The sequence below is a fragment of the Miscanthus floridulus genome, chromosome 1 (genome assembly GCF_019320115.1).
Source record: "Miscanthus floridulus cultivar M001 chromosome 1, ASM1932011v1, whole genome shotgun sequence".
In the NCBI taxonomy this organism is placed as follows: Eukaryota; Viridiplantae; Streptophyta; class Magnoliopsida; order Poales; family Poaceae; genus Miscanthus; species Miscanthus floridulus.
Window position 1 is genome coordinate 80,316,263 of NC_089580.1, and position 72,089 is coordinate 80,388,351.

At 42.2% G+C, this 72,089-nt stretch overlaps 3 protein-coding genes across 4 annotated transcripts; 1 reads left to right on the forward strand and 2 right to left on the reverse strand.

Moving 5' to 3' along the window:
• Positions 1-9,709: 9,709 nt before the first annotated feature.
• Positions 9,710-12,286, reverse strand: LOC136459363 (probable histidine kinase 2). The gene is made up of 4 exons (XM_066459230.1): positions 11,947-12,286; positions 11,217-11,776; positions 10,012-11,097; positions 9,710-9,934 (listed from the first exon to the last, which is right to left on the reverse strand). The coding sequence occupies exons 1-4, from the start codon at positions 12,284-12,286 to the stop codon at positions 9,710-9,712; spliced, it is 2,211 nt and encodes a 736-aa protein (XP_066315327.1).
• A 1,323-nt stretch (positions 12,287-13,609) lies between these two features.
• Positions 13,610-17,150, forward strand: LOC136488049 (uncharacterized). Its single transcript, XM_066485102.1, has 9 exons — positions 13,610-13,856; positions 14,435-14,483; positions 14,731-14,819; positions 14,928-14,984; positions 15,078-15,140; positions 15,229-15,294; positions 15,845-15,931; positions 16,030-16,123; positions 16,485-17,150. The coding sequence occupies exons 1-9, from the start codon at positions 13,752-13,754 to the stop codon at positions 16,943-16,945; spliced, it is 1,071 nt and encodes a 356-aa protein (XP_066341199.1). The 5' UTR covers positions 13,610-13,751; the 3' UTR covers positions 16,946-17,150.
• A 555-nt stretch (positions 17,151-17,705) lies between these two features.
• Positions 17,706-57,157, reverse strand: LOC136488059 (probable pectate lyase 12). Of its 2 annotated transcripts, XM_066485109.1 has the most exons (5): positions 57,033-57,157; positions 56,026-56,915; positions 54,946-55,151; positions 40,983-41,072; positions 17,706-18,100 (listed from the first exon to the last, which is right to left on the reverse strand). In XM_066485109.1, exons 2-5 carry the CDS (start codon positions 56,884-56,886, stop codon positions 17,956-17,958), a joined length of 1,302 nt encoding a protein of 433 aa, XP_066341206.1. In that variant the 5' UTR covers positions 56,887-56,915; positions 57,033-57,157; the 3' UTR covers positions 17,706-17,955. The 2 variants fall into 2 exon arrangements, with proteins under 2 accessions (XP_066341206.1, XP_066341209.1); XM_066485112.1 differs by lacking the exon at positions 40,983-41,072.
• Between the last annotated feature and the right edge of the window lie 14,932 nt (positions 57,158-72,089).

The following is a 72,089-nucleotide window of genomic DNA, read 5'->3' on the forward strand; positions in this document are numbered from 1 at the left end:
GCTAGGCACTCCTACAGTGTGGCTGAACAGTGTAGGAGTTATGACAAGCTATTCAGAAGTAGTGTCGAGCACTCAAGGTGCTGTGCCAAGCACTCTGGTAGAATAGGGAACTCCATCAACGCTGATCGAGTTCGCCTCACCTCCAAGTGACATCACTGAGTTCGTGAATGCCTTCCACGAAGGTGAGGAGGTGCGGTTCCGTAGGTTGGACGACATCATCGGCGGCATAGGTCCCTTAGGTCTGACGGGTAGGCTACTCAATGATGCAGAGCTGCTACTCGTCAGTATAGAGAAACAACCCATGTTCGCGCTAGCCGAGCGTGATGGAAACTGGCGATGGACGATGCTGGAGGAGATGAAGGCGATCGAGGAAAATGAAACTTGGTAGCTCATCGATCCACCTTTAGGATGTCGTCCGATCAGCCTGAAGTGGGTGTACAAGGTCAAGCGGGACGAGCTCGACGCTATTGTCAAGCACAAGGCACGCCTCATCGCCTGAGGCTTTGTTCAGTGTGAGGGCATAGACTTCGAGGAGGTCTTTGCACCAGTAGCGTGCTTGGAGTCGGTCCGTTTGCTACTAGCCTTGGCAACAGCAAAGGACTGGTGCATCCATCACTTAGACGTTAAATCAGCCTTCCTCAATGGTGAGCTGGCGGAGACGATCTTCGTCAAGCAACCTCTAGGTTTTGCCGTCAAGGGAGAGGAGCACAGGGTGCTCTTACTATGCAAGGCGCTCTACGGGTTGCGGTAGGCCTCACGAGCATGGAACACCAAGCTTGACGCTACGCTGGGTGAGCTTGGGTTTCAATGGTGCACAACCGAGCACATGCTCTACACGCAGTGATGGGGGAAGGAGGAGCTCATTGTCGGCGTGTATGTGGATGACTTGATCGTCACCGGCACGCGCATAGAGGACATCAACAGCTTCAAACATGAGATGGTGGCTCATTTTCAAATGAGCGATCTCGACGCACTCTCCTACTACCTTAGCATCGAGGTGAGACAGGGGAAGGAGGAACTCACACTCGGTCAGAGCGCGTATGCCTCCAAGCTATTGGAGAGGAGCGGCATGGCTGAGTGCAAGCCATGCGTGACTCCAATAGAGGAGCGGTTGAAGCTGATGAAGGTTAGCACCACAGCGAATATGGATGCAATACTCTACCAGAGCATCATCGGTGGTCTATGCTACCTAGTCCACACGAGGCCAGACATTGCATTCGCTGTAGGCTACGTCAGTCGCTTCATGGAGGATCCTACAAAGTATCATTGGGCTATGGTAAAGTAGCTATTGCACTACGTCAAGGGGACAATGGATCATGGGATCATCTTCTCAAAGACCAGTGAGAGTAGGCTACAACTCACTGTGTTCAGCAATGCAGACATGGCAGGAGACATCGATGGACGATGGAGCACCTCTGACGTGCTCATCTTCCTCGAGTCGGCTCCAATTTCATGGCTGTCGCTGAAACAGAAGGTGGTGGCACTATCTACGTGTGAGGCAGAGTACGTAGCTGTGGCCACAGCGGCGTGCCAAGTTGTGTGGCTACACCAACTATTGGGCGAGCTGACCGACATAGAAGCTCACCCACCAGCATTGATGGTGGACAACCAGCCTGCCATCGCCGTCGCGAAGAATTCGGTTCTGCACGACCGGAGTAAACACATCGACGTGAAGTTCCACTTCCTCAGGGACTATGTCGATGGAGGGTAGATCATCATCGAGTTTGTCGAAACTAGTCGGCAACTTGCGGATGTCCTCACCAAGCCGCTCGGACGTCTTCGACTCATGGAGTTGAAGAAAATGATCAGCATGGAGGGGGTACAAGGGTTAGCAGTAGGATTAGGGGAAGATTGTTAGATAATCTAGTGCTACCTTGTGTGAACATAGCAAGGGAAGACGGCACTGAAAGGCCCCCTGCTGTGATACTATATCTGCTGCAGATGCAGGCACCGCACGGCTCACCTGCAGCACTATAGGCACATGCAGTGGCCAGCACAGAGTCAACCCTGTATGTTATCTAGTTATTATTACAACATGTGCGCTGTACTAGGACTAGATAGATAGAGTTGTATAAATATACTACCACAGCAACTCAGTAAAGAGAGTTTAGATTTATCATCTCACACAGGGCTTCGGCCAACGCTGTTGTCTTGTATTGTGTGTGCATGCTCTGTTCTCCCTTCTTCTTCTAGCTCCAGCCATAGTGTGTGGGGACGGACAACGCTCATTCGTGGTTGGCATGGCTAGTGGGTGCTCGGCAATACTAGCGGGTGCTCGGCAAGACTGGTGAGTGGTTCACTCGCCTGAACTGGTGATCCTATGGGCCAGCACATGTGACCAACCTACCCATCACACTAGTCGAGTAACCCAAAAGTTCTGAACTCTCCATTGTTTTTTTAAACGCAATGGCAGGAGCTCTGCCTTTCAATTAAGATAGGGAAAGAAAGTTTATGTACAAGCAAAGGCACTCAAGATTAGGGTTTCAAACCCCCACAATCATGGAAAGGAGGGAAACGCACGGCCCAAAAGGGGGGACAACAGCTAAACATAAGCGATTGCAGTCTTCCTTTGCTCTATGTCTTCCTTTATCCTTACGACGACTTGCGGCACTGTTTCTATCTTGTTGTCGAAAATTCTCCGGTTTCTCTCTTTCTAAATATTCCAAAAGGTGTAGATTACTACCCCGTTAAGCCGCCTACGCTCAGATCTTAGCACTTTCCTTGCCGCCTCTTCCCACCATGACCTGATATGGGTGGGGTCTACCTGGGGTTGCTATTGAAGTTGAGTGAAGTTTTCCCACGAGTGGATTTGATCCCAAGCCACCTTTGCAAAAGGGCAACATAGGCACAGGTGTAGGGCGGTCTCTAAGGGACCGTTGCACAGCACGCATTGTTATTGGTGTGGCCACCCTCTCCTTTGTAGGTTTTGTGCCGTTAGAATTTTATCCTGCACTAAGATCCAGGCGAAGATTTTGTATCTGTTCTCCACTTGCGCTTACCAAATCAAATCCGTACGGAAGGGGATGAGCGAGCCTTTGAACTGAATTCTATAGGCCAAGCGGGTGGAGTAATTCCCATCCTTGCTCCATCACCAGATGATTGTGTCCTGGATGCCCTGCTATAGGTGCACATCCTGTATTCATATCCAAAGGGACACAAACTCCTCTATGTGAACAGCCAAGGTGATTTTCCTTCCTAGCTTGTGCATCCAATTGTTGTTCCGGAGCTCTTGTTGCACCGTTTGGTTTCTCCTTGAAACTAGGCGAAACAAGTTCAGGGCTAGGTACCTAGGAGCTTGTCCATCAAGCCAATTGTGGTGCCAAAACTTAGTCTTTGCACCGTCCCTCAAAGATATAATGATTGGGGAGTTAAAGAGGAGACGATCATCATCAGAACATGGAAGCTCTGAGCCATTCCAAGACTTGGAATTGTCCATCCATTCTTGCCAAAGCCATCGCAACCGGAGGGCTCTCCCAAACCTATCGAGGTCAGGGACGTCTAAACCACCAAGGTCTTTTAGTCTGGTCAATGTTTTCTAGTTAACTAGGTAGTGTCCGCCATTGGCATTCTCCTCCCCCTTCCATAAGAAAGATCTCCTGATTTTGTCGATCTTTTTCTTAGCCCATGCAACCAGAGGGAAGACTATTAGGTGGTAGGTTGGCATGTAGGAGAGGACCGAGGTCACTAGAGTGAGATGTCCCGCTCTGTTTAGCCATCTTCCTTTCCATTTGGGTAACCTTTGCCGAATACAGTCTATGAGAGGTTGCACATGTATCTTTTGCAGTGATCTGATGTGGAGTTGCAGCCCCAAATATTTGCATGGGAAGCCCCCTCTAGTACCGGTGAAAGGTGACAGAACTTGGTCTAGGTCGACGTTTGCACAGCTGATTGGATGCACTGAGCTCTTTTGTAGATTAATATGGAGTCCCGAGAATGTGCCAAAAGCCTGTAGGATGATTTTGATGGCTTCTACATCATCTTTTGTCGGGCTGATGAAAATTGCTGTATTGTCTGCATACATAGAGGTTCTCCATTTTGCCGCCGTGATTGGTAAGGGGGTGAATATCCCATGTTCGATTGCTTTGTCAAGCAAATGTTGGAGCGGGTCCATAGCTATAATGAATAGCATGGGTGAAAGCAGATCCCCCTGCAGGACGCCTCTGGCATGGCTAAAAGTGGCCCCCTGCCGCCCATTAAGCAAGGGTGTCGAGGTGGATGTACGTAGGAGGATAGAGATCCATTCATACCATCGCTGTCCGAAGCCTAGAGCCTGCAGAATCTCAAGCAAGTACCCCCAATGTACCATATCAAAAGCTTTGTGGATGTCTAGTTTCATGAACAAAGCCGATATCTTCTGCTTGTGTAGCCTTTGCACCGTGCCCTAGACGTAAAGAAAATTATCATGGATGCTTCTTTTTTTTATAAATGCGCTTTGGTAGTTAGAGACGAGGGAGTTCAGTCGAGGGGCAAGTCTATTAGCTAACACTTTGGAGAAGATCTTTGCAATGCTATGGACGAGGTTGATGGGTCTAAAATCAGTAACTCTTGCTGCATCCATTTTTTTGGGTAGAAGGATGATGCAAGCCGAGTTTAGCCATTCAAAACCCTAGGCATTCAATGTGAATAGGCTATTCATGGCTGCCATAACATCATCTTTAATGATTTCCCAACAAGCTTTGAAGAAGGCTCCCATGAAGCCATCCGGGCCTGGCGCTTTGTCGGAAGGCATGGAATATATAGTGTTTTTTATCTCTTCCTAGGAGAAAGGCACCTCTAGATCCAAGAGATCATGTTGGTTGTAGCCAAGGGATTGCCAATTGACTGTGGAAGCTCTCAGAACCATGGAGCCAATGTGATTTTTAAAATAATCTCGTATCACCTTTTCTTTATCACGATGAGCCACCACGATCCCCTCATCTATATGTAGACAATGTATGTATTCTTCCTCCAGTGTGCATTGGCTCTACTGTGGAAGAATTTTGTGTTAGAATCTCCACACCGAATGTATGTTAGCCTCGATCTCTGTTTGATTCTTGATTTTTCAATGGCTGCGAGTCCAGTGCTACGGGCTTTGAGACGGCGACATAGGTGAAGCACCATGCCAGTGAGCAACCTATGCTCTTGGGCTGCTTCTAATTGTAACAGTACTTCCTTCACTATGGCAAGTTGCATCCTCGTATCCCCTATCTTGTCTTTCTTCCAAAACTTGATTCCTTTTGCCACACGCGCCATTTTGATATGCAAGCGTTTGATAGGAAGAGCAGAGGTGACCGACCTATTCCAAGTGTTTAGGACAAGCTCTTGAAAGCCTTCCATCTTCGTCCAGTAATTTTCAAAGCGGAAGGACGTGCTATGATGGTGGTCAAGCTCTCCCTAGAGTAGCAGCGAGGTATGGTCCGACATGAGCGATGGAAGGGAGTGTAAGAAACACGCGAGGAAGAATAGCTCCCACTCCGGGTACATAGTAGTCTGTCAATTCTAGTGAGCATCGGGTTGTCCTGTTGATTGCTCCAAGTGAAGCGGCGTCCATTTAGCTTGATTTCTTTGAGCCTCAAATGATCGATCATCGCTCTAAATTCCCCCATGAGACACCGGTTTAGATTGGAGTTGTTCTTGTCTTCTGCCTGATAGATGAGATTGAAATCTCCTAGGATGAGCCATCTATTGTGCTCCGGCGAGGGAATGTTCTTCAATTCTTGGAGGAACTGAAGTTTGGCTGCATCTCCCTGTGGGTCGTATACCACTATTATTTGCCACCCTGTTCCATCCACCCTCATGTTGATCTGTGTGGTTATAGCATTCGAGGTAAGTACAATGTCGGAGAGGTCGAAGAAGTCTTCATTCACTGCAAGGAAGACACCTCCTCGCGTCTGTTCCACCGGGAGCACAATATAGGAGTTTACAAATTCGCTCCGATAGTTTGGCGCACCACATTATGATCCATAACTTGCATCTTTGTTTCTTGTAGGCATACGATGGTGGCACCAGTGGTTCTCACTAACTTGCTCACCGAGTCTTGTCGGGCGCCATCATTCAATTCCCTAACATTCTAGTTAAGCAACTTACAATTCAGCTATGCCATAAGGAAACTAATGGGCCCGTATCTAAGATTAATCTGTGGGGGGAGGCAAGCATGAAGCCATCTAGGGCTGTGGTTGTGGCAATAAGCACAAAGATAAACACACAGAGGCACATGTTCATGAAAGCAGCAAATTGGAGTCGCCGATATATGTGAAAGCCAGGGGCTGTCAGTGCAGTGATACAAAGCATGAGTTTCTTGCTCACAGAGTTTTTGCTATAGCGAACTACCAGCTGAAGGGTCCTTGCAATGTGGTGGGGGGACAACTGTAGGCCTCTGGCTGTCGCCCCACCCAAGCACCATGACTAGATGCTCACAAAAGATGTGGAACTCCTGGAGCTCCTCGAGCGGTGATCAATTACTACCATTAGTACAATGATGTACCCATGTGCATCAGCATCTATCTAGGTGTGCATAGTGGGCAGCGCTGCCACGGCGTCGAGGCCACACAATGCCATCAGAGCCTTCACGGCATCATCGGTGAGTGGTCCCTTGAATAGGCTGAAGTAGCGCAGCAATGCCTCGTCATGGCTGAGTCCTTCCACATTGAGGATGCCAAGCCTTTTCATAAGCACCTGCCTGGCCTTCGCCTAAGTATCCCCCCTTGGCCAGTTCATGGCTGCTATGCGCATGCTCCTGCGTGCCGGGACCAGGGTCCTGTTGCGTCGCTGTGGCGGGCTGGGCTGACGCACTAAAACCTATAGGATGGGTTGAGGCAGAGTTTGTGAGATTCCATCTAGGAATTCTGACACCGGCGGTGCTGTGACGGGCATGCTTTGGCCAGCGTCGTTTACCTCTAGAGTGGCGTAGGTCTGCTCCGGTAGTTGCTACTAGAGGCCATTTGGCATGCGTTGACGGCACGAGCAGCTGGTGGCCGTTTCGCGGGCGCAACGTCTGTAGTAGACGAGGCCAAGGCAGAACCGCGCCACCTGGGCGCTTCCCGCCATTTGTGCCTACTTCCGGTGTGTGGGGGGGAACATGTGGCCGCCTAAAGTAGACTCGTCTTGTGCGGAAGCGATGTTCTACAGCGAGGTGTGAGCACTGCTGTGTCGCGATGTCGTGGTCGCTGACGGGGGGAACCTGCAGTTCATTCAGGTAGGATAGAGATACAGTGGCTGTTAGCGGCTCCGAAGAAGAGTTGCTCGGTGGTGCAGCCATGGTCAGCGCCGCAGCATCAGGTGGGACGTTTGGCTTCCAGGTTGGAGAAGCTAAGAGGGAAGGGATGACAGGCAAATCATCGGATTGACATTGGTTAGCACGCACCTTGGGAGGACTTGGTGATGGGTGATGGTTGTTGCCGTTGCCACCGGTGAAATCAGGCGACTTGCAGCGTAGGCGTGGTGACGGGGACTTTGAGCGCGCCGTTGTGGTCCTCGGTGCCAAGCGCACGTGCCTGTGCGGCCTCCGGTGGGGTGTCCGTTCCCTGCTTTGGCCCCTGGTTCTACGATGGACATCCACTGGGCGGCCGGGGTCAGCGTGCTTAGTGAGCTGGTGCCGAGCCCCCGTGTTTGCCTCTGCATCATTGCATGGGGCAGATAGGCGGGCGCCATGGCCAACGGTGACGTCGTGCAGCGGGCGTCGACGACCTTCGTATTCGGGGCTCCGGTGGCGACGACCACTGTGCCTCGGCTCCGAACGCTCTCGCTCGCGGTCCTTGGGCACCCACGAAAGGCTGCGGGTGAGACGTGAGTACCAGTTGTTGCCCTGGCGTTCACGGCATCCACGACGATCATTGTCATCGTCACGATGGTAGTCGTGGATGTCAGCAGACGGTGGGTTGTGGCGGTCACGCGGCGTCCTTTCTCCATCAACGACCCCGTAGTCCCACGTGTATACATGGGGAGCAGCAACATGTCCGTCTTGGCCCGGTGGGTCTTCCACCAGGTCAAGGTGCACCAGCACCCTGAAGGTGAGTCCCCGACGTCCGTGAGCAGGCTACGAACTGTGGAACTCTGGCTTCCTGCACGACAAGGTCAGCCAGGTTACCTTTGGAATGTCGGATGGGTTGTGCATCCAGGCCTAGAGACAGAGTGCCCTGGTGTCGGCACGGTCTAGCGTAGACTTCTCGACGTAGTCAAGGTCGTAAGCTCTGGCGACTGCCCTCTTGGCGATGCTCTCGTTCTAGGCATGAAGGGGGATGGCCTCCAGGCACAGGCGAATGCGGTACTTGAGGTCGCAGATGTCACCACATGTGACCAGCTGCCACGGCCTTGTGTGGATGTCGAGGTTGCGATAGGGGAAGGTCCCCTGAGCCATAGCCTCGTGGTGGTGGTGCCGGTGCTTGAAGTCGATGAAGAAGTCTTTGGGGGTGTGCCTGACGACGGTGACATCCTCCGGACAAACCGGAAAACTAGTGGCAGATTGCCCTCTTGATGACTTCTGGCTCCACCACCGCCTGGTTCCCCCCTAGCCAGGCCACCATGCCATGCATAGAGAGGCGGTCGAGCTTTTGGTTCATGTTGTCGACAGAGAATGCGACGACACAGGTGTCCAGAGGACGGACAGAGGGGTCCCCGGGCCTGGCCATCTCGCCCGTTCCCAGCGGTGGGAAGTTGGTGTTGTCGAGTGGTGGAGGAGTATTCCTGGGCTAGGGAGCTTGGTGCCTGGAGGATGAATGTCTGCCTTTGCACACGTTGCTTTTATGCCCCCAGCGGCCACAAGAGAAGCAGTGCACCGGGTCCCTGCAGTCCGCCGCAGCATGGCCAGGGGAGAGACAACGGAAGCATTTACCTCTCATGTGCCGCTGCAGTTCATCGCTGTGGTGGTGGCTCGCCGATTTGACCTGGGTGGTTGAGGGAGTTGAATGCGCCGTGCTTTTGAACTCAGGGAGACGCCACTAGCGTCTCGGGCGCACCATTGACCATCCGTCTTCATCTTCTGACGTGAGGCGCGCGCGTGAATGCGCCCCATTGGCTTGCTGCCACGCCCCGATGATAGCCCTGAGCCACCCCCTCGGGAAGGGAAATCCCCTTGGAAGCGGGGCGTTGCAGACCGGAGGGGGGGGGGAGTTGAATGCCCAGCGGATTGAGCGCCATGCCTCACTGCAGCGGATCTGATGCAAGATTTGGTTGGTGTAGCGCCGTTGGAGAAGGAAAATCTCACCGGATGGTTGCAGAGGGGGGAGGCGAACTTGACGCGCTTGCCCGACGTGCTTCCTGTCTTGTCCGACCCGCCGGCAGCAGCAGCGCTAGTAGCAGTGGTGGCGTCGAGGCAGAGCTCCAGCCCCACGACGACCAAGGTGGGGAGTGGGGGCGCGCCGCGCCGAAAACTCGGCCCCACGGCGACCGACCCGGGGTCTAGGCAGCGGGGAGGCGACGCACGGGGGGAGAAGCGGTGGGAGACGGGCTCGATCTGTGGCTGTGGACCACCGCAAGCTATGCGAGTGGGGTGAGGAGGACGACTGCGGGGTGGGGAGCGCGCTGCAGCGCATGGCGACAGGGGGCCGCGGCCGGCGGCGGAGGAGTGTAACGGTTCCATCGAACTCTCCATTGTTTAATTGACTCACTGGCCTAATAATCGCAAAAAGGTCGTAGTACCAGTGCAAAGATTCACACTTGTGGACACTGGGCAGCAGCGATCTGATCCCAATTCCTAGATGCCAAGACACGGACGGCCGGACTGGGTGCGGCGTCAATCCTGACCTACTACGCACACGCGACGGATGGCTTCAGCGATGCTCCTCCGCTCCATGGGCTTGGTCAGGTGAAGGTCCATCCCGGCGGCAATGGTCTTCTGCCGCTGCTCCTCATCCTGCATGGCGTGGGCGGTCAAGGCGATGATCGGAGTGTGAACCCCGTAGCAGCTCTCGGCCTCGCGGATGCGCCTTGTCGCTTCGTAGCCATCCATCACGGGCATCTGGCGCAAAAAAGCAATTTGTGAACTGACAGTACAAGAAATGCAGTGCTAATTGTAGGGTTCTTGTCGAAACTGACCTGGCAATCCATAAGGATAGCATCATAGGGAGTGGACGCTGCTGCACCCGTTCGTGAGCCAGCGACTTGCGCAAGAGCAGCTTCGAACATGCTGACAGCCTTGGCTCCATCCTCTGCTACTTCAACGTCTGCTCCAAGCTGGTACAGTATCTTCTTCCCAATCGTCTGCAGAGTCAAAGTGTCCTCCACTAACAGCACACGCCTTCCGGTCAATGATTTGTCGCCGTCCCGTTTTGGTTCCGAAGACGACCGTGCGAGCGCAACCACGGCTGATTTGCCAGCCCCTGATGACCCTCCCGGCATTCTGGTCTCGGCATTTTCAGGACTAACATGAGATGGGTGATGATGGGCCTGTGCCATTTGGAGGTCCCTCAAGGTGTTCAGGAGAGCATACAACCGAGACCCATGGATTGGTTTTTGCAGGACAAGATCACAGCAAGTGTGGTGCCTCAGCCTCCCCAAATCACCAGAAGAGGTATTCGCGTCGACGAGGCAAACAATCTTGCATGGCATTTGTTTCTTGATCTCAGGGAAGTTCACCTCCGTGCATATGTTTTCCATCTTGCCGTAGTGTGCATCAATGACGACTAGAGCACCAGACCAGTGGACTCCAAAGGTGCCTGATCTTTTGAAGCTACTGCTGCTCTTCAGTGCAACAGGGAGTATTTGGCTAACCGTGTCTCTGGATCTGAAACAGAAGTCTGCGTGGCATTCGAAACTGTCCGCCGATGTCCTTGACACAGATGTACTACTATCATGACAGACATTCTCGAGAGCAGAAGCAAGGGACTCGAGTTGTGGGACTAGCCAAACTTTCATCCCAAGATTCTCCAGCCAAGATTGCAGTACCCTTCGCGTTTCATCGCCATGAACAAGAAGCATGCAATGTCCACCCTCAAAGCTACTATTGGCCTCTCTTAAGGCAGAGGCTCTGATACAGCATTGACTACTTGAACTGCCTTCTTCTATGTCATGTTGTTGTTCATGGATTCCACCCATCTTCATAAACACATTGAACCCAATGCAGGTCCCTGTTTTACCAGGCCCTTTGTCCTTGATGCTAATCTCGCCTCCCATCAAACGGACCTATATTAATTAAACAATACATATATGAAATAAAATTTACTAATTTTTCAAGAGAACTGATATATTTAGATATCTGAAAAATGGAATTTAAACAATGGAAATACATATATAGAACTTACAAATGATTGAACAATTCCAAGCCCCAAGCCAGTTCCTCCTTGCCCTTCTTTAACCTGAACATAGTCCTCAAACACCAACTCTCTCTTTTCCTTTGGGATTCCAATGCCAGTATCATCCACTTCAAAGTACAGCTCAACCGAGTCGGGATCATTCTGGATCGAGCTGAACGAACAACAATCCTTGCGATGTTCTCTTCCCTTGAACAGGCATAAAAAATTGGAACAGCCAAATCTTGAAGGAACACAGACTGAGCTCCTTGCAATAATAGGCCTATTTGCCCAGGCACGGAGAACGACGTGCCCTTGCTGAGTAAACTTCACGGAATTGCCGAGTACGTTGTCAAGAATCTGTTTGAGTCTCCTGAAGTCCCCTACTACGTTCCCACACAGGATAGATAAGTCACAGGGATCCCAGACCACTTCCAGCCCTTTGCTCAGACCTACAATGTTGATCATGTCCATGGACTCCTCCAGAACATTTGCTACGCTGAACTCGGCCTCGTCTAGCTGCATCTTTCCAGATTCAACCTTGCTTGTGTCTAGAATCGAGTTAAGTATCCCTACAGAAAAAAAAGAATCACATTGCATTGCAGTGTAAATAACTGTGGCATTCTATCATACAACTAGAACTATGATGGCTGTAAATAAGTGTGGTATTCTATGATTCTATCCTAGCGCCAAAAAGATTGTGGCTTTCAGAAGTCATTCACTGCAGAATACACCAACTCACCGAGCAATTTGTTTGTGCACACGTCCATCTGCTCGAGGTTATGCATCATCTGCGGGTTCGTCTGGGCCTCCACCCGGGACACGTCTACGAGCCCCGTGATCACCGCCAGAGCCGACCGGATGTCGTGGCTGGCACCGGCGAACGCGTTGGTCTTGTTCAGGCTCTTGCGCTCCGCCTGCCGCAGCGCGTCATTTTGCCTGACGAGGTTTGCCCGCAGGGACGCCTCGCGTGCCATCGACCGCCTCAGCGCCCTCAGCACGACGAAGAACGCAGCCGCAGCTATGGCCACTACTACGCTGCACGCCAGGGCGACGACGGTGATGCCCATGTCTCGGGGCATGGCCGCTGATCTGAGGCTGTCGAAAGACCCAGCTGAAAACCGCGCAGGTGCTCGCCTGTGCCGTGCAGCTACGCGCCGCCCGCCTGTGCCCTGCGCGGTGGTTGAGGGGAAGTGGCGATTGGAATTTTGCAGTTGCAGCGAAAATGAATACGCACTTATTATCTGGTTCAGATGGAAAGATACGGGGAAACGATCGTTACCTGCCATTCTTGAGCGTAATTGTGCAGGCGAATCCAATTAATTAATTAATTAATTAAACCAAATGCGGCAGATTTTACTATGATGACACAGCCCCACCGTTACAGTATCCTTACGGAGCCTGAAGCATCTCCTCCAAATGGAGATCCTGTCCAATTGGCCAGTGGCGAATCAGGAGGATGGACCTGCCTTATATACTGTTATGTTATATACATGCGTAAACTTAAGTCACAACCATGGTCAGAAATTGATCTACTAAATAATATTCTTTTTTTTTACCAGGCCTTGCCTTATATGCATGTATTGCTATGAACACACAAAATTCAAATGAAAAAAAATCAGTTCTTCTTTCAAATAAATATCATGCATAATAAATGAAAAGGTCCATGGCTATGTCTAGGAACCACCGTGCTTGAATTAATCCGTGATTACATGTATATTAACATCTGGCTGGTAAAGCCACATTTTAGTGTAGGTTTAAAATCAAAATTGAGAATCATCGATTCATTAAATATTACAAGCATTCAAGACCACTGTATATATAAGAGCGAGTTAGCCTGCTAGATTTTTTGCAAAACATAGAAAAAGCAGCACACACTAACTATTTATAAGCCGCATATTTTAGCATAAAAAATATAGGATAAAAGGATGGAAATAAGATATCTGGATTGCAATAAAAATCACATTAAAACAAGAGTTAAACGCATAAGAGGTCTCTACAACTGTCAAGAGGTGACACTTAGGTCCATGAACTTTGATTAAACTTGCTAAATGGTGCTCCGAAGATTCGTACTAGCCCCGTTCGTTAAACTAAACAACCTCACCACATGCAACTATTGTAGCCATTATGCAATGAATTGGAGTGCAACTTCTCTTAACTTGTTTTTTTTATATTTCAGCCAAATATTTTAGGTTTTCAATTGAAATATACTATGTAGGTTAGTTGGTGTTTTTTTTTTTTGCTTTATCTTTTTTCAGAGCAGCAAATTTTTTTATCTTCTTCATTTCGGGTCGTCTTTAAACATTTGGAAGGCCCATGGACCATGGTGCTAACAGCCTGGCCCAAAATTACTTACCGCTATCTCCTCACCGACTCGAGCTGGGAACTGGGCCAGTAAGCAAGAGACTCTGGCCCGACCCGAGAGCCTCAACCAAAACCTCACCTCGGCACCGCCGCGTCGCTCCGCGCCCCGGCCACAACTCGCCGCCGCCATCCAGTGACCCCGCCGCGCCTTGCAGCGGCGACGGAGGGGCCAGCCAGGCAGCCATGACGACCCGCATAGCGCCGGGCGTGGGCGCGAACCTACTCGGGCAGCACTCGGCGGAGCGCAACCAGGACGCCACCACCTACGTCGGCAACCTCGACCCTCAGGTTAGGGTTCCCCACAACCTCTCGCTATTGCGACCCTTAGTAGATCCCCGCCCACGATAGAATATCCCTGAAGCACAGAATTACTTGTGTGAACTGGTGATCGGATGAGTAAGTCGCTGCTCCTTAATCGAAGGTACAGTGGCGGTGGCACAACCATATTGCAAGGACAGCGTGAGTGACGGCAAACGCTAGATGTTAACAAGTAATGAGACTGCGATTGAACGGTTGCTGGGAAAATTGTGCGTGTTTCGCTAGGTGGTAATGTTACAATCGTTGTTGTTTAAGTACATTACATATAGACTATGTGTAAAGTGTACTGCTTATTTGTTATAGGTTGGGATGAACATTGCTGTTTAGCCTTTCAGATTCATATCAATTTCTCTGTACGCTCTATACAAATAGAACCATAGATCCGGATTACACATAGGAATTACATTGACAGTTACCTGGTGGAGCACATCTTTGCTCCTTCTCCTGTGTAGGAAACAATGAACATCCTGTAGTATATGTTCATATATTGTTTATTCAGTTTCTGTAAATTCATGAACTGATGCTGATACTTCTTCCATATCTGATAGGTTTCCGAGGAGCTTCTATGGGAATTGTTTGTCCAAGCAGGCCCTGTTGGTAAGTGGACTTCTTTATATATTTTTCTGTAGTGAGATGAGAGTTTTGCTGTATGAAACACTTTTGTCTTGCCCTATAACAGCATTTGTGTGTTTTGTTGCATAGTTGCCTTTCAGCATTTTTTATTCTTTGTTTCTTTTGGTTTTTTATGGTTATTATTATGTAATTGAAGTTTTTTATTTTGGATATGAAACAAATACATTTATTTTTGGTTTTATTAACAGAATTACCATTCTTCCATTTGTAGTTAATGTGTATGTCCCAAAAGACAGAGTTACGAATTTACACCAGGGATATGGATTTGTAGAATTCAGGAGCGAGGAAGATGCAGATTATGTAAGTCTATTATTTTGCGAAGTCATAGTTTACCTTTTATATTTCCTCTAGCAGATCACCACATCCATATTTAGTTACCCTTTTATCTAAATTGTTTGCTTCCCACAGGCCATTAAGATTTTGAACATGATCAAACTATACGGTAAGCCCATAAGAGTAAACAAGGTATTTTCCCTTCATCTTTAGTATTTTATCATTATGGCTTTGAATAAAACAAGTATCATTTGAACATAACATGATTGTGTTTTATTATACCAGGCTTCCCAGGATAAGAAGAGCTTGGACGTTGGAGCAAATCTGTTTATTGGCAATCTTGATCCGGTGAAGGCCTAAATCCTACTTTCTTTATTATCTGCCCTTCAGTTCATCTGAATACTGAGTAATATTTCCATGTTTGCTTTGTTAACAGGATGTTGATGAGAAGCTCCTCTATGATACCTTCAGTGCATTTGGAGTGATTGTAACTAATCCTAAGGTGACACACAGCAACTTTTATCTTCATGAATCATGCAAAGTTATATTGCTTTGTTGTTTTCTGCTAATGATCTAGCTTCTAGCAGCCGACAGGTGAACATAATATCTGATTTACGAGCAGCAGTCTTATATAAATGCCTGAAGTAAATACAAGTGATAGTTTACGCATAGAATAAACTGAATTCACTATACTTACATTTCATAATTCAATTACTTTCAAGGTCTTGTGTCACTGGAACTTGTGTGTAACAGTGTTTAGTCAATTTCAAATTATTAAGCGCTCATCAGTTAATAGCACTGTCTGCTTTCATTTGTCCAAAATAAAGTAATAGCTCTAAAATCATGGTAACGATTATCCCGATTGATATTGCTCATAGATCTTTTTGGGGCATTCTGGGCACAACTCCATGTGTGCATGTTCCTAAGATAAACTCATCTAAAATTAGAGATGGTTTTAGGAGTAATACCTCATCTGTATGCAGCGTCTGTTATTTTCTGAAGCATAGTTGTCACTGCAGTAATTTATTGATCTTCTTTTTCTTTTGTCAAAGATAATGCGAGATCCTGAGACTGGAAATTCTAGAGGCTTTGGCTTTGTGAGCTATGACTCCTTTGAATCATCTGATCAAGCAATAGAGGTAATGTAATCATCACATTGATTTCCTGTATTTCAATTTGCAGTGGTTCTGGCTGTCTGGCATTTGTTTCATGCAGCTTTCTCTGCTGTATTTTTCAGGCCATGAACAACCAACATTTATGCAACCGGCCAATCACTGTCTCTTATGCTTACAAGAAAGACACGAAAGGAGAGCGCCATGGCACACCAGCAGGTAATGTGTTTTGACGATCTAATTGATCCAGTTGATTCCCTGGCCACCAGCACATGGGTTACTCTTCAGTTCACTCAATATTTATATTTCATCCTAACCCAAATGGTCTCCAAGCAAATCGTATTATGTGTATATCCAAGTCAAATTTCCATTCTTGGTCTTGAGCTCTGCTTGGCTCAGCTTTAAAAAAATTGTCCTGAAGCTCTGCCAAACAGGGGGCTATAGTTTGCAAAGAAGTTATTTTAGCTCTTAAAACAGGATAGATATTAAATTCTTCAACTGAATTGTCCTTTTACATTCTAGAGTTCCTTCATGAATATTTTTAGTCACAATGATCTAATATGTTGTTTACCATTGACAGAGCGACTGCTGGCATCAAACAATCCAGGATCTCAGAAGAATAGGCCACACACAATGTTTGCAAGTGGTCCGCCGACCCAAGGTCTTCCAAATGGTGGTCCGCCTGTGCCACGGCCTTATGGCAATGGCACAATTCCGGGACAGATTCAACACATGCGACAACCACCTCCACCACCTGTTGGACAATTCCCCCCTCCAATGCAGATGCACGGGCAACCTGCTTGGGCCGCTCAACAATCTATGGCGCCCCCCATGCCATCGCAACTCCAGTACAGGCTCCCAGTGAGGCCACCACCACCAAATATGATGCCCCCTCCGGTTGGCATGGTAAGGCCGCCACCTCCTCCCACTGGTATGTCAGCACCACCTATGTGGATGCCACCCCCACCCCCGCCACAACAAGGTGGAATGCCTCCGCCTCCCATGTCTATGCCGCCACCACCTCCACCACCATCTGGTTAAACACATGCAAAGGAAAGTACCATCTGGTCAATGTGTAAGCTGTAGCTGTAATCTAAGGATGCTGGTTCCTTTCATATGTCTTCCCTGTAACTTGCCAACACTAGGTGAAGATGAGATTTGGGAGTTTACCTGACAGATACAAACTCAAGATTAACAGTTATTTATGTTGTGTTGAAGATGAATGAATTTTGTGATTGTCTACCTACTTTTTATGTTCTCTGATGCCATGATACGTTTGAATGATCACTAGGCATGTTCTGTTGCCACTGAATTATTGATGGTAGAAATTTCAAACAAAGCTATTTGGGTCATAATTTTAGCCAACTTTTATCTCTTAGATTAGGTCGTGGTTGTGATGCACTTGATGGAAGGGTAGAAAGGTGGTGCCATATGATCGATCAGTATCAACAATGATGCAAGCGGGTACAAAGCGGATTTGTAAGATACGCCATTTAATAAGCACTTAGACGAAATAAATTCTGTGTTTGAATTTATAGTGCTGATCTGATTTAGTTGCTCTGTTGCTATTTTTATATTATTCCATGATTTAATCATGGTGCTACGTGGCTAACCATGATTTAATCATGGTGCTACTTCACTGTCACTTTTATGTTGGTTGAACTTTTCCTTTTCATTTTTGCTCCTCGAATCATAATGTCTTAGAGGGATCACAGAGAGACCAGACATAGTAAAGTTAGAATGAATCGTCCATTTCTCCTTGTAAGAAGTACAGTGACTAGCCTGGCAATATCCTCCCACCCATGTGCAACTTCACACATGGTTTCTGTTGCCTGCCTACCTCCCTACTAGGCTACTACTCCTACCACTCCACAGCTACAAGCTTTCCCTTCTCCCATTTTGCTACTACCTTTCCAATTGAGAATCATAATAATGAAGCGCCCGAAGTTACGATGAAGCGCCTGAAGTTAGGATGAACTATACTCCGTATGTTACAACAAGCGCAAGCATCCGAGCCTGATAACTGAAGAAATCAATGGCAGCGCCAAGTGTTATCTGCATCTCCGATCACCGCCACCGCTGCCGCCGCCGTTGGCGTAGACCATCCCGAGGTAGCCGTAGCCGTTGCCGTTGCCGCCGCCAGTCCCCACGCCGGCGTAGTTGACGCCCCTGTACCCGGTTTCTTCGGCGTCGTTCCTGCCAAAACAGAATGGGCTCCTCACTGCTCGTTACAAAAACAAAACGAGATTGAGAATAGCATCTACTTAGCCCACAGCACACATAAGTGCAAACTGGACGTGAGTTAGACGCTGCGTTTAAGTGCTGGTGAAGCTTAGATCTACCACCGCTGTCACGAGCGCACAAGGAATAGGAATTCGATTCTGAGCAACGTGCTATCTGGGAGGATGATTGGGTGATGGACCGAACGGCTGAAAAAAGCCACAAGCCCCATGGCACTTTCTTTTTCGCTGGACTAGATGTACTACGCGTTGCCATTGGGAGACAGGAGTGAACCATTCGGTCGTTCCGGTTGGACCGTTCCTAGAAGGTCACTTGTACTAGGATAACAATGATACTAGCAGCAAGATTCACTATTTTAGCAAAGGACACTATTGAGATAAAGAACGCTAAAAGTGTATAGCATCCCAATAATTGCTATTCTAGGCCATGTACATGGACTTGTTGCTTGTTCAGATGACAGGTCTGAGTGGTCTGGAGTAAGAATGACTGACTGGATGAATCACGCACATTATTTCACTGATGACCATCGCAGCCCGGATTCATAGCCAATCATACCGCCGAGAGCAGCCTCTCCCCAACCCCAAGTTCACTCACACACACTAAACAGGACAAGGGTGAGTGCACAAGTTGGCAAAAGGGCATTTGTTTATATATGCAAAAGAGCGCAGGATCCGGGCGACAAAACCAAAACCATCGACCGGTGGCGCGCATGTGGAGACGCAGAGGGGACTACGACTGCCTACCGCCGCACCCGCACTCGATGCCCCGTGCATACTACCCGGCGGGGACTATTTCGTCTCGCCTCCCGGCAGCACAGCATAGCATGGCATAGCATAACAGCAGATGCCAGGTGCTGTTGAGCGTGCTGCGTGCGAGCATCTTTTTGTCTACGTTTTCTTTTAGAAGGGGAGGGGCCACAGGTGTGCAGAGAGAAAGGGTCAAAGAAAAGAAACTAGAACAATTGTGAAGGACAGGAGGAGTTGGGAACATCTGGCGTGAGTTCATTGGTTCCATACCAAAGGGGCTCACTCAAATGAGGCCCCGTGTGCCATTACGAAAGATGCTCCATTCCTATATGTCGTTAAAAAATTCACATGGACCCTGGTGCCATGACGCTAAACTTGTTTGTCCTCCCCGTCATTCCGTCCACCTTCTGTTAGATTTCCACCGTTTATTAGCCCTGACATGTGGGCCCGACCAGGGGAAATGTACAAAATGCCCCCCTCCCTCCCAATCCCTCCCACGCACGTCGTGCTCCTGCGGTCCTGCCCCTCCGGCGCTTGCTGCGCTCCTGGTCCAGCAACACACGCTCGCCCGCCCGCCGGTAGCCGCGCGCTCGTTCGCGCCGCCGCCTGCGCCCGCGTGCTCGCTCGCCGGCCACCGCTCGTTCTCGCCTCGCGAGCTCGCCCCACCGGCAGCCATGCGCTCGCCCGCGCCGCCGCTAGTTCGCGCCGCGCGAGCTCGCCCACGCCGGCGGCTTGCTCACAACGAAGGAGAAAGGCATGGAGGAAGGGATAAGGAAGAGAGAGAAAACACCCACATTTATTATATGTAGACACTCGTATAGAGAATGGTATTTTAGACATTTTTTCTGGTCGGGCCCACATGTTAGGGCTAGTAAACGGTGGAAATCTAACAGAAGACGGATGGAATCACGTGGAGGACAAAAAAATTTAGCATCGTAGCACCAGCGTCCATGTAAACTTATTAGTGACATGTAGAAATGAAACATCTTTCGTAATGGCACGTACGGAAAAGCCTCCACCAAAATCGGTACGTATATCCATACCCCAGGCGACCATTCGTGGTGTCCTCATAAAGGTTTTGCGAACTTTGGCTAGCAGGATGTAACGGGCACGAACAGAACTAGCTTATACTCTTGTATGGTAATACTAGTTCGTTGCAGCCTTTTAAAATAGCGGCACAACGCCAATTCGCCAACTCGATCTACTTCTCTAACTACCCTTACTAAACTCTAGCGCACGCACTTACCCCACTTGATTCATGAGACTGTACAAGCTCTGGTAGCACTACTAGTAGCAGACAAAATCACTTTGTCGTTCCGGTGCCCAGTTTAATCCGGTGCTGTTAGAGCACAACTAGTAATGCACCGCCTATATAGATATATATATATATAGATAATACATGTCAGAATTCTTGATTTGATGTTTACAACATCAATTATTCGGACGTAGAGGACCATACCATAGAAGGATAAGACTATGCACGACGGAGGACAGCGCAAAAGGAATATACAGTCACTCTGCTGTAGCCAGGACAATTATAGAAGCACGCAGCTCCGTCTAGCTATCCATGTAACAGTAAGAAGGAATAATTGAAGACTTCGCCTCGAAGGCTCCTTCAGACGATAAGCATGAAGGACACTCCCTTCGCGCTATAAAGCGAGACGCCGGGCGCATTCATGAAGCATCGGACTAAAGACCACCAGCATCAGACACCACACTCTCATCCACTGAAGACTCCACCCCACATCACCACTCCATCTCTCCACTCACACATACACCATAAAGACCACGATCTCATGAATCCTCTGAGCTCGTCCACCTTTAGTACTAATACTCCACTTACCTAGTAGTCACTCTATCGTTGTAAATTAGAGAATAAAAGAAGTCCCCGTGATCTTCCTGTGCTTGTAAGGTAATCCCTAAGGTTTGTGCTAAGTGTTTGGGGTTTCCCGAAAGGGAAAGCCATATGTAAGCTTGCTCTGTGAAAATGAATTAAGCTTTCCTATTTTAATCCCTGCCTTCCTTTAAGCTTGTTCATATGGGGCGATGTCTTTATGTTAGGGACCCTAGAGGAGAAATCTCTGCGTGTATTGTTCTCGTGTTAGCCCTGGTAGCGACGTTTGTAGAGAACCCTGTATGCGCAGAGAAGTGTTCCCTTCGGGTGGAACTGCCTGGGGAGACGATAGAGCCCGAGTCCTGTGTGTTCGTGGCTACACCATGACACACATTTGCCTACACTTATGTGTTGGCAAAAGGCAGGTTTCGACGACATATTATGTGTTGGTAATTGTATATCGTTTTAATGTCTAATCATCTATCGGCAATAAGACTAAGACTACAAATTATATGTCGGCGTTTCTCTGCTGGCAGAAAAAGTGTCGGCAAAAATTAGAAGACTTAGAAAGTGTCGGCGTAGCCTGTACAGGGCAACTGTGCAAGTGTCGGCGAAGGAGTACCCATGTGTGGGCCGCCAGCAACAAAATCATGTGGCCAGGACGCCGAAAACTCTTCCACCCACTCTGTCTCCGCACACCCAAAACTCTTCCCTCCCTACACCCGCCGCCCCTATGACAATGCTCCCAACGTCGCCGCGGCGGCACCCCAATGCCCCCTTGCCAAAGCGCCGCCACACACTGAGAGCCCGTGACGGGCGCCACCATACGGCGGCACCGTTGGGCGCCATAGATGCCCCCGCCCACCGCCGAGCGCCATCGACGAGCGCCGCTGCCGGGCGCCACCGACGCCCCAGCCCACCGCCGACGAGCGAGTGCTGCCGCCACTGCAGTGGATCTCCCATGCGGTGTGCATTCAAGTATGTTACATCCCCCATCTCATCCTCCACATCATTCCCTTCCCCTCATCCCCATTCCCCTTCTTGCTAGGGTTTGGGCGCAGGACCGTCGCCGCCGCTCTACGCCTTCGTCGGGCCCTTCACCAGGCCTTCTTTAGGCCCTTCGCCATCGACGAGCACACACCAAGTATGCCCACCGCTTCTCTTCCCTTTGCTGCTGTGCGAAACCAAGCGCCCAAACCCTAAATCAAGCTATTTATATTTGAATCTGATCTAATTACTGGTCTATACATGTCAGTTTTTTTTGCAAAACCTATGGATCTGTGCGGGTGTATGTGTACACCTATGTCCTTTAGTGTGTCCGCCCTGATTGTGCGCAGATGGATCTGTAATCCTGTTGTGATTGGCATCCTAGGCTGCTATGTGCTGTCATTCTCAGCATTGTTTCTATTATAATTAGTTCCACACACCCTTCATGTTTTAACTTGGATGGTCGTGTTGAAGGTTTTGAGGGTGCCCTTGTGCAATTGTTAGCTGTTCTCCCAAAGTTGTAACTTTGCTGATCATTTTGGGGAAAAAAATTTACCTGTTTTAATGGAAATTCACAGTCATGCCTAGTTTAGTTCTTTCTGGCCGGTGATTTAGTTCTCTACTTGCTTCTTGACGGTGGTACTGTTTCTGGAAACCATTTCCACAGAGTGCGTTATGTGGATATGACGCACGAGTTTGCGTTTGTTGTCCAACAGAAGCCAATTGATTGTTGAGTTTACAAAAGGGTAAGCTACAAGACTACAAGAGCCCTTTGTACTATATAATTTATTCCTTTTCCTGCCTTATGTTTTTCCTTTTCTTGTACCACACTACCGCTACTACAAGCTAAGCAAGGCTATCTTTTCCTTTCCCAGATTCTTGAAACTCCTAAGGAAGAAATGGTTTCCCTAGAAATTTTCGGGTGAGTTTATTGTCCATATGTCGCTATGTTTTTCACAATTAAAGCAATTTTCATCTTAGTTTTCATTTCAAGTGAAATGTCTAAGTACACTAAGAAATTACTCTGAGCTTGAATACTTAAACTCTCTCATGCAGTTTCCATATTATAAAGATATAATTAAATGCACTTGGTGTGGATACAGCAGGGAAAATACCCATCTAAACTATATTGTTGACTGGTCAGGAAGCAATAACATTTGCACTTGACTTTAGGATATAGCAGTGACTCTAGAAACTTACTTCTTTGATTAGAGCTACATTCCTGGAGAAGAAATTTACTTATATGAAGCTGTTATACCAGTGCCATGTAGCATTGTAGCCACTCCTGTACAGCTCTTGTGGAAAGACAAACTTTGACATCTGTGGCATAACTTGCTTGGCATTTTATGATTTCCAACATTGTCCCACTACCATACTTGTTGGTACCTGATTTGAAATGTATGCTGCATGGATGTTTGTGTTTCTCTTTCTACCACATCTTCTATTATTCTACAGAAAATATGCCCTACAAATAGTTTACCACAAAGCATGGGGCATGCATATTGGCTAGTATTTAGTTCTAAATATGAATTATCATTGTTGTAAATCTCTGAAGAGAGTTATCTTCTTTTCTTTGATACTCTCCTATGTCCTGTCAGCTAACTAATAATTTGGTTGCATCCTTCTTCATGCCAACATCTAACACTTCTATAGTTTTGCGGTGTATGTCACCTACTCACCTAGAGCACGGTTAGCAAGCCTTATGATAATGAAAATCTATGTCTTGTACTCTTAAATGCTATGCCTGGATTTCGTGAGTACCTAGACTTTCAGAATGCAAGTTTGGGCCTGCACGTTGCTTGCTTTGTTACCTAGACTTCCAGATGTATTTAGCTTTAAATGACTTGATAGACCTTTGCTTTTATGTTCTCTGGCACTACCAGCGGTTTTGTACTAATTCTCTGCCAACTTGTTTAATAGAACTGACAGTGCTTTCAGCTTTGGATGGTTTTTCCTTTGTTACCTGGTAATTTCTAGATCAAGACATGACTTCCACATTCTTGACATTGAAATGCTATTTATGCTATAAACCTGGTTTAGTTACTTTGTGTATCTTTGGTTGTGCACAGCTCCATATTGCTTTTTGCATATTTGCTGCCATTGCTCCTCCAGTTGTATTCCACAGAAAATCATTAACGTAAGCTTCCTTACAGATTGCATTGCACATTTTTTAGTAAAGAAATTTCATAATCTACCATCCCCTATATATAATCACCACAGTATTTGTGTATGCTCACTCGTACATAATACTCCCTCCGTTCCAAATTATAAGTCACTTTGACTTCTTTGGTTCATCCATTTTGCTATGTATCTAGGCATAATATTATATCTAGATGTATAATAAAATGGATGTATCCAAAAAATCAAAGCGACTTATAATTTAAAACGAAGGGAGTACCAATTAGCAGCACCTAGACAGCTGTGCTATTAAGTTTTGAGCTTCATTTCACTCTACTTTGAGGCCCTATTTGGCACAGCTTGTGATTTTACAAAATTTAGTTTTTTTGGATTTTTTTTTTCAAAAGCAATTTCATCTTATTCAGTTCATTCTTGGTTTTTGTTTATTGGTAAGCTGCTACAAATCCTGCCACTTGGCATAGCTTCTCCTTAGTCTGTGAAAAAGCTGAGGGTCAAACTGTCCCAACTGCCAAACAGGGCGATGTCTATTATCTGCTTAATCTTTATTTACCTTTCTTAATTCTTACTATTTAGATGGATTATCTAAGGTTTTTGGTTTGTCTATCTTGCTCTTAAGAGAAATATACTTTGTTTGTCATCAGGGATATACTGGCTGCAATTGACATCTTTTCTGATCATACAATAGTTGGGGTGAAAACATCTAGAGACGTTTCTTTAATCCTTTTTCACCTCGTAGCTATAAAAACGAGCAACTGTACTTGTTTTCTTCAAGGAGCTTTATGCTCTTAGTCTGTAAAGGATTTTCATTACAATTTTAGATGGTAAAAAGTACAAGAATCTGACATGTAAATCATTCTTCCCCTTTAGATCTTTTACTTTGTCGGATTTGCCTTGTTTTGCTGGAGACACTTGTGAGCATATGGGTTCACTAGGTATGTAGCCTATCCATTGTTCATGTTTGTGATTTTATTATATCCCTTCCCTCCTATGCATTTTCCTTTTATTTCTAAATTTTCATGGTATTAGGAAAATCCTTTATGTTATATCTTGGTACCTGTTGCACATGGGGTACATGGTATATTCACTGGTGACCATTTACAGTGAATCTGGCTTCCTTGTCTTAATAGAATTTCTCCTATTACTATGTCTTTGATAATTTGTCGGGGGTGCATTATGGAGAAAATAAATGATGAGGAGGTTGACTGTTGCCCAGTATGCGACATTGATCTTGGCTGTGATCCTAAAGAGAAACTCAGGTGAATCAGTTATTCTAACTTTTGAGTTTCTTCTATAAAACATAGTTTCTACTTTCTCCTTACCCTGTTCTGGCAATGTCTTCTGCGTTCAATTTTTTGTACAAGTGCAACCATGAAGATGAAGCATTAGTATGATGTGAAGTCCTATACATCATGCTATTGCTAATGAGTAATAAAACCATGTATCTTGAAAACTTCTCTAACAAACTCGGCCAGTAATGGCGCCAAGATCAAGGGATGGTCAAAGTGCAGAGAAAGGATTACAGAGATTATCATAATGGATAAAACCCATATGTAGTGCTATTTGCCTAGGATATCTGCAATTCAGAGTTTTAGACAAACAATCTCTATCATAAATATAGCTTGGGTTTTTAGGTTAAACGCTTAAAGTACTTGGAGTATAAACATTCACTTTCCTTCTACACTGTCGCATATTCGCATATAGCATTTATTGAAGCAGCCTTTAGTAAGTGTCCTATTAATAGTTTGGCTATGACATGATCTATTGTTGACATATCATATCTGATTGAAAATCATTTCTTATGATTATCACTTTAGGGAGGACATAAGCTTGTAATACACCTTTATGGGTCATGTTTTTTTTAATTTGACAAAAGTTGGAGAAACTAGCCTCTCCTATGCTCACTGCCTTCGTTTTGTACTATGGTTCTTTTCTGAATACTTTTTTTGCCTCAAGTACCCAATTTTTTTATTATGTAAACAGAAGTTTGGGCCATAGTGTTGTAGCTTCTTATTTATTTCTAGTGCATCGACTGATCAACTATGAATTGATGCTACCTAACTGTGATTGTTTCCTTGTTTGAAGGCCTGACCACAACCTTGAAGATATCAGGAATAAGGTACTTCCAATTAAAAAGATAAATGTTGATGCTCCAAAGGCTGTAACAACATTGCCAGCAAAGAGAAAACAGAGGTCCCTTTCTTCCTTGGTGGTTGATACTCCAAGCGTAGTAAAGCGGACTGGTTTGACTAGAAAGAGAACCAAAGCTAAAAGGAGGGCAGCAGCTTCTCGTGCAACTTCTCTCGTTAATAATGGAACCATGAAATTACCAACTAAATATGAAAATTGAGATCAAAAGACTGAGAAAAGCTCTGCATCACAATCTACCATTGAAAGATAAAACAACAGCAGAGGATGATTCGTAGGTAGACTAATCTATATCTTGGACCTATATGGCTCTATGTACTATGATCATCACTTGACTTGCTATATATATATCAAGTTGGTGTATGTATGGAAGATCTAATATATTATTTATAGAAAAATCAAGTGAATTTGTTCAATGTGATGCCTTCTATATGAGCAAAAGTGGATTTGTCAAATTATTTTAATTGTAATTATATCTATGCAGTTTTGCCGATAGTTTTTTTTGGCAGGGTATGGTTTGTAAAATACCTTGGAAATGGTTTGGCCAACATACAAACTATCGGGAAAGGTCTTAACTGTCGGCGTAGGTCTTAACTGTCGGCAAAGGTTTCAACTGTCAGCGTAGGTAGACCGTTTGCCTACACATAAAGTGTCGGGGATTCTGTTAACTGTCGGCAAATGTTTCGCTGACGGCTTATAGCGCGACTGTTTCTAAACTGTCGACAAACTTTTTACGGGAGGTTATCTGTCGGCAAAGGTGCCCTTTGCCTACAATAAAAAGTGTCGACAAAAGTATGTTGTGTTATAGTGGCTGGGGATAGCGAGGGAGAAGACCGGGTTAGCCTGGTTCTGAAACGAGCTAGTGATGCATATGGTGAGTACTGAGTAGGACTGTCACAAGCATAGTCGCATGACCGGCTGAACTGTTGGTCTCGCCAGCCTACAAAAGATATTGAGAAATAGTAATCCGCATATTCACTAATCGTACGCATATTCACTAATCACTCACGCATCCTGCATCCATAAAGCGAAATAAGTGCACCAAATAGTTACACCGCATAGTACTTAAATAGTGAATGGGATGAGTGCCTAAGCCACTCTCGGGTGAGTGCTCGTACACTGTTTATATTCCAAATTTGAATAGTAGCCGTGAATTTGAACAGTGAACGCTAAATTTAAATAGTGTTGTAAATAGTAACTCAAAATTTTAAAATTTGAATTTTGAATCCGTTCGAGTTCTCAGTGAATATAGCCCTCGTGTATACAGTGGTATCAGAGCCTGGTTATTAGATTTTGAATTTGAGGGATTTACTTATATTATTAAATTTAAAAAGTTTGTCAATACAACCTTCAGTCAAATACTTTACTTATAATGGAAACTTTAAATAGTCAGATTCAATATTATGAGAAAAAATTAAGTAAGATTCCTGATGAATATAATACGTCTATGTTATGTGAATGGTCTGCTATAAGAGAAAAAGAACTCTACTTTAGACGAGAAATATATAAACTTAATAATATCAAGAAAGATAGAGAACTAAAGAATAAATATTTTAAAACACCTGTCGTGATAAAGAAACGGGAAGAATGAGTTAAAAACTAAAGACAAAGAGACTCATAAAGTTAATGAAGTTATGTAGATAAATAATATTGAATACATTACAAATGAAGAAGAGCAATAGGAGATTAATAATAAGTTTTTATTAGAAAGTTATGAAGAAGAAAAAAATAATGCTCAAAGTTACCATGATTTTATAGACTCTTTAGATGATGAAGAGTTATGCAATCTAGATAATACAATGGTAGGGTTAGATATAATATCTGAAAATATTAATAGTTCAATAGAAACAAAAATAGAATTAATGAATCAAGAAGACTATGGATAAAAGGAAGAGGAGATTATAATATAAAATATGATTTCTGTATATATTATCCTAGTCAGGAAAATAGATCCACATGTAGCATATGTTTAAAGCAAGTATGTTCCTGATGTCTAAGAACCAATAACAAAAAATGGAGACAAGAAGTAGAACTAGAATCAGAAGATAAATTATTAACAAGCAGAGTCAGAAATTTAGAGAATAGAATAAATAGCTTAGAAGCAGAATTAGAAGAGCTAAAAAGTAAAATAGAACTCAACGAAGCTAATAAGATAGAAGATAATCATAGAGGTCTTACAGAGTTAAAGGATCAGGCAATGTTAAATAGAAAAAATGATAAAGCGATACAATTAAAAGAAGTCATAATAAACTTTGGTAGTAAATATATAGTAAGATTACCATTTAAAAAAATTATAGGAATAAAATTACCTATAAAAGTAAAAGTAACGCCTAACATCTCCTATAAAATATTAGCGTTAGTAGACACCGGTTGTATAAAAAATATTACACATGATAAATATTTTCTAAAATATCTAGAAATAGTTCATACAATAGATCAAGATAAAGCAGAAATATCTACTGATATGTCTAGAATAAAAAAATATTTATAATCAACTAACTTATGATGTTGAAGTACAAATAAATAACACAACATGTATAATGGATGAAATTACAATAAGAGATCTATTTATAATACATGATGATATGATATTAGGATTAAGATTTTTACAATTCTCTTTACAAATAACAATCATACATGAGCAAGAAATAACATTTATCCCTTATCAAGACAACATTCTATATATAACAGAAGTACAAAAGACTATAAATTCTAATCTAGGAAAGACCAATTTAGAACTCCAAGGATCTGATGAAAATGTCCCTGATAATCATATAGATGAAGAGCTAGGTGAAAATATAGAAGCATTTTATATAGCAAACTCATGTATAGAATGTATGAGTCTGCAATCATTAGCACCAAATTGGTATAGAGATATAAAATCTAAAAAAATATAGATAAAATTGTAAGAAGATTGAAAGATATTCAGATAATTGGAGAAATATCAATGAAGCATTGTGATAAAAATTAGTATAGTATGTAAGATTAACATAATAAATCCTGACTATATAATCAAGACAAGGCCTATAGAAGCAACACCTAAAGATATAGAAGAATTTAAGATGCATATTGAAGAATTACTAAAATTAGGAGCTATAAGAGAAAGCCGAAGTCCTCATAGACCTAGCTTCATTTATAGTTAGAAATCATGCTGAAATAGCCTAGAGGAAAGTCAAGAATGGTTATTAATTATAAAAGACTAAATGATAATACTATAGATAATGCTTATAATATCCCAAAATAAGTAAGAATGGATAAATAGAATATAAGGAAAGTAAATATTTCTCAAAATTTGATTTAAAAGCTGGAGGTTGGCAAGTAAAATGACAGAAGAATCAATAGAATGGACTGCTTTCACATGTCCTCAAGGTCATTTTGAATGGCTAGTAATGCCCTTATGATTAAAAAATGCCCCTACTTTATTTAAAAAAAATACAAAATATTTTTAATAAAAATCAAGAATTCATATTAGTTTATATTGATGACTTATTAGTTTTCTCAAAATTCTATAAAGAGCATATAGCTCATTTGGAAACTTTTCTTTAGAAAGGTAGAACAACATGGGTTAATATTGTCTAAAAGGAAAATGGAGATATATAAGGAAAAAGATAAAATTTTTAGGTCATCAAATAGGTAGAGGGAAAATTTATTTACAAGATCATATTGCAAAGAAAATATTACAATTTCTAGATGTCATGAATGATAAGAAAACCCTACAACAATTCTTAGAAATAGTAAATTATGCTAGAAATTGTATTGAAAATTTAGCTAAGCTAGCTGGTCCATTGTATGCAAAACTAAGAAAAAATGGACAAAAACATTTTAATTATGAAGATATAAAGTTAGTAAGAACTATTAAAGAAAAGATCAAAGATTTAAAACCCCTATAATTACGTTTAGATGATAATTATTTCATTATAGAGATAGATGCATCTGAGTTAGGATAGGGTGCGATATTAAAGCAAAAACCACACAAGTACTCTCCAAAATTAGAAGAACAAATATGTAGGTATGCTTCAGAAAAATACAAGTAAAAGCAATAAACAATACAAATAGGGAAATTTTACTTGTTATAAATGCAATAAATGCTTTTAGATTATATCTAGAATTTAAAAAGTTCATAGTTAGGACAGACTGTGAAGCTATATGAAGATACTATAATAAAGTCAATAGTAAAAAAGTTCAACTAGACGATGGATTCTATTTAAAGATATTATTACTGAAAATGGTTATAAAGTAATATTTGAGGATATAAAAGGTAAAGATAATACATTGCCTGATATATTTTCACGATCTTCTATTTTTTAGGAATGAAGAAAGGAACAAGCCCTATTGAGCGTGAATGTTTTAGTTTTGGATTTGATAATAAGTTAAAAATTTTCCCACCAAATACTTTTAAATTTAAGCCTCGAGACTATATTATTCTAGATGATATACAAGAATACATTCTAAATAATTTCTGGTTTCAATATAACAATAAAAAAGAAGATAAAGGTTATATGCTAGCAATATTAAATAGTCTAGCTAAATATTTTTATATGATTAATGGAAAAATACAACCAAAAGAAGCATATGGCAATATAAAAAAACCCCATATATGTTATATATAGGGGAAAAACACCAGGAATTTATATATCATTTGAAGAAGTTATAGCTCAGCAGATAGAAAAAGAAAAAGATGGAGGAGTGTCTTGGAAAAAATATTTAGATATTGGTCAAGCTCTTTCATATGCAAGAACTATTCTGGGTGTAAACTATTTCTTAGAACCAGCTGCCAAAGACTATATCCAGAAATATAGGAAGACCAATAAAATAAAACCAATATGGGTAGGGCCAAATAAAAGAGAAGACGGACCGTCCACACCGTATACATATAAAGAAGCGGTAAAAAAAGGACATAGATCCATTGAATGAAGAATATGTTAATACTAAGATGAAGGAAAAATTAGAGTCAATAACTATTCAATGGAAGAAAGGCATAAAGGAAGAAATCTTATAAGAAATAAGAGGTGAAATAGATGAAAATTTTGAAAATATAATGAAAGATTATGAAGAAAATATTAAGAAAGATTATGAGTCAAAAATAAATATACAGATATCTGATGATGAGGAAAATGACGATGAGATGTTGGATATCCGTGGTCATGGCCAACGACCAGAATATTAGATTTTAATATTATAAAAATTAAAATATATATGTTCCATACAAGAAATATATTCCCTATGTTAACAAGGTGTTATCAACAATTTGGCCGAGGAAAGATAATACTACATGTCAGAATCCTTGATTTGATGTTTGCAACATCAATCATTCGGGCGTGGAAGACCATACCACAGAAGGATAAGATTGTGCATGATGAAGGATACCGCAAAAGGAATATACAGTCACTTTACTGTAACCAGGATAATTATTGAAGCACGCAGCTCCATCCAGCTATCCAGGCAACAGTAAGAAAGAATAATTGAAGACTTCACCTCGAAAGCTCCTTTAGACGATAAGCATGTAGGACACTCCCTTCGTGCTAAAAGCGAGACACCGGGCGCATTCATGCAGCATCAGACTCTAGACCACCAGCATCAGACACCGCACTCTCATCCACCATCTCTCCACTCACACATACACCATGAAGACCACAATCTCAGGAGTTCACTGAGCTCGTCCAACTTTAGTACTAACACTCCACTTACTTAGTAATCACTCCATCATTGTAAATTAGAGAATAAAGGAAGTCTCCATGATCTTCCTACGCTTCTAAGGTAATCCCTAAGGTTTGTGCTAAGTGCTTAGGGTTTCCCGAAAGGTAAAGCCATATGTAAGTTTGCTCTGTGAAAATAAATTAAGCTTTCCTATTTTAATCCCTATCTTCCTTTAAGCTCATTCATATGGGACGATGTCTCTATACTAGGGACTCTAGAGGAGAAACTTCTATGTGTGTTGTTCTCGTGTTAGCCCTAGTAGCGACGTTTGTAGAGAATCCTATATGTGCAGATAAGTGTTCCCTTCGGGTGAAACTACCTAAGAAGACAATAGAGCCTGAGTCATATGTGTGTGTGGCTGGGGATAGCGAGGGAGAAGATTGGGTTAGCCTAGTTCTAAAGTGAGCTAGTGATACATACGGTGAGTACCGAGTAGGACTGTCACAAGCATAGTCACATGACCGGCTGAACTGTTGGTCTCGCTAGCCTGCAAAAGATCTTGAGAAATATTAATTCACATATTCACTAATCGCACGCATATTCACTAAGCACTCACGCATCCTGTGTCCATAAAGCGAAACAAGTGCTCCAAATAGTTATGCCGCATAGTGCTTGAATAGTGAAGGGGTTGAGTGCCTGAGCCACTCTCGGGTGAGTGCTCGTGCACTATTCATATTCCGAATTTAAATAGTAAACACTGAATTTAAATAGTGCTATGAATAGTAACTCAAAATTTTAAAATTTGAATTTCGAATTCGTTCGAGTTCTCAGTACACACGAAGGCTATATTCATTGAGAACTCGAACGGATTTGAAATTCAAATTTAAAAATTTTGAGTTACTATTATTAGCACTATTCAAATTTGGCATTCACTATTCGAATTTACGGCTACTATTCAAATTCAGAATATGAACAGTGCACGAGGACTCACCCGAGAGTTGCTTAGGCACTCAACCCCTTCACTATTTAAGCACTATGCGACATAACTATTTGGAGCACTTGTTTTGCTTTATGGATGCAGGATGCGTGAGTGCTTAGTGAATATGCGGATCAGTGAATATGCTGATTAATATTTCTCAGGATCTTTTGCAGGCTAGCAAGACCAATATTTCAGCCGGTCGTGCGACTATGCTTATGACAGTCCTACTCAGTACTCACCGTATGCATCACTAGCTCACTTCAGAAGTAGGCTAACCCAGCCTTCTCCCTCGCTATCCCCAGCCACACACACATAGGACTCAGGCTCTGTCATCTCCCCAGGTAGTTTCATTCGAAGAAAACACTTATCTGCGCGCATAGGGTTCTCTAAAAATATTGCTATTAGGGCTAACACGAGAACAACACACACAAAGATTTCTCCTCTAGGGTCCTTAGCATAGAGACATCGCCCCATATGAACGAGCTTAAAGGAAGGTAGGGATTAAAATATAAAAGCTTAATTTATTTTCACAAAGCAAGCTTACATACGACTTCCTCTTTCGGAAAACCCTAAGCACTTAGCACCAACCTTAGGGATTATCTTACAAGCACAGAAAGATCACAGGGACTTTCTTTATTCTCTAATTTAAAACAGTGGAGTGATTACTAAGCAAGTGGAGTATTAGTACTAAAGGTGAACGAGCTCGGATGACTCCTGAGATCGTGGTCTTCATTAGTGGAGAGATGGTGGAGTGGTGGTGTCTGATGCTGGTGGTCTTTAGTCCGATGCTTTCGTGAATGCACCCAGCGTCTCGCGTTATAGCGCGAAGGAAGTGTCCTTCATGCTTATCGTTTGAAGGAGCCTTCGAGGCGAAGTCTTCAATTATTCCTTCTTACTGTTGCCTGGACAGCTGGATGGAGCTGCGTGCTTCAATAATTATCCTAGCTATAGTAGAGTGACTGTATATTCCTTTTGCGCTGTCCTCCATCACGCACGATTGCCTAGACAGCTAGACGGAGCTGCGTGCTTCAATAATTATCCTAGCTATAGTAGAGTGACTGTATATTACTTTTGCGCTGTCCTCTGTCGTGCACAATCTTATCCTTCTGTGGTATGGTCTTCCACGCCCTAATGATTAATATTGCAAACATCAAATCAAGGATTCTGACATGTAGTATTATCTTCCCCCGACCGAATTTTTGATAATACCTTATCAACATTAGGAATATATTTCTTAGATGGAACATATATATTTTAATTTTTATAATATTAAAATCTAATATTCTGGTCGTTGGCTATGACCACAGATATCTAATATCTCATCATCATTTTTATCATCATCAGATATCTGTATCTTCATTTTTGACTCATAATCTTTCTTAATATTTTCTTCATAATCTTTCATTATATTTTTAAAATTTTCATCTATTTCACCTCTTATTTCTTATAAGATTTATTCCTCTATGTTTTTCTTCTATTGAGTAGTTATTGACTCTAATTTTTTTATCTTAGTATTAACATATTCTTCATTCAATGGATCTATCTTTTTTTACCGCTTCTTTATATGTATGCGGTGTGAACGGTCCGTCTTCTCTTATATTTGGTCCTGCCTATATTGGTTTTATTTTATTGGTCTTCCTATATTTCTAGATATAGTCTTTGACTGCTAGTTCTAAGAAATAGTTTACTCCTAGAATAGTTCTTGCATATGAAAGAGCTTGATCAATATCTAAATATTTTTTCCAAGACACTTCTGCATCTTTTTTTTTCTATCTGCTGAGCTATAACTTCTTCAAATGATATATAAATTTCTGGTGTTTTTCTCCTATATATAACATATATGGGGTTTTTCTCTATATTGCCAGATGATTCTTTTGGTTATATTTTCCTATTAATCATATGAAAATATTCAGCCAGACTATTTAATATTGCTAGCATATAACCTTTATCTTCTCTTTTATTATTATATTGAAACTAGAAATTATCTAGAATGCATTCTTGTATGTCATCTAGAACAATATGGTCTTGAGGCTTGAATTTATAAGTATATGATGGAAAAATTCTTAACTTATTATCAATTCCAAAACTGAAACATTCACCCTCAATAGGGCTTATTTCCTTCTTCATTCCTATAAAATATAAGATCGTAAAAATATATCAGGCAATATATTATCTTTACCTTTTATATGCTCAAATATTACTTTATAACAATTTCTAGTAATAATATCTTCAAATAGAACCCATCGCCTAGTTGAACTTTTCTTACTATTGACTTTATTGTAGTATCTACATATAGTTTCACGGTCTGACCTAACTGTGAACTCTTTAAATCCTAGATATAATCTAAAAGCATTTATTAAATTTATAACCGCTAAAATTTCCCTATCTGTATTGTTTATTGCTTTTAGCTTGTATTTTTCTGAAGCATACCTACATATTTGTTTTTTTAACTTTGGAGAGTACTTGTGTGATTTTTGTTTTAATATCGCACCTCATCCTAACTTGGATGTATCTGTCTCTATAATGAAATAATTATTATCTAAAGATAACTGTAGGGGTTTTAAATCCTTGATATTTTCTTTAATAGTTCTTACTAACTTTATATCTTCAGAATTAAAATGTTTTTGCCTATTTTTTCTTAATTTTGCATACAATGGACCAGCTAGCTTAGCTAAATTTTTAATATAATTTCTAGCATAATTTACTATTCCTAAGAATTACTGTAGTTTTTTTTATTATTCATGACATCTGGAAATTATAAGATTTTCTTTGCAATATGATCTTATAAATAAATTTTCTCTCTCCTATTTCATGACCTAAAAATTTTATCTTCTCCTTACATATCTCCATTTTCTTTTTAGATAATATTAACCCATGTTGTTCTACCTTTCTAAAGAAAGTTTCTAACTGAGCTTTATATTCTTTATAGGATTTTGAGAAAACTAATAAGTCATCAATATAAACTAATATGAATTCTTGATTTTTATTAAAAATATTTTGCATTTTTCTTTGAAATAAAGCAGGGGTATTTTTTTTAATCCTAAGGACATTACTAGCCATTCAAAATGACCTTGAGGACATATGAAAGCAGTCCATTCTATTAATTCTTCTATCATTTTTACTTGCCAAAACCCAGGTTTTAAATCAAATTTTGAGAAATATTTACTTCATTATATTCTATTTATCCATTCTTGTTTATTTTGGATATTATAAGCATCATATATAGTATTATCATTTAGTCTTTTATAATTAATAACCATTCTTGATTTTCCTCTAGCTATTTTAGCATGATTTCTAACTATAAATGAAGCTGATCTATGATGACTTCGACTTTCTCTTATAGCTCCTAATTTTAGTAATTCTTCAATATGCATCTTAAATTCTTCTATATCTTTAGGTGTTGCGTCTATAGGGCTTGTCTTGATTATATAGTCAGGATTTATTATGTTAATCTTACATACTATACTATTTTTATCCTAATGCTTCATTGGTATTTATCTGATTATCTGAATATCGTCCAATCTTCTTACAATTTTATCTATATTCTTTTTAGATTTTATATCTCTATACCAATTTGGTGCTAATGATTACAGACTAATACATTCTATATATGAGTTTGCTATATAAAATTCTTTTATATTTTCATCTAGCTCTTCATCTATATGATTATCAGGGACCTTTTCATTAGATCCTTAGAATTTTAAATTGGTCTTTCCTAGATTAGAATTTATAGTCTTTCATACTTCTGTTATATATGGAATATTGTCTTGATAATGGATAAATGTTATTCCTTGCTCATGTATGATTGTTGTTTGTAAAGAGAATTGTAAAAATCTTAATCCTAATATTATATCATCATGTATCATAGATAGATCTCTTATTATAATTTCATTCATTATACATTTTGTGTTATTTATTTAAACTTCAACATCATAAGCTAGTTGATTATGAACCTTTTTTTATCCTAGACATATCAGTACATATTTCTGCTTTATCTTGATCTATTGTATGAACTATTTCTAGACATTTTACAAAATATTTATCATGTATAATATTTTTTGTACAATAAGTGTCTACTAACGCTAATATTTTATAGGAGATGTTAGGCGTTAATTTTACTTTTATAGGTACTCTTATTCCTATAATTTCTTTAAATGGTAATCTTACTATATATTTGCTACCAATGTTTATTATGGCTTCTTTTAATTGTATCGCTTTATCATTTTTTCTATTTAACATTGCTTGATCCTTTAACTCAGTAAGACCTCTATGGTTATCTTCTATCTTATTTGCTTCATTGAGTTCTATTTTACTTTTTATCTCTTCTAATTCTACTTCTAAGCTATTTATTCTATTCTCTAAATTTCTGACTCTGCTTGCTAATAATTTATCTTTGGATTCTAATTCTACTTCTTGTCTCCATTTTTGGTTTTTGGTTCTTAGACATGAGGAACATGATTATTTTAAACATATGCTGCATGTGGATCTATTTTTCTGACTAGGATAATATATGCAGAAAGCACATTTTATATTATAATCTCCTCTTCCTTTTATCCAATCGTGCTCACAGTCTTCTTGATTCATTAATTCTATTTTTGTTTCTATTGAACTATTAATATTTTCAGATATTATATCTAACCCTTCCATTGTATTATCTAGATTGCATAACTCTTCATCATATAAAGAGTCTATAAAATCTTGGTAACTCCAAACATTATATTCTTTTTCTTCATAACTTTCTAAAAAAACTTATTATTAATCTTCCATTGCTCTTCTTTCATTTGTAATGTATTCAATATTATTTATCTGCCTAACTTCATTAACTTTATGAGCCTCTTTGTCTTTAGTTTTTAACTTATCTTCCTATTTTTTTTATCACAACAGTTGTTTTAAAATATTTATTCTTTAGTTCTCTATCTTTCTTGATATTATTAAGTCTATATATTTCTCATCTAAAGTAGAGTTCTTTTTTTTATAGCAGACCATTTATATAACATAGAGGTATTATATTCATCAGGAATCTTACTTAATTTTTTCTCATAATATTAAATCTGACTATCTAAAGTTTCTATTATAAGTAAAGTATTTGACTAAGATTATATTGACAAACTTTTTAAATTTAACAATATAAGTAAATCCCTCAAATTCAAAATCTAATAACCAGACTCTGATACCACCGTACACACGAGGGCTATATTCATTGAGAACTCGAACGGATTTGAAATTCAAATTTTAAAATTTTGAGTTACTATTCATAGCACTATTCAAATTCAGTGTTCACTGTAACACCCTAGGTGTTTGGCTTCCACATTTGCACATACATTTCATGAACATGAGCACCATTCATCCATTCATAAGCTTATATCGCATGAAACATGATTTTGAAACATTGCAACATGTTGCATATTTCATGTGTGTTGTTTCTTTTATGAGATGAATAGTATGCAACACTTAAGTTCAACATGTGCAACTCACTTTAGTGAAACATGGTTAGTTAATTCCATGCAACATGATCATGAAACATGTGAAACATGACTATGAAACAGATGTAACATTTCATGTGTTTTTTATTGTTTCAGTACATACAATGCTTGATTCTTATGTGACCAATGTGTGGTGTGGCTAATAATTCTCTTAAACCACTTAGTGACACTTAGAATGTCATTTGGAACATTGTTTATATTGATCATGTTGCCTAAATAGGATTTCAAAAAGTGGTTTGACTTGTTTTGACCCCTAAACCCTTTTGTTTGACTGTTTAAAAAGTATAGCTTAGGATATTTGCATGTCTGAGCAACCTAAAGCAAAGTTGTAGCAAATTTTATAAGGAACAAACTTTGTTTAGAAGCCAAGTCATGAAAATGTGCACAACATGCTCAAAAATGGCTCACAAGTTAGTTTTGAAATCTATTTTGTAACTCTGAAAATTTTCTAAGTCCTAAATGCAATTTTAGTTTGATTGAGCCAACTTTGGCTTGACACAACTCGTGATCCATTGAGAATTTGCTGATGATTTCTAAAGAATTGTTGGAGCCCTATCATAGCTCTACAACTTTTGTGTACATTGCTTCCACTAATTCATCACAGGTTAAGAGATCAAACACCATCAAGTAACTCTGTCAGTCGGCTCATTGATCACTGAATCGAGTTTTAGGCGAGCTATAGTGTCGATCGGTTTTAGAGAACAGCGGCCGCGTGGCGCCACCCGTCGCCGGTCATGACATGAACCCCCCCCCCCCACGCGCCTGCCAACCAGCTCGCCCGTCCAATTTCCACTTCCTGCGCTCGCCCAAAGCGCCGCAGCAACAGCCGCAGCAGCTCCGATGAGCTCGTGCACGCTCGTCGCCGCAAAAATGCGAACTACATCTTCACCACAGCTCCGCCGTGTCCTCCTCTACCTCCTCCACCTCTTAGCTAAGCCGATTGAGCTTTGGTAAGGGCGCATTGACCATTCCCACCACCGCCGCCATGAGCATGTCCTCGCCGGAGTTGAGACCGCCGTGGTCGGGGTAGCTAGGAACCTTCCTGCCTCTTCTCTTTGCTTGGGTAGCACCATAGTGGCCTCCTGAAGCTCATACTGAGCTCGGTTGAGGCAGCCATGGCTCGTCGTCGCCGGCACCTCACGCCGGAGCTTTGCCGTGCCGCCATCACCGGCGATGAGCCACCTCCGCTAGGTCTTAGGTCTTGCCACTTGCACAAATCGGTTCCCCTCATCACGTAGAGCACGTAGGTGGCCTTGGTGTCGCCAAAGTCCTCATCGTCGGTGAGCTAGACCACCACCGCGCCATCGAACGCCACCTCCCCTGTTTTGCTATCGCTGAGCAGTGGGTCCGGCTGACAGGCAGGTCCCACGCGTTAGTGACTGTTCGATTCAAAAGCTAGCTCATTTATGCAGATTTTGATGCTGTTTTGTGAATTTTGTAACTCCAAATGTGTAGATCTAAATGGTGTGATTCAAATTTTAGTAGGCTCACAGTGAACTCTAGTATTTAAGAAAAATATGACATGAGCACATGATGTAGAAATTTTGGATGAATTAAATAGGAACTTGAAATGTGTTTTTAAATGCATGCAAACTTGTTTAAATCATATCTTGAGTTTCTGTGATCCAAAAATTATAAAATTTTGTGGGTAAGGTATTGCTTGGTAGAAGCTTTGGTTAAAATTTGAGAGTCATTGCATATATGGTTGAGTTATAGATTTTCCTTTTATTATTGATTGATACTTGTCTGAATTTTTGTAAATTATCTTGGAATCCTATGACCATGAAACTTTGTGGGGAGTATCCTAGTACCTTAAGGATGCTAGAAAAAATATAAAATCTGTTTCTTGACACTTTTCACTAAGGCTTCCTAATTATGCCATTTTAAGCCTTTATGCCTTATCATTTTTGTGTAGGCTGTTATACTTACTCAAATGGTGTGAAATTTTTATAGTAGTCTGCTTAGAGCATGTAGTATCTACTATAATTTTTGTAGAATTAATGGTGTAGTTTTCATATATGTTTACCATTTCCTCTAATTAATTAAATAAATTAAGAAATGTATTAAAAGAAATGTTTTGGTGATGAACACCCTACTTTCTGGCGTTCTTATGATATGTGTAATAAGTGAGTAGAGTTAGTTTTGTCCAATTATGTGTTTACATCATACGTTAATAATTATTTGTTTGCATTATGTCCCTCTAGACAGATCTGGGGACTTTAGAAAGTTTCCCATGATATTTTGGTTTGCTGTGAATGTGATGAATACAAAAGTTGTGGATAATTTATGTATCTAGCTCTTGTCTAAATTTGATGGCATTTGGCCTAGTAGTTTAGGAACTACAGCTGTTTAAAGTTAGGTTCCAGTTTTGTCTACTCTTTGTCTTGTAGGATAGAGTTCAGTTGATTAAAGAATTTGACCTAGTAAAGGTTAGAATCATGCTTAGAGGTTTGAAAATGAATTGTAGACAATTTCATAAGCTTTCCAAATTGTCTTATTGCATGTCATTTGGATTTCTAAATCTCCAGTTAGGGCTAGTTTACTGTACCACTTTATAGTCTCCATTTGACCGAAATACAAGTGCTTGAGTGTATGCTTGTTGCAATATTCTCGTTGATTGTTTAGGGGTTAGCCTAACTTGAGAATATGCTTAGGTGCAGGTGCTAGGTCATTAACTAAAGATGAGCAATTATACATTAGGTTGTATAAACTTGGTAAGTAAAGTGATTTGAATAGGGCTTAAGTTGGAATATGCGGACTACAGCGAACATGTGCATTCCCCGAGTATCCCTAACATTCGGCATGTGCATCCATGATATTTATCTTGTGTATTCATGCAATAGGTGTGCCGAAGAGAGTGACGTTGCTGGAGTTTGAGGGAGCCAACCAGAAGGAGGAGCCCGAGGTGCAGGAAGCCGACGAAGCAGCCGTCGCGGAGGAGTTGCCCGAGTGCCCTGACCACCAGCCTTCCTCTTTCCTGAAAGGCAAGCCCCGGAGCATATTTAGCCTCCTATATTTTTACAAATACATTGAGTATCTTTTATTCATTGATGATGCATTAAGTATAGGAATTAGTTGGAACCAATTGTTGCATTATATATCCCTCCTTGTCCAGATATCGCACTGGAATCCTATTTAAGTTCAGGAACGGGTTAAATGCTTAGCCATGCTTAGTGCAGTAGAAGTCAGGTGATTTTCTGTCACATGCGAGCTTTAGGATGGGTGGATCATGGTTGGCTATATTTGCTATCATGGAAAAGAACCATGTTAATAATGAAATAAGACCGGGCAAAGTCTTGTGTAGGTTTGGACATAGTGAGTCTGAGTCGTTTAAGAACCCATACGCTGTACGTTCTTATGTCATGTTGAATGCAGCCTAACACTTAGCTAGCCAGATAAGTCGTTCCGACCGTGAAGCCTAGTAGCTCGACTCAGGCCGGGGACACGAGCAGTGGCGTGCATTCTAGAGGTAGTAAGGATGTGCAGAGAGCCATTGGCATAAGTCCAAGGCGGGTTAGAGTCCTGAACAACCTTAGCAGAGTGGTTCTCTAAGAATGTCGATCTGTTCAGACTCGCGACTCCTGAATCATACCAAAGGTGACTTGTTTGCGACCCTGATGGGGGAAGCAGGGTTTGTGTTTAGGAATACCTCTCTAGCTGGATAGGAATCGATTTGAATCGCCGTCTCTCTCAGATAGTGAGAACTTGACTGAACAGCGGCAACATAGATTCAATTAATTTACGATATGGTTAAATAGATGATGATGATAAGGTTGCCACAATATATACCTGATATGGTTATTAATGTTTGCACCCTAATAAAATGATTGCTTAGTACAGGTGCTAATATAGATGACAGATTAATGGCTAAAAGTCACTGCTAGTTCAGGTTAAGGGTTGATCTTATTACTTATGCTTTTTCGTAAAAAGAAAGTGTCAGTCAGATCCACTAAATTAAGCTATGCATAATCCTTGGTGTCATTTGTTTTGGTTTTCGACGGATAAGTCTAGCTGAGTACATTCTCGTACTCAGGGTTTATTCCCTCTTGTTGCAGATGACCTTCTATATCAGGGATTCTGTAAGTATTGTCTTCACTCGGTGGGTGATAAAGACTAGATCATGGGCATGATCTCCATTTCTCTTATCTAAATGCTTTTGCGGGATTGTGATCAGTGAACGAGTATTTGTATTTAAACTCGGGTGTGTAAGTTAAACTATTTGCTTCCGCATGTTTTACAAGACTTGTTTTATAATAACGAGGACTCTGTGATAATGTAATCTATTTGCAAACGTCTATGAAATGTTGTAACGTATGATATATTATGTTGAATTACTGTGATCTTGGTTGTATGTAAGTTGGTTTGAAATCCTTTGAATTTCAGTTGACTACCGGGTTTATATGGGCTCAAGTTCGAGAATTTGATCGTTTCGGCGATTGTTTTTGTACTTGTGCTCTTATAAATTGGTCAGTTCTATGACATTCACTATTCAAAATAGTAAGAATGAATAATTGAAGATTTCGCCTCGAAGGCTCCTTCAGACGATAAGCATGAAGGACACTCCATTAGTGCTATAAAGCGAGACGCCGGGCGCATTCATGAAAGCATCAGACTAAAGACCACCAGCATGAGACACCACCACTCCACCATCTCTCCACTCACACATACACTATGAAGACTACAATCTTAGGAGTTCTCCGAGTTCATCTACCGTTAGTACTAATACTCCACTTACTTGGTAATCACTCCACCGTTGTAAATTAGAGACTTGTAAAGTAGAGAATAAAGGAAGTCCCCATGATCTTCCTGTGCTTGTAAGGTAATTCCTAAGGTTTGTGCTAAGTGCTTAGGGTTTTCTGAAAGGGAAAGCCGTATGTAAGCTTGCCCTATGGAAATGAACTAAGCTTTCCTGTTTAAATTCCTGCCTTCCTTTAAGCTCATTCATATAGGGCGACGTCTCTATGCTAAGGACCCTAGAGGAGAAACCTCTGCGTGTGTTGTTCCCATGTTAGCTCTAGTAGCGACATTTATAGAGAACCCTGTGTGCACAGATAAGTGTTCTCTTCAGGTGAAACTGCCTGGAGAGACGATAGAGCCTGAGTCCTAGTGTGCGTTGTTGGGGATAACGAGGGAGAAGACCAGGTTAGCCTGGTTCTTAAGTGAGCTAGTGATGCATACGGTGAGTACCGAGTAAGACTGTCACAAGCATAATCATACGACCGGCTGAAACGTTGGTCTCACCAGCCTGCAAAAGATCCTAAGAAATATTAATCCGCATATTCACTAATCACACACATATTCACTAAGCACTCACGCATCTTACATCCATAAAGCGAAACAAGTGCTCCAAATAGTTACGCCACATAGTGCTTGAATAGTGAAGGGATTGAGTGCCTGAGCCACTCTCGGGTGAGTGCTTGTGCACTATTCATATTTCAAATTTGAATAGTAGCAACGAATTTAAATAGTGAACGCTGAATTTGAATAGTGCTTTTGAATAGTTATCCAAAATTTTGAATTTTGAATTTTGAATATATATAATGTAAATATTTATGATACCAAATAAGTGTTATTAGACTCATCATGGAATATATTTACATTTTAGTATATATGATACCACAGTTATACAACAGAGATATTACAGCAACCATTGGGTAACTAACTCGGATTCAGAATTCAAATTTAAAATTCATGAGTTACTATTCATAGCACTACTCAAATTCAGCGTTCACTATTCGAATTTGTGGCACTATTCAAAATACTCACTACTATCTAAATTCGAAATATGAACAGTGCACGAGCACTCACCCGAGAGTGGCTCAGGCACCCAAACTTTTTACTATTTAAGGCACTATTCAAGGCGCTAGCTTTTGAATTTATAGTGGATGGATAGTGAATGCAGGATGCGTTTATGATTAGTATGTGCGTGATTAGTGAATATGTGTATGCGGATTATGCTTCTCAGGATCTTTTACAGGCTGGCGAGCCTAACATTTCAGCCGATCGTGCGACTATGCTTGTGTCAGTCCTACTCGGTACTCACCGTATGCATCACTAGCTCGCTTCAGAACTAGGCTAACCCGGTCTTCTCCGTCGCTATCCCCAGCCACGCATACACATGACTCAGGCTCTATCATCTCCCTAGGCAGTTCCACCCAAAGGGACACTTCTCTGCGCACACAGGGTTCTCTACAAATGTTGCTACCAGGGCTAACACGAGAACAACACACGTAGATGTTTCTTCTCTAGGGTCTCTAGCATAGAGACATCGCCCCATATGAACGAGCTTAAAGAAAGGCATGAATTAAAACAGGATAGCTTAGTTCATTTCCACAAAGCAAACTTACATACGGCTTTTTCTTTCGAGAAACCCTAAGCACTTAGTATAAATCTTAGTGATTACCTTACAAGCGCAAGATCATAGTGACTTCCTTTATTCTAATTTACAGATAGTGGTGGAGTAATATAACGGTAGTGGAGTATTACTATTTGTGGTGGATGATTCTTAGAGTTCTTCTGAGGTCATGCTATTCAAGGTGTATGTGGGAAAGTGGAGTCTTCTGTGGATGAATTCCTGGTGATGGTGTTGGTGGTATTCGGTCCGATGCCGCATGAATGCGTCCGGCATCTCTCTTTGTAGTGTGAAGGGAGCCTTCTGGATTGTCCTTCATGCTTATCTTCTAGTGTCTTCAATTATTCTCCTTTACTGTTGCTTGGACAGCTGTACGGAGCTGCTGCTTTAATAATTGTCCTAGCTACAGTAGAGTGACTGTATATTTCTTTTGTGTTGTCCTCCATCACATACGGTCTTATCCTTCTGGATATTCTTTGGTATGGTTTTCCACGCTCAAATGATTGATGTTGATTCTAACAAGTAGTATTATCTGGCATGTAGTATTATCTTTCCCTAGCCGAATTGTTGATAACACCTTATCAACATAGGGAATATATTTCTTGTATAGAACATATATATTGATATTGAACTGAGTCTGTATAGGCATGTAGTATTATCTTCCCTCGACAGAATTGTTGATAACACCTTATCAACATAGGGAATATATTTGTTGTATAGAACATATATATTGATATTGAACTGAGTCTGTATTGACTCTTCTTATTACTCCTCAATATTTTCTTCGTTGTCCACTTCTTCAGGTTGCCATATTTCATACCTGGACAACAATTCACGATATTCTTTGCGTAATTGAAATTCTTTGCCGTAATTAGGATTTATTAGTCTTCCAACTTCTCTTTGTATTATACTATACCTTACATAGTATTCTCGTAAGAACACTTTTATTATTTTATTTTGGTACATCATATAATATTTAGGAGCAAATTTGGTAATTCCTTCTAATTCTTTTGCTTCACTAAAAATTCTCTAATTATCATGATTCGTGTCTTTTACGAATAGCTCTTCATAATTTTGCCATGAATCTGAAGTCCATGTAGTAGGAAATTTATATGATCCCTTTGTGATATATATATCATGGTATGCTGGTCTTATTGGTTGTTTAAATTTTGGTGGATTGGAACAAAACTTAATTTTATATCTCCCTTGAATACATGCTAATTTCTTACAGGCTTCTTTGATAGTTATTCCAAGGTCTGATTGGAATTTTTTTTCAAGTGTACCATATATATCATGGACTAACCCAGGATCAATAAAAGTTTATAGAGAGATATCATCTCCCATACTTCTTTGTATGCTTCTAAAATATTTTAAATTTATATTAGCCCTAAGTATTAAAAATCTTTGATGAGGCTTAACAATTAATTTATCATCGAAATGAAGTAAAGGAAAAATATTTGCATTCACAATTATTCCTAGATGTCTTTCTTTTTCTTGGTATAATTTCATAAAATAGTTTTGCATATCATGAAAGGTTTTGTAATGCCTTTCAACATATTTCTTCCAAATTAGATCTATAATATCTTGAGTAAAGTATGACAAAATTTGTTTAGTCTTAAAACTTAATCTAGGAATGAGGAACTCTTGTGGAGTATTGTTTAAATATTTATTCACTTTTTCCTCTAGAATTACTTCTTCTTATTGCACTTTATTTTCCTCATATATTATTTTAGCTTCTGACTCATTTTTCATATCATTCTGCTGTTTTAGACATGGCATACATGCTTGTCTTAAACATAACCTACATGTTGCTCTTTTTGCTGGATCTTGATAATTTATGCAAAATACACATTTTATATTAGAATCACCTTTTTTATGATCACACTTGTGTTCGCAGTTTATTTGATCCATCATTTCTATCTTTATTCCCGCTAACTCATCAATTAAGTCTAACTTTTCTTCACTTGACTCTTTTTCTTTATCAAATTCTATTTCATCTATCTCTATAATTGAGTATATCGATTCATCATCCATTATATCATCATCACAGACTAAAATATTTTCATTCACACTATCTATTATTAGAACTTTTTCTTGTTCTTCTTGCTTATTGGAATACCTTTTCTTATCTTTATTAGGATATGTTTTGCTTAAATGATCTGTCGGGTTGCAAATAAAGCATCTACATGTACTATCATATTTTTTTCTAGGATTATATCTTCTTACATTTCTCTTATGAAGGAATGGAGCTCTATTGTATGATCTTCTTTGAAAATAACTGTAACACACTAAAATTTGAATTTTTGAAAATAGAGCTAAAATGATTTAATTTAGAATTTTATGCTCATAAAAATATAGAAAAATAAAAATTTTCATTAATGTAAAATTCATTATAGGGAGTAGCAACATATTTGTGCATACATGCCGGTGCATTGTTTCTTTGAATTGTGAGGATTTGATTCAAATTAAAAACATTCAAAATGCTTTAGAAAAATAAATTCAAAAATAGCTTTGAAGTAAAAGAAAAAAAGAAAAGAGAATTAGAAAATAAAAGAATTTAAAAAGGTGTAAAATTTATTTTTGGAAAACTTACCAAAATTTCTCATATTTATTTGAATTGAAAAATACAATGGAAGTAACATTTGAACTTGTTTTGATTCCTAATTGAAATTGGTTTTGAAATAAGAAATGAAAAAGGAATTTCTTTTATTTCCCCCTGTCCTTCTTGGTTTCTGGTCCAGCCGGCCTGTACTTCCTCTCCAGGCCTAAGCTCTTCTTCAGCTCTTCCCGCGTAGGCCTGCTCCTGCTCCTGGCAGCCCTAGTCGTGCCTCGGCCAGCGTCGCCTATCGCTCCCCTCTCCTCTCTCTCTCTGTCGGCTTAGCCACACGTTCCCGGTCCAGTCGGCCCAGTAAACGTCGCCCCTCCTGCAAGGCCCAACAGCGCACGCGTCGGCCCAAGCTGAAGCGTTGCGTGTTCTCCTCCCCTCCCTCTCGCTGATCACGCTGGCCCACATGTCGGAGCCACCTTCTTCCTTGCGACGTGTCCGGCATTGACACTATCTCCGCCAGCGCCATTCGTATCCATCTCTACTACGCACTTCGTGGGATGCCCCTCAAGTCTCCCGCGTCTCATAAATATCAAAGCCGCGCTCGCCGCTCTCCCTGTCTCGTTTTGGGAGGAAGCCACAGCTGCCCGTGCCCTACATCAGTGCCACCGCAAGCTTGAGAGCCATTGCTATTTCATCGAGCACCGCGCCGCCCTTCGTTGCTCCCCGCTCGCTTTTTTCATTTCCGGTGAGTTCCCCACCCTCTCCTCTCTCTTCTGGATCTCCCCATCCAAAGAACCATGCTCTGTAGGCCGAAAACCATGAGCGCCACCACTTCGGCAATGCCATCACCATCGCTAGATTCGTCGATGGTCCTGTTCTGGCCCCTTTCCTCCTCCCACGCAAGCTTGGCCGTCTGATTCCAATCTAACAGTCGAAAATAGAAGATACCTCTTCATGGTAAAATTTGCAGAAAAGCCATTATAACTATTCGAGTCCCAACCCACCATCCTTAGTTTTTTCCAAAGTAGCCCCTGTCTTTCTTCTTTATCCTGCTCGAGGTCCCCGGCCAGATTCAAAATTTAGATTTTATTTATTTTTATTTGAAAATCAAGTTCCGCTTATTTACAATTTTGCCACTATCTTCCATAAGCCATAAAATCTCTGTTTTAACCCCGAATTGACCCGTTCAACTTATGTTAGATTCATATTTACGTTGTCTATGTGTTTATATCACTGTTAGATATGTTTTGAACTTTTAAAATTCGAGGTTAGATTTAATCTATTATTTTATTAAAGGAAATCTTGTTTATTTTACATCTTCTACGTTTCAACTCCATTTTGACCCATTCAAGTTGTGTTAGATTCATAGCAATGAGATCTACGTATTAGTAACAGTGTTTACCATATTACTATTCTAAAATATTATGGTTTAAATCATATTTTGATTAATAATTATGCAACTAGATTTTATAAATAAGACATGATTTGTTTTACTTTAGTTTTATAATTCAAATCTAAACTTAACTTGATTCAATTTATATTATTTAATATCTTATATAGTTAAAATAAATGAAGTTTATAGTTTCCTTTTCCACGTATAAAACAAATCTTTCGGTAGTTGTATCTTTTCAACTGTAGCTCCGATTAGCGTGCCTCTCACGACTGTGTGTTCGTAGCGATGCGTAGAATCATGTTTTAAACTCTTTTACTTATATTTTCAATGATTGGTGTAATATTCTAATTTAGATCTATTGTTTGCTTCGTGTATGATTGTATGGATGTTTGTGTGGTGCTTTATGATCGTGTCCAGTCGGTGAGTTTTACGTGGTGAAACAAGAAGCGGATCTTTGAAGTTTTGGACTTGAAGAGGGATCAAAATATAAGACAAGTATAGCATGGGACCATCCTTGTTACCTATTCCATTTTAATCACTTAATTCATATTGCATGTGTCTACCTAGACTACCACTAAGGATGTATAGTACTTTGCACATTGTGCCTTGATACCTATGGAGTATTGCATTAGGTAGTATGATGCTAGTGCTCAACTACAACCATGATCTTATAACTTGACTAATGGTATATACAATAAACATTAAAAGATACTTTTTAGCAATATGGAACAAGGAGGCTAGAGCATTAGGCTATTTTATGGTGCTCTAGATTTCTTTTCCTAAGGACTTATCTGTAAGTGATCATCTAGGACTTACAGTACAACCATGAGGACTATATGACTCTAGTCTTAGTCTAATACCTTGCTCTTTCTAGTTTGTAGCAGTTTACCAAAAGGGCAAGAGGGGCATACCAGGCTGGGTATAGGCCTTATCCCCAAGGTGTGTACTATGCTGCATGTATAAGTGTTACTTTTGGAGATTACTCCATAACACTTAAGAGATGGAATCCTTAGCGGCTGCTCCTTATTAGAACGACTGGGAAAAAGCTTCATAGTGAACCCTATCGACCTTCCTTAGTAGTGGGTCAAGAGGTTGTCCGCCTCAAGCGAAAGAGTAAATTATGACTCATGGTAAAAGTTTACAACCTCTACAGTGTGTAAAACTGGTATATCAGCCGTGCTCACAGTCACGAGCGGCCTTGAAACTCTTATAGAATAGATAATGAACACTAATGATACTGATGATAAAGATGCTCACTAATAATTATTGTGTATGCTATTCATTATTTATGTTTACCTGATCATGTGTTTACATGCGTTTGTGATAAACTTGTTGCCACCCAATTGTTAAAAGATGACTCATTAAAAGCTAATCGCAGTTAACCAGCGTCAGCCTTTTGAGCCTCATGAACCCCATGTTATATTTATTGAGTACGACATGTACTTACACTTGTTTTACTTTTCAAATATTTAGATAAAAATCCCGGATAGATACCAAATTGTTAGAGTTTGGAGAAATTAGACTTGTGGTCAACCAGTCAGTTGTCCCTGTGGATTTAGAGCCTTCACCTGAAAATCAGAGTTGTCTTTCCGCTGTCTATACTCTAAGGTTATAATCTTTATACTAATACGCTATGTATTTAAGCATTGCCATTTGATATTACCCTTATTTGTAGTTATATGTGAGATTTGACTTCCTGGGCTCATATATGGTGTGTATCTGGTTTTGTTCTTAAAATCGGGTGCTACAATAATGTCTCTTTGTTCTTACATTTTCTTTCTTATAATTCTTAGGATATTTATTGTTTCTAGATCTTTTTTCTCCATATGTCAATGGTATTTGAACTATTTTATTGCAAAAATTATAATCTGATTGTTTCATTGATCTTTGGGCTTGTATGTTCGTGCATATTTTTCTTAACTGTTTGAAACGTATATTATAGCCTAAGAGATATTATATTCTTTACCATTAGTTTCTTTTTTATATTCTTTTAATATCATAGAACCTAAAGGATCTGGTAATTTATTAAAATATCTTTCAACTATACCTTGGTTATAGCTTTGCTTGGCAGTCATAGCATTATACAAATAGTATTGAGAAAATTCTTTTATTCCTTTCCAGCTTGTTAGTGATATTTTTTCTATTTTTTTAATCTTTCATTCTGTAAAACAGTATATCCTAATTCAGGATCTTCACCTATTTTAATGCTTGATATAATATTTACAAAATTATATGGGTTACTACCAGCCATTTTTAATTGGGCATAATGATTAGGAAAAGCTTCTACCCATTGTTTCCATAAAACTTTGACTGATTCTCCTAAAATGTTTCTAAATATGTAATCATATCTTCTACTCTATTTTTAATATTATGTTGATTTTGTATATATTTTTGGACTATCAATCATTTCCATATGCTAATTATATTTGACCAATCTATAGGATCATGTGCTGCTAAATTTAATATAGCACCATCACTTCTATAATTCTAGAATTGAACCGTATTTTCAAATTCTCTTCTTTTTGAACCCATATACTTATATTGTCCAGGTATATATTTATATACAAGTTCTTCTTTTTTTCATGGCCAAGTTCCTGGTTTTCTAGTTGGTCTCTCTTTTTCTCCATCTATCTTTATTTTCGGACCTCATCTTCTTTTTGATGAACTTGGATCTATTTCCATTGTTTCTATGGTATTATTTTTAAGCAACTCTTTATTTTCTAAGGAGTTTATGAGAGTTATTGAATTATTACTATATATCTCAATTGTATCTTCATCCTCTTCTTCATAGCTTTCTAGTAAAATCTTATTATTAATTTTCCATTGCTCTTCTTTGCTTATATCATTATCTTCTATGTCTTTTATCTTATCTTTGCTATATTCTAATTTTTTGGGCTTCTCTTACCCTATTTTCTATTTATTTTGACACAAATTCATTTTTCTTTATTGAAATACTAAATTTCTTATTATTTAACTATCTATCTTTCTTGATGTTATCAAGTCTATATAACTCTTGTCTAAAGTAAAGTTCATTTTCTCTTATAGCAGCCTATTGACATATCATATAAGTTTTGTATTCATCATGAATTTTGCTTCACTTTTGCTCATAATGTTTTATTTCATTATCTATATCTAATTTTTTCCATTATAAGTAAAGTATTTGACTGAGGTTGTATTAGCAGACTTACTTCTATTAACTACGAAATTTAAATAATATAGCTTTTCAAGCTTTAGTAAATCCCTTAATTTAAATTTTTAGTAACCAGGCTCCGATACCACTGTTATACAACGAAGATATTACAGCAAACACGAGGAAACTAACTCGGATTCAGAATTCAAATTTAAAATTCATAAGTTACTATTCATAGCACTATTTAAATTTAACGTTAACTATTCATATTCATGGCACTATTTAAAATACTCGCTACTATTTAAATTTGGAATATGAACAGTGTACGAGCACTCACCAGAGAGTGGCTCAGGCACCCAAACTCTTCACTATTTAAGGCACTAGCTTTTGAATTTATAGTGAGTGGATAGTGGATGCAAGATGCGTGTGTGATTAGTATGTGCGTGATTAATGAATATATGTATGTAGATTATGCTTCTCAGGATCTTTTGCAGGCTAGCGAGACCAACGTTTCAGTCGATCATGCGACTATACTTGTGTCAGTTCTACTCGGTACTCACCGTATGTATCACTAGCTTGTTTTAGAACTAGGCTAACCTGGTCTTCTCCCTCGCTATCCCTAACCACGCACACACGGAACTCAGGCTCTATCGTCTCCCTAGGTAGTTCTACCCGAAGGAAACACTTCTCTATGCACATAAAGTTCTCTACAAACGCCGCTACCAGAGCTAACACAAGAACAACACACGCATATGTTTCTTCTCTAGGGTCTCTAGCATAGAGACATCGCCTCATATGAACGGGCTTAAAGGAAGATAGGAATTAAAACATGACATCTTAGTTCATTTCCACAGAGCATGCTTACATACGCCTTTTTTTTAGGAAACCCCAAACACTTAGCACAAACCTTAGAATTACCTTGCAAGCGTAGGAAGATCACGATGACTTCCTTTATTCTAATTTACAGATAGTGGTGGAGTAATACAATGATAGTGGAGTATTACTATTTATGGTAGATGATTCTAGAGTTCTTCCAAGGTCATGCTATTCATGGTGTATGTGGAAAAGTAGAGTGGTTGAGTGGAGTGGAGTCTTTAGTGGATGAGTTCCTAGTGATGATGTTGGTGGTCTTCGGTCCGATGCCGCATGAATGCGCCCGGCGTCTCTCTTTATAGCGCGAAGGGAGCCGTCTGAATTGTTCTTCATGCTTATCTTCTGGTGTCTTCAATTATTCTCCTTTACTGTTGCTTGGACAGCTGGACGGAGCTACATGCTTCAATAATTGTTCTGGCTACAGTAGAGTGACTATATATTCCTTGTGTGTTGTCCTCCGTCGTGCATGGTCTTATCCTTCTAGATATTCTTTGATATGGTCTTAATCCTTGGATTGATGTTTGTAGTATCAATCATTCGGACGTGAAAGACCATACCAAAGAATATCCAGAAGGATAAGACCGTGCGCGATAGAGGACAACGTAAAAGAAATATACAGTCACTCTACTGTAGCTAGGACAATTATTGAAGTACGCAGCTCCGTCCAACTATCCAAGCAACAGTAAAGGAGAATAATTAAAGACACCAGAAGATAAGCATGAAGGACAATCCAGAAGGCTCCCTTCGCACTATAAAGAGAGACGTCGGGCACATTCATGCAGTATCGGACCAAAGACCGCCAACACCATCACTAGGAATTAATCCACCGAAGACTCCACTTTCCAACATACACCATGAATAGCTTGACCTAAAAAAACTCTAAGAATCATCCATCACAAATAGTAATACTCCACTACCGTTGTATTACTACACCACTATCTGTAAATTAGAATAAAGGAAGTCACCGTGATCTTCCTGCGCTGGTAAGGTAATCCATAAGGTTTATGCTAAGTGCTTAGGGTTTCTCGAAAGGAAAAGCTGTATGTAAGCTTGTTTTGTGGAAATGAACTAAGTTGTTCTGTTTTAATCCCTTTTTTTCTTTAAGCTCGTTCATATGGGGCGATGTCTCTATGCTAGAGACCCTAGAGAAGAAACATCTATATGTGTTGTTCTCGTATTAGCCCTGGTAGCGATGTTTATAGAAAACCCTGTGTGCGCAAAGAAGTGTTCCCTTCGGGTGGAACTGCTTGGGGAGACGATAGAGCCTAAGTCCTGTGTGTGCGTGGCTGGGGATAGCAAGAGAGAAGACTGAGTTAGTCTGATTCTTAAGCGAGCTAGTGATGCATACGGTGAGTACAGAATAGGACTGACACAAGTATAGTCGCAAATCAGCTAAAACGTTGGTCTCACCGGCTTGCAAAAGATCCTGAGAAGCATAATCCACATACGTATATTCACTAATCACGCACATACTAATCACAAACGTATCCTGCATCAACTATTCACACACTATAAATTCAAAAGCTAGTGCCTTGAATAGTTCCTTAAATAGTGAAAAGTTTGGGTGTCTAAGCCACTCCCGGATGAGTGCTCGTGCACTATTTATATTTTGAATTTGAATAGTAACGAGTATTTTGAACACTGCCGTGAATTTAAATAGTAAACGCTAAATTTAAATAGTGCTATAAATAGTAACTCGTGAATTTTAAATTTAAATTCTTAATTCAAGTTAGTTTCCTAGTGTTTACTGTAATATCTCCGTCGTATAACAGTGGTATATATAGAGAGAGATAGTATATTCAGTAGCAGCTACAAAAATAAGTTATTCTATAGCCACCTCCATTTACGATAATTTTATATACTAATTTATAATAATGTCAATACATATTTACGATACGTGGGTTACTATAACACATGAGGATATTTACTATAACATTATAGTAAACCACTTAGCAATGAGTTAATATAATTTTGTAAATTAACATAGTAATTATTGTAACTGGCTACAGAATAAGTTATTTTGTAGACAACTACTAGTGTGTATATAATATATATATATATATATATATATATATATATATATATATATATATATATATATATATATAACTACTATCCTGTAGCTGGCTACAGAATAACTTATTCTGTAGCCACTTTGAGTTACGATAATTACTATGTTAATTTACGAGATTATAGTAACTCCTTACTAAGTGGTTTAATATAACGTTATGGTAAATATCCCCGTGTGTTATAGTAACCCAACTATCGTAAATATGTATTGACATTACGGTAAATTAGTATATAAAATTATGGTAAATGGAGGTGGCTACAGAATAACTTATTCTGTAGCCGGCTACTGAATAGCCTCTCCCTATATATATATATATATATATATATATATATATATATATATATATATATAGAGAGAGAGAGAGAGAGAGAGAGAGATTCCAGCGAGGAGAGGAGGGTCAGAGGGAGAGAAAAAGCTCCCTCGGCAGTCACGAAGAACAAGAAGAGTCCACGGCGTGACGCTGACGTGATACGGCGTCCGTACCTGAGATCGCCGAGGACGCCGGCGTTCTGCGTGAGCACGTCGACGAGCGCCGACGACTTTGGGTCGGTGCTGGACGCCTTGTCGAAGATGTCCTCCAGGCCCTCGCCGGACGGCACGAAGAAGGCGCCGTTCACCATCATGTCGCCCTCCGTCCGCCAGTTCCACCCCGTCCACTGCCCCTCCGCCGTGTCCACCCGCTTCGTCACCTGCCATAGTGCCATGCCACACAGAGAGAGAGAGAATACCGTCGCATTCATCAACTTTCAACTCTCTCACATGATGCTTGCTTGCTGCCCGCGCGCACGGACGGGAGCACTGGCAGACTGGCCGGGACCCCCGATTGGGCAATTGGGGAAAACATGATGCGAGGTGGTGTTAGTGTCAAAAAAGGGATGAGGAAGATGCACCAAACATTCCCCCCAGCCCCAGGCAACAACAACGGCCTCTTTCAATCCGGATCGAACAAACAGGTCAAAATGCTGAAAAATGCCTAGATATTTTTTTTGGCAACTCGACTTTGAGTTGGAAAACACAAACAAAACAAGGTTGGGACTTCGGGCCTTGTTTGATCGAGGTTAGGAATCAGTATCTGGTACTGTGACATTTTCGTTTGTATTTGACAATTATTATCTAATCATGACCTAACTAGGTTCAAAAAATTCGTCTCGTAATTTACAATCAAACTATGTAATTAGTTATTTTTTTTATCTACATTTAATATTCTATGCATGTGTTCAAAGATTTGATGTGATGGAAAGAAAGCGAAAAAACTTTCATCTAAACCAGGCCTCGGACTAGGGACAGTGGTCACAGTCCAAAATAAAAGATAGTAAAAACCAAGCCCAAAAAAAAGACATCGGAAAGGCACAGGCAGGAGACGGCAAGGCGAGGAAAGACGTGCGTGTTTGCTGCCCGCGCCGTGCTCTGCCCCCCAAGCAAAGAACAGAGCAGCGCCGCGTAACCCAGGCCAGAAGGGCAACGTCCAGAGCAGCACAAGCACACGGCACGGCACGACGGAAAGAAGCCAGCAGCAGCAGCAGCAACTCCGAGGGAGAGGGCGAAGGGGCACGGCATGCTCACCTCCTTGGCGTTTGGGTCGGCGGGCGCGATGTAGCGGTTTCCCTGGCTGTTGATGGTGGGGCTGGCGCTACCGCCGATGGCGTACATCTCCCACGACGTGTAGTCGTTGTTGACGATGTGGAAGTACCACCGGCGGCAGCGGGGCATCCGCTGCACCAGCCCGGGGCCGAAGCGGTTGAACGCGATGGTGACCTGCATCCCGGAGTCCGGCAGGTACGCGTCGCTGGCGCCCAGCAGCATCACCTCGTCGTGGTGCGCGAAGTAGCTGTTGGAGACCGTGATGGCGTCCACCAGCCCGTCGGCGCATCGCCACAGCGCGCAGTGATCCACCCACACGTCCCGCGCCCCGAACAGCGAGATGCCGTCGCCGTCCGACCGCGTGCGCCACCCGTAGTGCGTCGGCGACAAACGCACGTTGGCGTTGCCCGCGGGGACGCAGTCGTGGACGTGCACGTTGTGGATGATCACGTTGGACACGTACTGCAGCGTGATGCACGCGCCGCCGCCGCCGATGTGCACGCTGGCGCCGCTACCGTCGATGGTCTTGTAGCTGTTCACCAGCAGCTCCTCGTTCAGGCGGATGGCCATGTCCGACGCGAACACGATCCACAAGGGACCTTCCTGGATGGCGGCGTGGCGGAGCGTGCCCGGGACCGGGTTCACGGGGTCGCGGTCGGAGGACTCCGTCACCACGTACATGGGACCGCCCTTGCCGCCCAGCGCGTTCCGGCCGAACCCGATGCCGCAGTCCGCCAGGCGCTGCCGGTCCTGCCGCCAGTCCGTCCCCGCGCACCGCCAGCAGTCGTCGATTGGGTTGCCCGTCATGCACCCGCCAACGCCGGCAGCCCCGGCTTCCTGCATCCGCCGCCGCGACGTCGCCACCTTGCAGCCTGATATAGACGACAGAACATCACATTCAGCATCAGCGAAACCCACCTTTTAAAAGAAAAGGCTGCAACTTTGCAGCAGCAACGGCTTGAAAAAGACTGAATTTGGGTGAACTGTACCTGTGGAAGTCGGCGACGACGGCAGCGGGGTCAGGGAGCGACGAGTTGAGGAGAGGAAGGGCCGAGGCGGCGGCGGCTGCTGCCAGTAGGAGGAGGGTGAGGGCAATGCCGGTGGATTTGGGAGCTCGGGCCATGGTTCCTTGGCGGATTAGATGGGCCAGAGCCAAGATGCGGTGGAATTTATAGCAATGCAGGGGAGTGGCAGCGGAGTGAGGCTAGTGGGGGCATGGATTCAGGGCTCGGGACGAAGCTCCTGAGATTTGGAGCTCGGGAGGGGGGCGCCAATGGCAGTGGGGGCAAGTGGTTGTGGGAGCGAGTGTGAATGGGGAAGGGGACGAGCGAACTGAGGTCTGAGGAGCAGAGAGAGGGGAGGGGATGGACAAACCTGAAACCCGGGGAAGAGAGAGAAAGAGGGAATCACCTGGTGGGGGCCTAGTTATTTAGACCGGGTCGGACCGCACCTGGTGGGGAACTAGTTATTTAGACAGGATCGGACCGGCGGTCCGACCGGTAAAAGATCGAACCAGAGACTATAACGGTTCGGTTCGTTTTACAGACCGTCCACGCAATTGAATTGGTAAAAACCGGTTGAACCGGCTAATTTTTTAAGAACCGATGAACCGGCCGTTTTTTTTACAGAACCGGTGAACCGGCTGGTTCCTTGTGAACCGTCCCGGTCTAGTTCTGCTAGCGTGCGTTAGGCTGCAACATGCTCCTAGTGCAGATGTGGAGTGCGTGTACGGCTGTGCGCTGTCCACCTACCAGGTGTGGGTCCACTAGGCTGCTGCTCATGTTGGAATTTGAATTGGATGCGTGGACACGTGGTGGTGTTGCGTCTGGCTTAGCTCTGTTGACTTTTGGCATTGTTGGTGGAGGATGACGTTACCTTTAAATTTAAAAAATCATAATTTTCTCAGATTAACTCTAAATGGAACAAATCATATATTTATTTTAATTATCTCAACGAGCACTTTGCAACGATACACTCCATTTTAGTATTCAAGATATTTTACAATGGTGAATATTTAATTATTATTCTAGTCATTTATGCATCCATTTGTAAGTGCTCCATATATTATTTTTTTCATGCACATTTTTGACATATCCTGTAAAACAACTCTAGAATCAATACTTGCGAAACTTGTTAAATTAAGACCCATCTTGCTATAAATGCATTATTCGTTTTATTATCTTTTGACGATCAGATTATTTGAATTAAGGATCGTCAACAAACACGTGCTGATTTTAGACTTTTAAGTATGTGTTGTGTACTTATGGGTAGATTAGTTGGAAGTTGGTTATGCAATTATGCTTTTATCCTCTTATTTATATATTTATGTGATCAACTATATGTTGCTAATTACCTCTTATATAGCATTATATGGCACCGGTTTAAATTATTTGTAACCGGTTCAATTCATCCGGTCCAAAACAATTGAACCGGCGGTTCAACTGGTTCTTAACGGTTGGACCAGTGAATCAGTGAACCGATGGCCTCACCGGTTCGAAGTCCGGTCCAATCCTAATAACTTTGGGAGATTGCTTGCCTGTTTAAAAGACGTAAAGGGAAGGGTTTGAGGATGAGAGAGTGCGTGCGTGGGGCGGAGATACTAGCACCAAAACGGTAGATAATTGCAAAATTGAGTTCTTCTTTGTTTCTCTACTTTTCCATTCCGTAGTGCGTTATAATTGTTGTTTCCGATTTCTGATGTCTTGTCAGGGCCAGCACTACAATTTTAAGGGCCCTTGGCAAGCAAGACGATAAGGACCTATTGAACTATGTAAAGACCAAATAATAAAAATTAATTTACAGCATATACTTAGTTTGTATAAAAGATAATGATAGTACAACAAGAAAATTAAAAGAACAATAATTGTTATAATTACCTCAAATAAAAATATAATGCTTCAGTGCCTTGTAAAAAACGTCTTTAGGCATTTATTGATGTAAAATCTTTAAGAACAATATAAAGATCAATATGGTCCAAAACATTATTTCCAATATTTTACTTTTCTGAGCGCCCAAAAAATGCTTCTTAGGCAGCATCTAATAAGTATCTAAATAAATACATTGAATTAGAACTTTATAACCCTACCTCTATACAAGTAAAGCGTATACACAAAACAATTAAACAAATAAGAAAAAATAGGCTTCAATACGGTAATGTCCCTGGCTAGCTTCTAGAGGTCCAAGTAAAAAATTGGAAATTGAAAAATACTAATCGGTTATGGGTATTGGCATGTTGGGGTTGCTTACTGTGATCGCATCTGCTGTTCGCCGTCCTTGCATGCAGTTGCAGCTCGCGTCGTTGCGGCACCATGGCGGTGTGCCGGTGTGCGGTGCGTCAGCGAGTCGGCGACCACGTCGGGTGAGTCGGCATCTCCACACAAGAATAGTGCGTCCACGTCGATGAGCAAGAACAGGAAGTGCCGGCACCAGCGGAAAACAAACGCTAGCTCCTCGCTCGATCCGCGGCCTGCGCGGCAGAATAGAAATAGGTAGGTATGGTACGGCATGGGCTCATGTTTGTTCGGCCTTTGAAAGCTAATGTCAAATAAGAAATTATATCTACTAATTACCTATATTCTCTTGGGGCCCCTAGCTCCTTGGGCCCTCGGCGGTCGCACCGGCTGCCCTCCCCCTAGAGCCGGGCCTGTGTCTTGTTGAGTGGAACGAAGGAAGGTATAGGCCCCGTTCGCTTCGCTGAAAAAACAAGTCGAAATACTGTTCCGGCTAATTTGTTGTGAGAGAAAAATACTATTCCGGCTAAAAAACAAGCTGAAAATTACGGATTATAAGAGAAACGAATAGTCCTTGAGCTGGAGGTGCAAGATCTCTGGTAGGTTCAGATTATTCCCTCCGTAGAGAAACACTTATAGCTTATCAATATTGAATTTGAATGAATTTGTAAATTTTACAAATATTTATGATACCAAGTACTTACAAGAACTCTTTAAGAACAAAACCTTACTCCCTCCATATGAAAAATAATGCAATTCTACTATAGCATTGAGTCAAAACCAATTTGAGTTTAACAAAGTAATATTTATGATACAAAATAAATATTATTAGAATAATCAAGAAATATATTTCATAGTATGCCTATTTTTGTTAGAAATATTGATACTTTTTTCTTATATAAGTTTATACAAACTTTAGAATGTTTAACTAAAAATAAAGCTAGAGTTTTATGTTCTTTTTGAACAGGTGGGATTTAAGTCAGGTTTCTAACCATGATAAAATGGGAGCCGGATTCAGTAACTTTGCTCTGTAAAGTTGCGTCGTAACTTTTCGTTCATCTGGTGCGTCCATTTAACATCTAACGCATCTAGTGATTTCTAGCATAAACAATTCTCAAACTTGGCCATTTTAGCCTGCTGGACGTGCGTGGACATGTGCTGGCGGCGGCAGACTGCGGAGGTGAGCGTGTCGACGCGGAAGAGCATGGCCCCTTGCCGGCGAGGTCTTGCACGGCGGCGAGTAGCATGCCTGTCCCCATCTCCTCCCACTCCTCCGGGACGACGCGACGCCGGAGAGATCTGACTCTGCACGGGACTCCATCTTCTCTAGGACAACTCGAATTCCGCCTTCTCCAGGAAGGGGCTGATGACGGCGACATGCGGAAGGGCTGCGCACGAGCTGCACGCGGTGCGGGAGGGCTAGTGTGGTAAGTGTGGCACGAGACTTCTACGGCGGTGCGGCGTGCTGTGCAGCTCTGAGCAGCGGCTCGGCGTGGTGACGACTCCATGAAAAGGTTTTTGGACGTCTTATGGCAAGCGCGGTGTCGAGCAGGGCGAGGGTGCGCGGGAGCACGAACACCGGGTTGAACATGAAGAAGCGGCGGAGGCGGAATTTTTTTAATTTTAACACTTTTTGAACACTAATTTTAAATCTAACGCTGTCGGTTTTAAAAAAAAACTAACAGTTTTGGCTACGCCTATTGCCCTGACGCGGCCAAATGCCTGTGCCGCGCCATGCATGGTGGCGCAGCAGCGGGCTAACGTGGCGACGACCGAAATCTCTGACCGCTGACGTGGCAGAGCCTGCCGTGCCACCAATCTTGGCGTGGCGCCGCCGCGCCATCCCTCGCGGCGTGGCAGTAGCTGTCGGGTCGATTCAAATAGTAACGTCTGAGCTGTCGTTGTCGGCAGTCGCTGTCGGTAGTCCCTCGCGGCGCAGCGCAGTACCGGCATAGGAAAGGAGAGCGGCCTTTTGGACAGACATAGAGCGCACGCAGTTTGTCCACCCCCACAAATTGCCTCTGAGCTGTCCTTCACTGATGGCTTTGCCTGGCTTATCACTGTGGAAAGGTTCAACGGCCACGCATCTTCTGCACTCTGCATAGTAACGTCTGTCACGCCAGGGGATGACGTCTCCAATCAGCTCGAACGATATCTGTTTGATCCGATCGCTAGCGGTAGGAGCGGTGACTTGGCAACCATTAGGGCCGCTGAACACTGACGTGGTCGGGGCTATCGCGCCATAGATCTAGACGCAGCACTGACACGCCACGGAGCATGTAACCTGTTCGTTTGGTCGTATTTGGCTTATAAGCCATGGCTTATCAGCTAATGAACAATATTTTTCTCTTACACCAAACCAGTCAACAGTACTTTCAGCCATGACTTATAAGCTAAACAAGCCCAAACGAATAGAACGATGGCGCAACAAGACCCTAGCGGGCGGGTTCACCGAATTGGCAGGCCCATCGCCTGGCTAGGGGCCGGCCGAGCAGACCTCTGCGGTGGAGCGTGCAGTGCAGGCGTGCAACTAGAGACTAGAGTAGACTGCTAGAGCTAGTCTAGTCTTACGGACGGGTGAAGGAATTATTGTACGCGCTCCTTACAATTGATGGTTGGTGCACTACTGCTGTGCATGTGAGGTCGCCTGACGCTGCATGGTTTGGTTTCATCGATCAGATACTCGTTTACCGAAGACTTCATCAACTATCTTAAATTTAAATTTGATTAACTTTATAAAAAATAGTATTAATATTCATCACTCCAATCAAATAGATGCATTATGAAAATATATTTGATAACAAACCTAATAGGTATTCAGCGTGATAAATATTAGTATCTTTTTTATATAAATTTATATAGTTAACCTTTAGATAGTTTAACTTAGCGTTGTTCTAAAACAAGTAAAGTTTACAGCGTCTTCTCAAACTTGTTCATCTATGTTCATCACAGTCTCTAAACTCGTAAACTTATTCGTCTGTGTCGTCCCAATCCCTAAACTCGAAAATTGCATATTTAGATTCTTACACTCGTTTGGCTATATCATCTTGAGTCCTAGACTCGCTAACTGTCTATTTAGGCAGTCAATCTATGTTTGGATCTAAAGGGTGATTTGTAAATTAAGATGACACAATTGAACAAGTTTGAGGACCTAAGCAGACGATTTGCATGTTTAGAGACCAGAATGATATAGTTAAACAAGTTTAAAAATATAATTTAAATGGACGATTTACAAATTTAGAGACCAGAATGACATAGCCGAACAACTTTTGAAGAACATAATAAGCTTTACTCCATCTATACCAAAATTGAAGTCATTCTCGCTTTCCAAGAAGTCAGCTTTTTTCAACTTTGACCAATTATATATAAAAGAATATTAATATTTATAATACATAATTAGTATATTAGATAGATAGTTGAATATACTTTTATAATAAACTTATTTGAAGATATAAATGTTGCAAGTACCCCTCATACATTACATTTCTTGCCCTAAGACAACCACTTCTCACACCAATCCCAGCATTGTTCTAAGTCTCACGGAATGTTATGCGCTCCCAAATATTTAGCAATACAGCCCAGACTACCCTTGCTACTGGGCAAGTAAAAAACAAATGAGAGCTTGTGTGGCCGCTCCTAGACATTTACGGAATGATTCAGAGATTTGGTGGAGCTCGTGTGGAAAACCGTTTGTTTTGCTGACGCCGCATAACCTCATACACGGATGCTTCAAAACACCAAAGCTACTATGCAGAGTGCAGAGTGCAGAAGATGAGAACAGTGTCCTCTTGCACTATGCAGAGTGCAGAAGATGCGTGGTCGCTGAACCTTTCCACAGTGACAAGCCAGGCAAAGTCATCAGTGAAGGACAGCTCAGAGGCAACTTGTGGGGTGGACAAACTGCGCGCGCTCCGTGTCCATCCAAAAGGGCGCTCTCCTTTGCAGTGCCGGTACTACGCTGCGCCGTGAGGGACTACCGACAATGATAGCTCAGACGTTACTGTTTGAATCGACCCGACAGCGATTGCCGCGCCAAGATCGGTGGCGCGGCAGGATCTGTCACGTCAGCGGTCAGTGATTCCGGTTGTCGCCACGTCAGCCCGCTATCGCGCCACCATGTATGGCGCGGCACAGGCATTTGGTCGCGCTAGGGCAATAGGCGCGGCCAAAAGTGTTAATTTAAAAAAAATCAACCGTATTAGATTTAAAATTAGTTTCCAAAAAGTGTTAAAATTAAAAAAATTCTAGAGGCGGGAGTGGCTCTGGAAGCAGCGTGCGGCCATGCCCGCGGCCTTGTGGAGCGCCCCCTCCGTGTTGGCCTTGATGTGCGTGGCTGGGCAATTGTTCAGCTCGGCCCGCGTCGCCTGCTGCAGGAGCTCAACGAGCTTCTTGGCACGGGACCGTAGCTCCGTGCAGACCGTCGGGAGGCCGATGCATCCCAAGTGCGGCTCCCAGCCGCCCACCATGGCGCTCCCGCATCTCCCGCGACGGCTCAAGTTCTGGTCATCCGCGACATCGAGTAGCGCAGCATCCGCAAGGCTGCACGCACGCCCATGATGGTGGTGCTGGTGGGGGCGATGCGCGTGGCTCCTGGCACCCACGGCCGTCCGTGGCCACGATGGTGACGGGCGACGGCGCTCCCTGCCGGCTCTGCCGTGAGTTCAGCCGCTTTCGTGCGCTAAGGCCCACGTCCGTGCGGGCTGCGGCCAGAAAGCTGATTGAAAAACCTAGAGCCGGGCGTTAAAAGTATTGGAGCCGTCGGATGCTAATTAGAGGATGGAGATTGAAAGAAAGTTACAACGTGACTTTGCTCTGTAAAGTTACTGAATTCGGCTCTGACCAAATGGCGTCATGCGGTTCAGCTTCTCTACATCAGAGAGGTCAGCGCTAACGGCCCGTGTAGTGTTTTCTTTTTTTGCGAGCAAGAACAACGATGATTTGGCACGATTGATCGACTCTGCTGGCTGCTGTTACCTCTCCTATGTTCAGACCGACAGTCTATGAAATCTGCTGAACATCTCTCACAAAAGAAAACACTACTATACTCCCGTTACGCTTAAACTGCACATAGCTAGCGTGCAACCACACGTCCTGGTAGTTAGGTACTGTTGGTGTGGGGTATGGCCCCCGATATTCATAAGACAAGACATGGATTACACCATCAGAGGTGGTTCAGCCCACAAGATCAAAACGTGCATGGTAGTGGTCGACGTGCACCGTAAGATATTGTATAGTACCAAATAGGATATTTTCTTTGTAATCCTACCCCTCTAGAGTATATAAGGAGAGGCAGGGGTCCCCTAGTGGACATCGATCTACATACATCTCAATACAATACACCAAAGACACAGGACGTAGGGTATTACGTCGATCAGATGGCCCAAAACTGTCTAAATCATTGTCTCTACGCCTTGTGTCACTATCTGGTTCCTGATCACGCGCACCTCCACCGATCAATCTATCTTCGTGGGATACCCCTCGGAGGACTGCCGATGATATTCTGTCGATAGTTGGTGCGCCAGGTAGGGGTATGCATGCTGATCCATGACGAACCAGATGGCGTACCTCAAGACTAGCGTTGTTTGCGACAACTCATCTTGCTACGACGGCTTCCTTCAACAACATCTACAACGAATCGGCGGCAACATTCAACATCGTGTGCGGCAGCCGTCATCAAATCCATCTATAAGTCGGAACTTGACTGGTGGTCGACGAGTTCATCGCCCGATTGTGCACGTGAGAATCGGTCTACACCGCCATGCAAAGCTTCCGTCGGACATGCAAGCAAGCAAATTATGCATAGTCTGCATCACCGTGACATGAAGAAGATGCCATGCAAGAAAGCTAATTATGGAAATAATAAAGATATTTACGTCAGGCATGCAAGGCATAATTTTTTTATGCTTGCTTATGCTTCCCTGATCCATCAAATCCAATCTCCAAATACGGTGGATCAACGCTTCAAGGAAAAGCAGTTTTGAGTCCAAGTCCAACAGTGGATTCCGTCCGGATGCATCAAGCGAGCCATGCCGCGCCGCAACGATGATCGCCACGAAGAACAATGTCGTGACGACCGTGACTGCCGCCGTGACGACAGTTCGAGAAGCTTGAGGGTCGGGCAATTTTGTCAACGCCGACCAGATAACGCCATATATCATTGATCAGACATTCTATTTAAAGCTAAGTCATGTTTTAATATTTTTCTAAATATTCTCTAATCTTCGTATATTGCCATAATGTTTCTCCAAACTGTTTTCTCTATGTTTGCTCTTTAAACGATTTTCTGAACCCCCGAACAGTCATGTTGACGCTCGAATGTCCCCAGAGATGGCCATATCTCTGGCTCCTCCCTACACGTGTACGAGCGTCTGCCCTCTGTGTTATGGGTGGTCGACAGCGGCTCCTTAGCGACGCTTTGTTCTTCCTACACGCACACGAACTCCGCGCTCTGTGTTATGGTTAACAGGCTAGCTAGGGCTGGAGACTCAGCTATACACTAACTTATTAGGTGGATTATATTAAATATAAATACATCTTCACACCAACTGATCGCCGAGCTGCATACGCTATTTCATCGCTATTGCTGATTTTTCTCTAGAGTTCATATATTTTTACATCATGTACTATCCACTCTACATATTTGTATTGCAGGATCATCATCTAGGTGACCAGACCACCTGGTGCTCGGACTTCTCCACCGATCAACTGGTCGGACCGCTTGGTTCATGGACTCCATCACCGACTAGTTGATTGGACTATTCGCCGGTCGCATCTACTCAATGCTCTCTTCGCTGCTGACTAGTTGACCAGACTGTTCATCGCTCATGCTTTATTGCCAGCTATGCCGGTTATTCCTCTACGCTCGGATTCTTCGTGCTCAGGGACTAAGTGGGCACACTTCACCCCACTTCACCTTATCGGTGCTCGGACATCGCCGGCTACGTCGGAGACTCCTTGGTGCTCAGACATCGCCAACTATGCGGGGGACTCCTCGATGCTTGGACATCGCCAGCTATGTTAGGGACTCCTCAGTGCTCGAACATCGCCAGCTATGTCGGGGACTCCTCGGTGCTCGGACATCGCCAGCTACACCGGGGACTCCTCGGTGCTCGGACATCGCGGGCTACACCGGGGACTCCTCGGTGCTAGGACATCACCAGCTACGCCAGGGACTCCTCGGTGCTCAGACGTCGCCAGCTAAGCCAAGGACTCCTCAGTGCTCAGACATCGTGGGCTACGCCGAGGACTCCTCGATGCTTGGACATTACCAGCTAAGCTGAGGACTCCTCGGTGCTCGGACGTCGTGGGTGAAAGGATCAAGATACCTAAGAGGGGGTGAATTGGGCTAATTCTAAATTTCTTTGCAATAATTAAACCCTACGGTTAGCTCAACTTCAACCCTTGTGCCTAGAAAGTGTTTCTAATGTTCTACCACACAAAAAGACTTGCAACCTAAATTCCAATCCTACTCTAGCATAGCAATGCTATGAATGTAAAGACAAGAATTGAATTGCTCAAAGTAAATGCTCAAAGTAAAGAGAGATGGAGGAACGCGGTGATGTTTTACCGAGGTATCAGAGAGTCACCACTCTCCACTAGTCCTCGTTGGAGCACCCACTCAAGGGTGTAGCTCCTCCTTGATCCGCACAAGGATCAAGTGCTCTATACGGATTGATTCTTTTATAGTCCGTTATAGTGAATCACCCACAACTGCTCACAACTTGAGTTGGGTGATCCACAAGCTCCACCGGATGATCACCAAGCTCCCAATCACCACCAAACCGTCTAGGTGATGGCGATCACCAAGAGTAACAAACACGAACTCTTACTTGACCATGACAAGCCTAATGAGAAGGGTGGATGCACACTTTGCTACTCTTGCTTTCACTAATGAGGTCTCACTCTTAGATTCTCAAATCTCAATCACCTCACTAGGACCTTGCTTTTCTTGGCACTCTCAAGGGTGTTTCTTAGCTATTGGAATGAGTAAAAGTACCCTCTCACATGAATGGAGGAAGTATTTATACACCCATGTTCAAAATGAACCGTTATGTGCCTCTACGGGGTGACCGGACGCTCCAGTCAGTTCACCCGCCTCTGTGCAGTTTAAGTTGTGACCGAACGCGTCCAGTCACAATTTTTCCTCTCTAAAACCTTACTAGAGTCGATCGGACGCTGGGACCTAGCGTCCGGTCACTCACCTGTTAGCGTTCGGTCGTGCCAGATGATTTCTCCTTAATCAAATGAACTGACCGGACTCTACGCCAGCGTCCAATCATACCAGAACCAGCGTCCAGTCAGCATTTGACCCTACATTCACTTCCAACTCTCAATCATGCATGAATGAAGTTTTCTCTAATTAATCTAAGGGCTATTTAGGAGCTACCTAGTGCTAGATTTGATAAGTGTGCACCACACCTAACCCACTAGACTCACCTAGGTCAAGCTACCCGTCCATACCCCCTTAATAGTATAGCCAAAGGAAAAATAAAGTCCTAAACTACTCTAAGTGTGTCTCTAACTCCAAACGACACCTAGAACTAGTTCATCCTTAATCTTGTTGTCCATCCTTTGAAAACTAAAATGATTTCCATCGTAGGGGCATGACAACCATGTTTGCCCAATCAATCTCCATTACCATGACCTAACTTAATTGTCTCTACAAAACACACGTTAGTCATAGTAATAATGTATTGTCATTAATCACCAAAACCCAACCAGGGGCCTAGATGCTTTCAATCTCACCATTTTTGGTGATTGATGACAATACCACCTCGAGTATGCAAAAGAGATGAGGTTTTCAACATGCTTGGTTCATATAAGCTTTTGACAATAAGAACAAAAGTGTTAGGCAAGCTTATATGACCCAAACCAACATGATGTACTCAAAAGATATGAAATAAGCATGAGTACAAGTAATAAAGCTCATTTATATCGGAGTAAAACACGGAAGCAAAGCAAATGAGCATAATACAAGTGATATGACATATAAATAATTTAACATAGAGAGCACACAAGTCACATATCACATAAATATCACGATCACGTAGATATCACTATCACATAAATATAGTTCGATGCATGAAAGTAAATATATGAATGCATAATAGTGTATCACACATAAAAACCAAATATAATAGATAAGCTAAACTCACCCTAGATAAGTCGCTCCCCTAAGTCTAACATACTCGATCCCTCTCACCCTTTGACGTCAAACACCAAAACCTAAGGGTCGATCGGTGGGGCTGCAGCAGACGAGTCGGGCACTGAGGAGCGAGCTGGAACTATGTGTCATCATCATCTGATCCTAAGCTCTAAGCTGTCTGACCCTCTATAGTTGGAAGTGATGCTAAAGCAGTCTGGGTTGGATCAGGGATAGGTGTGGCCTGAGACTCTATAGGTATGACTGTAGTAGGTGGCTCTGATGATGCAACTAAAGAAAGGAGCGTCTCTGTAGTCTCGGTAATAGGTGCAACTGTGGAAGGACCTGTGACATATAGATATGACGGAGTAGGTTGCCTTGTCAACTTGCTGAAGGTAGCACCAAGGCTCCTAGAAACTATAGTATCGAGCACTAACAGGGAGGAAGTCTGGGCTAGTATGAAGCTCGTCTGAAAAGGTGTGAACTACGGAGCTGGCACTGGTGAGGCAAACCACTAGGACACCTACTCAGTAGGAGAAGAAAACTATGCTGGTGGTTGTCCCTGACTCTAAAACCCACTAGGCTGTAAAGCTAGAGTCATAGAAGTGGTGGTAGGCTGGCTGATCTGTGGTGAAGGCTGTGGCGGTGGAGCCCCAATAGCTATCATAACATGTTGCATAAACCCGAGAAGCTGCTACTGCATGAGGAGTTGCTGATGATGCATGGGCTACTACGCTGCTATATAGCCTGTTACTGCTGTTGGATCGCCTGCTGCTGTCGTTGAAACTCATCCTACCTAGTCTAAAACTGTGCAAATGTTGCAGCGGTCTCCTGAGCCTGGTGAGCCTGATCCTGCCTCATCTGCTCAAGATAGCAAGTAGAGCGGGGTCTGTCTGTGGTGCAGGTGGAGCTGAACTAGAGCTATCACCCTCATGATCATGTCATCATGGAGGCATCTGAGGGATAGTCTGGTAGTCATCATCTGAGCTGTCACTAGGGTCGCTCTCGACCATCCCCTCTTGCTGAGCATCAAGCTCCTCCTCCTCTGTGGTTGCTATACCCCTAATGGTCTCATCCTATTGGGCTATAGTCTCTGGCACCTCTGGATAACGGTGCGGCTGGCTAGGTGTCCTCCCTATACTATGGCGCAGCATCTGAGTCATGTTGTATACAGGGAACTCTATAGTAGCACCACTGCGCTCTGCTAGCATCTCTGGAGGTCTCACTGTCGCTGCCCTATGAATCAAGAATGTAATCTAGTGAGCATAGGGCAACTGTCGATGACCTCTGAACCCCTCTATAATAGTATCCTCCATCTCTAATAGCAAGAGATCCCAAATATCAAAAATAGTCTGCTGCATTAGAGAGTTCAGTAGCCATAACTGTATGCGAGTCAGGCCCTCACAATATCCCATCCTCAGAAGCAGGGTCCTCCTCATAATAGCATCAAGCATTCTAGCTGTAGGAGTGAGGTCTTTGGGTGTCCTGCTCGACCCCTCGTCGAAAGGCTCTATGAAGCAATGGCGGACTAGATCTGTAGGGGTACAAGGCCGCCATGAGGGCATTTGGGAGGCTCTGCCAGTCCATAGTACACCTCATGTAGCCAGATGGGCTACTTCTGAAGCCTGAGTATCTCTCTAACCCTAAAGCTCATCAGCCTGTAGTCTCTACCTCTAAAAGCAAAATGTATAAATCTGTGCTGTGGGTCAATCCAAAGTGTAGCATAGAATTCACGGACCCAAGATGGAACATATAAGCCTGTCCATCCAAGTAAGTCTATCAGCCCTGATAGGTAGGATAGGTAATGGCGAATATGCTCTCGAGCTACTGCTACAATGGACTCAATGTCGCACACCATCTGTGATCTAAATACAGCCCCATTGTTAAGATATGCATGATAAAAATCCTCCTGAAGTGGTGTGTAGAAGCCCTATGATGCACGCTCATCCTACCTCGACGAAAACTAGTCTTCAAACTGAACAAACCTGAGCTGCTGCACCTGCTTGGCCGTGGCAGCCCTCAAATCCAAGCAAGTCTAAGGTTAAGCTTCTTCACTCACTTTTTGACGGTTATCTTAACCATGTTAGACAAGCCCTATATGTATTACCAAAGATTAAACATGTTGTATATTATGATGCAATGCAAGGGACAATACGAGCTTATTTTCTAGTGAAGTTACTAAAATCAAGAACATTGAGCTCATTCCGCAATTGATAAAAAGTCGCCTCATCTAGCGGTTTAGTGAAGATATCTACCAATTGATCCTCGATCCTTACACCTTCTAATGAAATATCATTCTTTGCAACATAATCTCTAAGAAAGTGATGGCGGATATCTATGTGCTTGGTGCGAGAGTGTTGAACCGGATTATTAGCAAGTTTTACCGTACTTTCATTGTCGCACAAAAGAGGTACTTTTTCTATAACTACACCATAGTCTAGCAAAGTTGTTTCATATACAGAATTTGTGCACAACAAGCATCCACGATAATGTATTCTGCTTTGGTGGTGGACAAAGCCACACTATTTTGTTTTTTGGAGGACCAAGATACAAGTGATCTACCAAGCAAATGGCACCCTCCGGATGTGTTTTTGTTATCAACTTTGCAACCGGCATAATCTGAATTGGAATAGCCAACTAATTCAAATATAGCTCCTTTGGGATACCAAAGGCCAATGCTTGGTGTATGCTTGAGGTACCTAAGGATTCTTTTTATGGCAATCAAATAAGTTTTCTTAGGATTAGTTTAAAATCTAGCACACATACACACACTAAACATGATGTTGGGCCTAGATACGGTTAAATATAACAAGCTACCCATCATAGAGTGGTAGAGAGTTTGAACAACCGTGTTACCTCCCTCATCTAGGTCGAGATGTCCATTAGTTGACATTGGTGTCTTGATTGGTTTATATTCATCCATCTTGAATCTCTTGAGAAGATTATTTGTATATTTCTCTTGAGAGATGAAAATCCCTTCTCTCATTTGCTTGACTTGAAAACCAAGAAAGAATGTAAGCTCTCCAATCATTGACATCTCAAACTCCTTCGAGATCAATTCACCAAACTCTTGCAAGAATCTTCATTTGATGATCCAAAGATGATATCATCAATATACACTTAATAAATAAAGATATGTCCATCAAGCTTCTTGGTGAATAGTGTGGTGTCGACCTTCCCAATGGTGAAACCCTTCTCAATGAGGAAGTCCCGAAGGCGCTCATACCAAGCTCTTGGGGCTTGCTTAAGCCCATATAGCGCCTTGGACAACCTATAAACATGATTAGGATATCTAGGGTCTTCAAACCTAGGAGGTTGATTAACATAGACTAGTTCATTAATAAAGCCATTTAAAAATACACTTTTCACATCCATTTGATATAGTTTCATTTCATGATGTGATGCATATGCAAGGAGGATATAGATGGCTTCTAGTCTTGCAACCGGTGCAAAGGTCTCTCCAAAATCCAAACCTTCAACTTAAGAGAACCCCTTTGTAACTAGTCTTGCCTTGTTCCTCATAACACCTTGACTATCTTGCTTATTGCAGAACACCCACTTTGTTCCTATAACTCTTACACCTTATGGTCGCTCTTCAAGAGTCCAAACTTTATTGCGGGTAAAGTTGTTCAACACTTCATGCATGACATTTATCCAATCTAGATCTTGAAGAG

Coding starts and splice junctions, on each gene's coding strand:
- LOC136488049 (XM_066485102.1), top strand. CDS start 13,752: ATGACGACCCGCATAGCGCCGGGCGTGGGCGCGAACCTACTCGGGCAG. Junction 15,141..15,228: donor TTATTGGCAATCTTGATCCG/GTGAAGGCCTAA, acceptor CTTTGTTAACAG/GATGTTGATGAGAAGCTCCT. Junction 16,124..16,484: donor GCGCCATGGCACACCAGCAG/GTAATGTGTTTT, acceptor TACCATTGACAG/AGCGACTGCTGGCATCAAAC.
- LOC136488059 (XM_066485109.1), bottom strand. CDS start 56,886: ATGCAGGAAGCCGGGGCTGCCGGCGTTGGCGGGTGCATGACGGGCAAC. Junction 41,073..54,945: donor GGCGTCCTCGGCGATCTCAG/GTACGGACGCCG, acceptor CTTGCCTTTCAG/GAAAGAGGAAGGCTGGTGGT. Junction 18,101..40,982: donor ACCTCGGGCTCCTCCTTCTG/GTTGGCTCCCTC, acceptor CTGTTTTGGCAG/GAACGACGCCGAAGAAACCG.
- LOC136459363 (XM_066459230.1), bottom strand. CDS start 12,286: ATGCCCCGAGACATGGGCATCACCGTCGTCGCCCTGGCGTGCAGCGTA. Junction 11,777..11,946: donor GTGCACAAACAAATTGCTCG/GTGAGTTGGTGT, acceptor TTTTTTCTGTAG/GGATACTTAACTCGATTCTA. Junction 11,098..11,216: donor TTGGAATTGTTCAATCATTT/GTAAGTTCTATA, acceptor TAATTAATATAG/GTCCGTTTGATGGGAGGCGA.